The 61,821-nt window shown below is 38.8% G+C and overlaps 4 protein-coding genes across 8 annotated transcripts; 1 reads left to right on the forward strand and 3 right to left on the reverse strand.

Moving 5' to 3' along the window:
- Positions 1 to 2,887: 2,887 nt before the first annotated feature.
- On the forward strand, positions 2,888 to 7,098 carry cuedc2 (CUE domain containing 2). The gene is made up of 9 exons (XM_048268895.1): positions 2,888 to 3,170; positions 3,978 to 4,058; positions 4,139 to 4,282; positions 4,436 to 4,497; positions 4,617 to 4,732; positions 4,912 to 5,091; positions 5,174 to 5,238; positions 5,318 to 5,378; positions 5,661 to 7,098. Exons 2-9 carry the CDS (start codon positions 3,982 to 3,984, stop codon positions 5,805 to 5,807), a joined length of 852 nt encoding a protein of 283 aa, XP_048124852.1. The 5' UTR covers positions 2,888 to 3,170; positions 3,978 to 3,981; the 3' UTR covers positions 5,808 to 7,098.
- Positions 7,099 to 7,669: 571 nt separating this feature from the next.
- On the reverse strand, positions 7,670 to 25,381 carry hif1an (hypoxia inducible factor 1 subunit alpha inhibitor). 4 transcript variants are annotated; one of them, XM_048269902.1, is made up of 9 exons: positions 20,357 to 20,487; positions 20,076 to 20,257; positions 15,416 to 15,666; positions 14,846 to 14,994; positions 13,770 to 13,915; positions 12,486 to 12,592; positions 11,300 to 11,363; positions 10,320 to 10,430; positions 7,670 to 9,249 (listed from the first exon to the last, which is right to left on the reverse strand). In XM_048269902.1, exons 2-9 carry the CDS (start codon positions 20,253 to 20,255, stop codon positions 9,193 to 9,195), a joined length of 1,065 nt encoding a protein of 354 aa, XP_048125859.1. In that variant the 5' UTR covers positions 20,256 to 20,257; positions 20,357 to 20,487; the 3' UTR covers positions 7,670 to 9,192. The 4 variants fall into 4 exon arrangements, 3 of the variants coding, with proteins under 3 accessions (XP_048125859.1, XP_048125861.1, XP_048125860.1); XM_048269904.1 differs by lacking the exons at positions 20,076 to 20,257; positions 20,357 to 20,487 and adding an exon at positions 25,267 to 25,381; XM_048269903.1 differs by lacking the exon at positions 20,357 to 20,487 and having other exon boundaries at positions 20,039 to 20,147.
- A 16,793-nt stretch (positions 25,382 to 42,174) lies between these two features.
- Positions 42,175 to 47,503, reverse strand: wnt8b (wingless-type MMTV integration site family, member 8b). Its single transcript, XM_048269914.1, has 6 exons — positions 47,336 to 47,503; positions 46,743 to 46,776; positions 45,779 to 45,917; positions 44,895 to 45,020; positions 44,508 to 44,650; positions 42,175 to 43,342 (listed from the first exon to the last, which is right to left on the reverse strand). The coding sequence occupies exons 1-6, from the start codon at positions 47,404 to 47,406 to the stop codon at positions 42,779 to 42,781; spliced, it is 1,077 nt and encodes a 358-aa protein (XP_048125871.1). The 5' UTR covers positions 47,407 to 47,503; the 3' UTR covers positions 42,175 to 42,778.
- A 4,288-nt stretch (positions 47,504 to 51,791) lies between these two features.
- scdb (stearoyl-CoA desaturase b) lies at positions 51,792 to 56,999 on the reverse strand. Of its 2 annotated transcripts, none has more exons than XM_048270202.1 (6): positions 56,909 to 56,999; positions 56,366 to 56,588; positions 55,071 to 55,201; positions 54,705 to 54,910; positions 53,808 to 54,040; positions 51,792 to 53,448 (listed from the first exon to the last, which is right to left on the reverse strand). In XM_048270202.1, exons 2-6 carry the CDS (start codon positions 56,580 to 56,582, stop codon positions 53,249 to 53,251), a joined length of 987 nt encoding a protein of 328 aa, XP_048126159.1. In that variant the 5' UTR covers positions 56,583 to 56,588; positions 56,909 to 56,999; the 3' UTR covers positions 51,792 to 53,248. The 2 variants fall into 2 exon arrangements, with proteins under 2 accessions (XP_048126159.1, XP_048126160.1); XM_048270203.1 differs by having other exon boundaries at positions 56,805 to 56,920.
- Between the last annotated feature and the right edge of the window lie 4,822 nt (positions 57,000 to 61,821).

Genomic DNA, 61,821 nt, shown 5'->3' on the forward strand with positions numbered 1-61,821 from the left:
TTAAATATAAATTGAATGTGAAGTCACTGTGTCTGAACTGCAAATCAAACAGTAATAACACAATTAGAAAAGGTTCCATTAGAAAGCTCATGGTATTATTGTCTAAAGTTGAGAAAAAGGTAATTAATGTGGCAGTAAATTATACTGACTCAGTTTAGTTTGCCTAACGAGGGAGAGGAAATTATTCATCAGAACTAGTCAACCCCCTTATTCCCACATCAAATGAACATCTTTTTGGAACCTATACAATACACACTGCACATGGTGACCCAGCACTGTTGTGCACAATGCTTGAACATAGCACAATAAAGGTGACAATCTTGCACACTTCTGTGCTTAATACGGTGTTTGGCTCGGGGTCATGGTGCAGGGGACCCTGGGGTGAAATTACTCCGAACCATCGCTTTAACTGTTACCATGTTGTTAGTTGCTTTGGTTAAAAATGCGTCAGCCAAATGTAATGTAATGTAATGTAAGCCATACAGAACTTTAAACGTAAAAACTAATTTTCTCAACAGAATGTACATTTACAGTAAACCAGGAAATCAGGAAAAAACGAATGAACTTAAATATGTGACTGCTTTTCTACTTCTATTGCTCTTAAGTGCTAATGAATATGAACTATTTCTCAGCAGGTATGTAGCTAATCATTTCAAACAATATTTTACCATGGTTTACATCACAAAAGAACCAAACCTTGAATGATATCAGTTCACATATAGGTTTTCGTATAATCCTGTTCAGTACAGTGCTAATTTTTCCCGAGATATACTCCACTGCAACTAAACAATGGTATAAACATGGTATGCTATAACTTCCCTTAAAAGATTGCATCTTTCAGTGATCGGAGCAAAAATGTGAGAATGCATATGACAAAATCCTTGAACGTGTCAGAGAAAACCAAATAAACAAACAAAAAAGACTTTTTCATAGTTTAAAAAGGCCAAATCAAAGATTATGACTATATGTCAACTAATCATGCTTAGTGTCAATACAATATCAAGTCTGTGTGCTGTTTGCTGATATACTTATTACTTAGTAAAATATTAAAACATACTTAGTATACATTTTACTTAGTAAAATGCAGGTTCAGTCTGGAAGCCATTGAGGGTGAACCCTGGCCACAGGCAAATGGGGCAATTTGTGCAATAAAGGGCAAATAAAACAATAAGTCTTTGTCTGATCTATGCCTTAAACTAAGGTCAAATGTTTTTTATTGACATATTTACTGTATGTGTTAATGTAAAAAATCCCTTTTCTGTCAAGAGTGTGTGAGAAAATACTATGATACCATCCTGCAACAGACAATAATTAAAAGTAAAAATGATGTACTTATATGTGTTTTTTTTTTATTTTTATTAACGTATTGATTAGAAAAACAGCCACTTGCAAATACAAATTCATTTTGACCCAAGCTCTCATTACCTGCATTACAACCGTTGTATAAAGTCTGTAACTGACCAAAGTCTCAGGGAATAAATGACTCAATGCAGCCATCTAGTGTTAAATACGTTACCTGATTCTATAGTGTTAAATTGTGTTACATCCTGGTGGTGTTAATAGAAGGCATTAGAAGTAGATACAATCTATCTGTTTTATGATTAAATCTATTTGATTGATCATGAAATATCAACAACAGCAGATCCTCCTTGTCACACAACATTCCTCAAATGAAACCAAATTCCAGCATGTGCATTCGGAGCCTTATTTAGATTAATTATGTATAGGAGGACCAAAACATAGGGACCCTGTGGCTTGTATAAAAATGAGATTTACATCAGACCCATATAAGTTGTTTGAGCAGATACACACACATCTGGATGGACAGAACTGATTACAATACCCTCTTCTCCTCTATCAGGAGACAAGGAAGCAAACGTGACATCACAGATAACTTAGCACACTCAAACCTGCACTATTCAGGCCATTTGGCAAATTGATTTTTTGAATTTGGATTGAGTTGATTAAATTCCTTAGACAGAGAGGAAAACAACAAGTGCGGCTAGTGATGTAGCGGTCAAGCTTTTTGACACATAACATAAAGGTTTTTTTTTTTTAATATTAGAAAAAAAACAAAAAAAACAATTGGAGACACATTAATAATTTAGTGCACATCAATTTGTTCAGCAGGTGAAGCAGGTAGGATTCAGGACAGGCTACTCTGGCTAGAACTAGCCCATTTCAGTGTTTCTATTCACACCATAGTCTATTGAATTGCAAAGGAGCAAGGAGCAAGTCAAGCAAGTAAAAAAAAAAGGATAAAAATGAAGACCTTGCCTTCACTTTTATAATTGTGTCTCACTACTAGTCTATATCATAGTTTCATGATTCTGAAAACAAAATACTGACTCAGTTTAGTTTGTCTAACGAGGGAGAGGAAATTATTCATCAGAACTAGTCAACCCCCTTATTCCCACATCAAATGAAAATCTTTTTGGAACCTATACAATACACACTGCACATGGTGACCCAGCACTGTTGTGCACAATGCTTGAACACACTTTTATACTTGTGTCTCACTACTAGTCTATATCATAGTTTCATGATTCTGAAAACAAAATCATAAAATAGGCCTATAGGCTATCAGAAATTAGGCAAACAAGTGTAGTAAGCTAGAACATTTTACTGCATGACGATGGCTCTTCAATGATCTGAAAGACCAAAGATTGGTCAGTATGATTGGTTATTTGCCATTGCGAATATGTGGACTATCCTAAACTATCCTTATATCCCTCCAAAGCGATTAATAGGCCTAGGCCTACTTCAAATGGCTGGGTCTAACGTTGACATTGCCCCTATCTCCAGACATAGTTCATTCAATGCAGAAATATCCAGCAGATTCTGTTTAATACAGAGTAGAGTAGCCTAATCCAATCGGAAAGGTCACCTTTTTCTCCGTAGGCCTACCGTCTATGTTCCAAAAATGTAATATTGTATCTCTGTAGCTGGCAACTACGTTTACGAGGAAATGATGTCAGAGGTTTTGAACTTGAGTGACGGCGGGTAGTCTGGTAGCAGTGTTCTGTTTACCATTTAGCTGTTAGCATCTCATAGTGCTGGTTAGCTTGCAGCTGCACTTACGACGCTGATACCGTTAGCGGTAGTGACCGTACTTTGAGCAAGAAGTCGGAGCTTCACTGCCTTAATTAATCTCACCGGTTGAGTAGAAGGTAAAGCGAAAAAGTTGTCATACAAATAGCTTGCGTTGTGCTTGTATGAACACAGGACGTTGATATGTTGGTAATGGTAACGTTAGCTAGTTATCGTCAGCTAACGTTTACGTTAATTGTCAAAGCTTACCCAGTAACAAGACAAACGTTACAGCTAACTTGGTCCTGGTTCCATCTAAATTCAAACATATTATATGTTTGTTGTTTGTTATAATCCACGGAATACGAAGTGTTCAAGCTAGGAATAAGATACTAACCTTAGGCCACTGTTGGGAATCAGCAGCAGAGCACTGGCCTTCTTTGGATAATGTTACCTATTCGTAGTTGGCTAACCAAAACAACTGCACTTTGCTAGCGAACTGGATATGTTTACACCTAGCTGTTTCTTGCTCGTCTTAAATTCCTTGCATGAAATACAAATTGACACTGCATTTTTATTAATCGATGTCAAGGCGTGTATGATATTTTGGTGAGTGTGCTAATGGGAAAGAGTTATGCTAGCCTTTGCACATTATGACAGGGTTTATTTTAAACCATCTTAAAAATGTTATTCAACTGAGGCAGAGGAAACAGCTGGCCTTCGTTTGAGGAATGTCTTGGTTACGTATCGAGGCACTCAACGTTTCATAAGAACGAACTTGTAACATTATCTAACTTGTGCCAAAACATTGTGAATTGACTGAAATATCCGTCAAAAGGTTCTGCTTGTTAGCAAGCAAATAAGATAAAATACTTTCAACACGTGAACTGGTTTATTCGATATTTCTGCCTGCTTTGCTAAGTTAAAGTTGACTCTCATAACTTTAGGCAAATGATGGACCTTCACAAAATCATCCAAGATGCCCTTTATGACTTCATCCAGTCATACATTCCTGATGCAGACTTAAGGTACGTAAACTACGTAAAAGTAAGCCTGTTTATATTCTTGGCAGCTAATAACCTGTGATTCTCTCGTTACTCTGATTCAGCACTTTAGATGAAGTGCTTTTATCCTACATCACTGGTGTCCTGGAAGACTTGGGATCTCACGGAAGCGCTGAAGAGAACTTCGATGTCGAAGTTTTTGTTGAAATGTTGGAAGCTTACATTCCTGGTTTCGCGGAAATAGACAGGTAAGCCACAGTCAACAATTCTTTTAAAAAGTATTATTACAAATGTCCGTTTGTTGGTGCCCATTGATTATGTTCCTTTGTTCTTGTTGTCTCATCTCATGTTGTTTATTGTTTATTGAAGGGGAAAACACTCTTTGCTCTTTTTTGTCTTAGCGTCAAAGTCTGTGAAATGATGTTCAGCTTGGCTGCAAAACTAGCCTCAGCTCGGGACACAGGTGAAAGATTTTTGCAAAATGATCTTGTGTTTGGGTAACTGAACACATTTTTAGTTTTGGCAACACACATTGTTCTTTGATAGTATTTTAATTCTGTTTTTAAATTTGTGGTTCTGTAGAAACCACTGAATCAAAGCGTGTGGAGAGCAACTGGAGTCTTACACATAGTTCCTCTAACTCTGAGACGCCAGTGAGAGACATGCACTTTTACTCAACAGATGGAGCAACAGCTAAGGTAGTTTATTAGCAACACCATTCTTGTAGGCGACGCTTTTCTTCTCACTGTACATAAGCTACATATCATTATTTTGAAAATATTTAGGACAGTGTGAAGTGGTATGAGCAATTTGAGTCCCTTTTAATTTTAAGTATTTGCTTACAAGTTCACTAATGTTACATCTCTGGTTGTTTTAGATTGCACAAGATGACAGCTGTGAGTGGGACAGCCAGGAGAATTTGCTACTTGAGATGTTCCCCAAGTGTAGTGTGACTGAGGCTAGAAGTGCCCTATCCATCGCTAAAGGAGACATGGAGGAGGCAGTGAGACTCATCATTGAAGGAGATGTGCAACTCAGTCCCATACCTCTTGTTAATGTAGGTTTTCCCACAGTCGGTTCCACCATTGCAAGATGTTAGTCAGCATAGAATGCCAAATTACTATAATTTTGTTTTTCAGGCTAATCAGGGGAAGACCCAATCATTAAAAGCAGATCAGAAATTGAAGGAAAGCATTTTAGAGAAGTGAGTACAAATATGACCCTCTGACAATCAAGGCCAGATCTGTTAACAATAACTAACAGTGTTTTGTGCCACTTTTCAGATACATGTTGGTAGACAGTGAAGAAGATAAGAAAACCCACAGGCCAGTCACTCCAAAAGATGTGAGCATTTACTGTATATGCAATTCAGCACACACAATTCTTGATTGTAAAGTTAAGAATGTGATTGGTATGTCATGAAATATTGTGAATATTGAGATTCTGTATTGATTCTATGGTTATGGTTATAGCGACATACAGTATATGAACACTACAATAGTTTCAAATAAAGTTTAGTAAGTGTGCATTACATGTAATAGTAATAATAACATTATCAATAACAATATCAAATACATTTATTGTAATTAGAGTAATATTGTGTATTTCTTGCTTTGATGTGCGAAGGCTCCAAAGAAGCTGGTCCGTTACCACGATAATCAAGTTGTGACAACAAAAGGAGAACGATACCACCAGGTCAAGAAAGAGGAAACAGATGACATGAAGAGAACCTATGTAAGTCTGAAGCCAGCACGCAAATACAGATTCCATTAAAGAACACTGTGAATGAAGACCAGTTCCATTTGTGTGCTTTATTTAGGCCTGTTGTCTTTTGCCAGTTTAATATGTAAATATTAACCATTTTGCAATGAGTGTCTTTTTTTGCAAACCTCAGCCATTAAAATCCTATTTATTCAAATATTACAATTGTTTTTGAAGCATCTAGTTAATAGAAATTGTCTTATTTGTTTTTGTTTTTTATTATCATTATAATAATGTACTGTATCCCAGCAGAAACACATCTTAAAGCAGTTAGTGTTTAATGGTGGTTTGGGCTGCATTGTCTTGTTTAAAGCAGTTAATGTTTAATGGTGGTTTGGGCTGTATTGTCTTGTTTAAAGCAGTTAGTGTTTAATGGTGGTTTGGGCTGCATTGTCTTGTTTTCAAAACATTATGTTCTTTCTATAAAGTGTTGAAAGATGATTCAACTCAGACCACCTATCCACGAATAAGGCTGTATACCGTAGCTGTTTAACAAAACTTGAACTAATATATGCATACTCCTGTTTTACTTTCAGCAGGTCTGATGTGATATTGTGTTATTTGTATATATTTCTTTTTTGTGATACCATTTACTTTTACAAATCCTAGGCAAAGTAGAGATTGACTTAATGCTTTTTTTGCATGCAGTCTGGTTCTCCATCAATTGGATTAACTACTGAATGATGTGTCATACCATTATTGGACCATGTTGCTGAATAGCAAAATTACATTAATTATTTTAACGTTTTAGTGTTTTGATAGCAGATCATCATCTCCTCAAAGTTTCAAATGACTCGCTCTTTATTTTTATATACAGATATATAGATTTGAAAAGTTTGCAATGAACTACTCTCAAGGATACTCTTTAAAAGTCCATCTTTTGCACAAGGGCCTAGGGTAGAACTGTTGGAAAATTATGTATTTTAAACAGCTGGCAACACTTTTTCAAAGTTCATTATGCATAGTATTTCATATTGTCTCAGTTCACAACTGAGATGTTTTTTTTGTTTCAAGTTTGGTTATATTTTGTGTATGTGTGACATTGTAAAGCTTTTATTTTGTTGTTTTAAATACGGCAAGATTTACTGAGGGACTGAAGGTGGTGTTTTGAAACTGATTATTAATTTGATGGGTGAGCAGTTTGTTTCCTTTTTCTAGTGTTTTGTCATTTCACATATGTGTGAGTATGATACTCATGCACAAGTGAAGCTGGCTCTTGCCTCTGTAACATAAGACTGTTCTAAATTGGTATGTAGTGCATACTTAACATGTTGAATAAAATCAAAATGTTGTTTACCATGAAGGAAAGGATTACACATTGTATTTTCTATTGGGTGCTGTACTTTCCCCCCACTGATATGCTAAATATTTCCAAAGATCTCTCTGGAATTACACAATAAATTCTTGAATTTCCCCTTGGGGATCAATAAAGTATCTATCTATCAATAGCCACTATGTAAACAGTGCATAGTTGCACTTACTATATTTACCCCAGTACCATTTTAGTAAGATATTCAGTTAGTTTGGTATTCTACTAACTGCACTATACTGAAGGTCAAACCTTCAACTGTTTGCCATGAAGCTTGTCTTTACCTATTGGCATTAGCCACTTACCGGTAATTGTTAACAGTAGTATCTAAAGCATTTTCAAACCTAACTTGTGGCCCAGAATCATCGCTGTCTATCCTCTGAATTCCTGCCCAAATCTAGTTATAGACACCTTATATATACTTATACCTTATCCATAATAATCACTACTGCGGGTCTTTTTTGCCTCTAATAAATTAATGTATTTTCTAATCACAGGAGTTTATTCAGCGATAATCCGACATATATTGAATGATATTATTGAAGTACTTTTAAGGAGACAGAAACATGATTCAGGCAAGAAAATACCCTGATTTTTTATTTGTTTGACAAGAACTACACAGAAGCCCTCAGATATTTCAAAAAGTGCTTATATGCTCCATATAACTGAGGACAAGTCTTCCAGATGACTGTCTAACCAGCAAATGTGCATTTGTATGGAGAGAGAAATGCATTTGACTTTTCCATTACTCTCAAGTGGTATTGTTTTTGGGAACCATTTGCAGTTTGTACAAAAAAAAAGTCAAGATTATTCTCAGAAATAAAACAAAATGCTTGAAAAAAGTATTTGGCACACAGTAAAGTTTACTATGAGGATGGTTTCAACTTTAACCATATTTAATTGTCAGCCCTCTAATAGACAATATTAAATATATTATGTGTTTATGTACATAAAACAGGTCTAAGGACATCAACCAGTGGGATGTGGGATTTGACCAACAAAAACATACAATGAGTTCTGGTCAATTATCGTGAAAAAAAATAACCAATACAATGTCCTGTAGGTGCAGCTGTTTCCTGAATGTTGACACAGACATCCCTTTTATACAACACAGCAAAACAGAAACAAGTGAAACTTAGTCAACAAAGCCATGACAAAATTGAAATGGTTGATTATACACTGAATTTGATTCTGGCTTTGAACAAACATTATTATGACCACACATAATTGGGTATTGTTCAATGCATTTTATAGAAATGCTACACCACATTATCAATATGAGCAAAACAGGGAAACCATAAACTAAAATATTGACTGAATATTCAGTACTAATAAGTAACTAATAAGAAGCTCCTTGTGTTTATCTGTGCCATTTAAGACACTTGCGCTTCATTTTCAACATTTAAGACACTTGCGCTTCATTTTTAACTATTTCATAGTTAAAACAAAGTTGAGTGCACTGACTGTTGATGTACCACGTTCAGGGGAAAAAAACATATCACAATAAACACAACATAAAAATTTAGCAAGTGTGTACACAAAATAATTATATAAAAATACCATCAAATCTGTTCAAACAAGAAATGTTCAGCAATTACATTTTAATCAACCAACTTCTAACAAATGATCTCATACTCCTTCAGTGTTTGTAAAACACAATATTTGGCCATTCTTATAAACCATGTTACTATACTATATATCCATGGTCGCCAAGCTTGTAAACTCATTTATAATCAAAGAATGAATGTCATCAAAGTAAATTTCAGAAGTAGAACAAACTCTCTGAAACAAAATGAACCCAATGACTGTGCCAGGTTATACTGAAGCAAGAGGCCAGGGCTCTAATGAAATCCACTAGTTTATAAGCTTTTGGTACTTTAAATTCTTTCCATTTCAACCAAAACTAGGTTGACTGCTCTGTGTTAAAAAACCTCTCCTAAAAGTCAACAATTTCCCAGTTTTAAGCCAGAAAGAATAAAAGGCCATAAGCAAGTATTGGTTGCTTGAAGTACTGAAGCAGTTGGCAGTTCTGCAGTCAGACCACGCAACCAAAGATATCCAGCAGCATCCAGTTAAGTGGAGAGTAAACTAACTAAGACCTTGATCATATCGCCCTTTGATCATCATATTCAGTAATGGCCCAACCTGGTGGAGAGAGGGAAAATACAGAAAACCAGATTAAAGGTGCAGTAAGCCATCAACAATACCACAATTAAAACCAGATTAAAGGTGCAGTAAGCCATCAACAATACCACAATTAAAACCAGATTAAAGGTGCAGTAAGCCATCAACAATACCACAATTAAAACCAGATTAAAGGTGCAGTAAACCATCATACGGGATTTCAAGACCAGAACATTTTTGTCACATTCAGCAATCATCTCCTCATGATCTGCTAGTCGCCCATTCCGTGAGTACACTGTCAAAAAAAACAGTCTCTGTAGGCAGCCTCGGCTCCAACAAAGTTGGGGCACCGTGTCAGCCAAACAAAAAGAAACCCTGTGTGGAGATTCTCTGGGAATACCCAAGGGAGGTGTGAGCCACTTTGGTGTGTTTTGTTTGGTCCTTGGTTAAAATATAATGTACATTGTTTTGGACAAAAGCTAAGCTTTTGCTAATCATTTTAAATATAAACATAAACAAACGTGACTTACTGCATAACCACTGACTGCATCTTTTAGACTAAGATCATCTTTCCCCCCCAAGACAGATGAACAAAAAAGATTACACTGTTTCACACATGGGAATGTTTGATATTAAGCACTGAGAATAGGCATGTGTTGTTTGGTAGCTGGATGTGGTTCTATAGCGGAGATTGCTTGTGACCATGTCACACCAAGAGAACTTGTATCAGAGGGCACTACCAATGGGGAAATGTACAATGGAACAGAGGCTTGGTGGGTAAGTCAGATGTGACAAATTAGAACTGATGTAAGATTGGTATGGATCTGAAGACTAAGAGCCAAGCATTTTGGTAGCTGAGGATAGGTTGTAGTTGCTTGTTGCTTGTAATGACAGCTCAACCTACACAAATTAAGTGAAGTGTTTAGAACACTTCATCTGCCTTCACCTGTGCACTAAAGTGAGGTTGTTCAGAAATATTGTAATTATATAAGTGGCCAATATGGCCAATTGCCTGGGACAGTCCTTCCTAATAAGTATCACTGCCACTGACTGAAACAGAAATAGCAAGGTTATGTTTTATTTGTCTATACCTCATGAGGGTCTCCCAAAGCTTCTCCCAGCATCTTCTCAATGTTCCTCATGATGGCCACTTTCTGGTGAGCCTTAAGAGGGTACTCTATCCTCCGTGGAGTAGGAGCGCCCTGTAAAAGATCCACAGAGTTTACACACACCTTTAGACACTAGACACAAGTTTATTCTAGCCTGGGTGTTCCCATGCTGCCTTGCGCGCGATTTGATTCACGCTGCTAAGGCAGCCTGGAGACCATGAAGCAAATTTTCGCCTGAGATAGGGAACCAATCACAGAACAGGTGAGAAAGCAAGACGATGATGAGCTATGCACAGACGCATTTGATAGACATCCGTGGCACCCAATAAACGGATCTGGGCATTTTTTCAAATACGAGAAAATGAACGTTTGGTTCCCAGACCACGTCTCATTGAGAAGTGGTGGCGCTAGCCAGGCTAAGTTTATTCATCATTTTACAAGATCAGGGGTCAGTGTTAGGAGTCCATGACCATGGCACCCTTGACAGGGACAACAAGGAAGCAATCATCCTCAGCTGCACACTGAATTACAGGCTCAGTCCCTGCCCTGTCATGCTTGATCATCCTTAAGCACACTATGTTGATATTTGATTTAGTTTATATAGTATATTTAGTATTTAACTATCATGTTTATCTTCTACTGTCTCTATTGTACAGTGGTAAGTATATTACTTTTTCTGCAGTAAGTGCATGTTGTGTGTGATGTCTGTATGCTACTGAGACCTTGAATTTCCCCTTGGGGATCAAGAAAGAAAGAAAGAAAGAAAGAAAGAAAGAAAGAAAGAAAGAAAGTAAGTAAGTATATGTATGTATGTATGTATGTATGTATCTATCTATCTATCTATCTATCCTGATATATTCTGCTGAGTAATTAGGTGTGATATACTGTACAATACTAAATTACATGCAGGAAATAATTCTATATCACTCAATTCACCGTTGTAATAATGTAAGAATTAGTACCTTGTACCAGAAGTTAACTGTAATTGTAACTCCTCCATTTAAAAGGGACTCAATGTGGTGCCACCTACATATGAAGAGGCATAAGGACAAATCAGGAAAATGTCAATCAATCAGCAATCAGTGACAAAAACATCCCTTGGTCTTACATCCCACCAGCATAGTATACACACCAAACGCTTGAACAAAACACATGCTTAGGAGATGCTCCAAGATGGTCCCCAAGGATCATTCCAATTACCAACTGAGAAAATATACATGCCTACTTTGTAGATGTATAACATATTTCTAGCAAAAAATGTTACCCGTCTTCAACTCAACTAATATTCTGTATGTTTCAAGACTTGAGAAGATGTTGTCTAATGATTTATGTTGCATGCATACTCAGCCGCATTAACCCTCCCTTTAACCCTCCTTGCACATTAACCCATGTACATCAGCTACTGCAGATTTCAGACATTTGTGAGGCAATCTTTTAGAGTAACACAATTTAGGAATTCCCTTATTCATCAATTTTCAATGTCTAGGTTACCCATTAAAGTGTAACTCCGGAGTAAAAACAACCTAGGGTCTATTTACGGTAGCTAACAACTTCAAACTTTTGATTGAGAGCAAAATTATGTTAATTGGTGCCGTTTGTGGAGCTAGAGGCATTATCACTGAATGAGCTTACAATGATGCTAACCGGGCAAGGTGCCACGTCGCTATTTTAGACCACTAACAATGCTCAAAATATAATTACACTTTATTTTAGAGGGAAAATGTTCAACCTGGGGCCCTATTGTTATATATCTTTCAGTATTGACCTAGCTAGTCTGCCATTGCCAGCTACACATTCATAATAGATCATCAAAGTAAACTTTTTGTCACTGCAAAGCTCAACATGTCAGTCAAGTGTCAGCCAACATGGACAGACTGATACTGATATACACGTGTGCCTGTTTACCCCAGTAAAGATAATAAATAAATAAATAAAGTAAATTGTAGGGGCGTTTGGTGTTAGCAGATGCCCCCATATGAATGCTTTGAGGCACTTAACCAGTTACTTTAGCCAGCTCAATACTGAACGGGATGTTGTCTTTTTTTGTCAATAGGGATAATGAACAATAGGGATCAAGAAAAATGCCAGAATGCCCCTGTAAGTAAATAACTATGTCATGAAGCTTTAATTAAAAAAAGAAAATCTTACCAGTACATTGGGATGTACAACACATCCCCAGGGCCCACAACAGCTTCATATCCAATTACATTTTTGAAATTTGGGAATTTTTCATAGTCAGGGTTTTCAAAGTCGACCTACAATGGAACGAACATTCCATTAAATGAGATGGTATTCCAGTTAGCAGTGCATGCTGTAATTGTATATCCATGTATGATTATGTTCTTGTATTTACTTTTTAAAATACACAATGAGACATCGCCATATTGATGCATCCGCTATACTGGTGACCTAAAGATCAGTAACTCCCAATGAGATTGACAGATAGCTATGCTATTCAAGGTCAGGTTTCCGAATAATGTTGTCTCTTAGCGTGTTACGGAGATAAGGTATACTTAACCTTATTACTTTTATAGGCATGTTCCTATCATTTAAGATAATATATAACTTAGTTATGTATACCTTAACTATACCTTAAAGGATAATTCCAGCTAGGTCGCTGGGTAAAACAGAGTGTTTTTGTTTTTTTACATACACGCAATACTCAGTGACCTTGAGAAACAGAGATCTATGTGTAAAATCACTGAAATGGACCTTATGCTGGATCTTATGGCTCGTTAGCCAGCTCATTTGTTTCCGGTGGAGCCAGGTGTGTTTTAGCCACCACTATTGTTAATGTAATTAGTGTCTACACGGACCCGGTTGGGTGTTGCACCTAGTGAATCAGCATGAAGAAGCCGTTACAACACAGCTGACGCTCCACCGGAAATAAATGAGCTGGCTTAAGAGCTGTCCGTGCATAAGGCCCATTCTCCTTTAAGAGGCTGAATTCATGTTTCTGGCATTAATTATTGCCATTCACATAGGATTGAGCATGTGTGACATTTGTTTGATGGGCATGATAGTGCGGTCAATAGTAAACATCAACAAGAAATATGCAAGTCAAGTTATGCAAGTATGCAAGTTATTAGGTTCCCATATGTAAGAATGCAACATGTTGCTCATACATTCATATTTGAAGGGGGTTAAAAAAAATACCAATATTAGTAATAGATTAAATAACATTTAACAGAATGATAGAGTCTTTAGGGCTTTAGCTTTTTGAAGATCCCAAAACTATCAGAAAGCGTCAAAAGATGTGGCCAAGATATTGAAAGAACACATAGGCTAACAAAACACCAAAAAAGCAGTGACTAGCTTTATACTTAAAAGGGATTTACATGAACTGAAAAGAACATTAGACTGCCACTTTCAGCTTTAGCAACATAGCCATCTCAAGTCATTAGTATGGCATTCCACTGTTACATGACTTACCTGGCTCTGTCGGTCACAGGGATGATGAACAGGAAAGGGATAAAGACTTTCAAACTGGTCAGGCGGAAACAGGATACACCTCTTATGACCTCTAATTTGTGCAAAAAAGTTCTGTTGTTCATCATAATGTGCTGGCGTCACATTGCCTACAGAGGAAACAAACAGTGATAAATAGTTATTAATGTTACAGTCAGTATGCAAACTTTAACAATCAATTCTCTTGCTGACCAAGACTGCAATGTTGTTGTTTTTACTAATACTTATCATGGTTCAATCCTTGGTTTCCTACATTTCAATAGATAGCTAAAAGTTCTTGGAATCTACCCAAGCAGTTAAACTGACCTTACTCTGGGCATGCCAAATTGTCTAACAGCCAGTCACGTACACACAAGTCATATACTCCCACAGACAAAAGACACCTGTGCCGTATTGCCTTCCACTTGATAATAAATTATTTGCAGTTCACATCTACATTCAGTCACATCAGAGGGGAAAGCTGCAGTGTGTCTATAACATCAATGATTTTCAGGATAGGACAGTTACTCTTAATCTAAAATTCAACTCAAATACATAACCATAGCGCATACAATATTAGCCGCTGATAACTATGACTAGCAATGTGGATGCAAAACAGGAGCCAATACTGGCAAAAACATCAAAATCAGATGCTGGCAGTGTGCAGTAGGGTTGGGCGATATAGCTAGAAAAAGCCAATCTCCATATCCTGAAGAAAAATGGCGATATATACACAATATGCTAAAATCTTATAAAATAATGTCCATATAGTTATACAAGGTCATCACATCATACTACCATTTGTCTTAATACTACAAAAGAAATCACCCTCAAAGCTCAGCAAAAAATGCACTGGGCACCTTTTTCTGTATGGAAAAACATTTTCACACAACTATATTGTCAATATTGCAATATGAAAAATGCTTATGATATAGAAGAGTGATCAGGATACCATACAATAGGACACCGCCCTTGTGTGCAGTGTGTAGCTTAATTCTCTGACAGTTGGTGGCAATTTAGGCTACAAATATAAAACTTGATGATAATGCCAAGAAATATACCTTCCATGCCTATGAGCAAAAGGTTTGAAGTTAACTGTCCCCAATTCCGCTTGGCCTGCTGCTTATTGATCCAGTTCCAATTGAAACCCAAGAAATCTACAACAATATTTCTTCCAACAGTGTCATTTAAGGTCTGCTGCAAGTACACCCTACAGGCAAAATGACAAAATATGGTCAATTTATAGAAATGTATATATTCTGCACCTTCAAAAAGAAATACAGCATTGTCATTTTTTTACAGAACTTGGCATTAAATGATGATAAAACAATTTCACATTGCATAAAGCATCACAGAAATGCAAATGCAAAATCTAACGGATATTCTATATCTTAGGCTACAGATATAAGACAAAACATACATGTAAATTTCAATTAGGTTGTGTTGCAGTAAAGAGTTTTTACTTGTAACTCAAAAGCTCATAATTTTATTGTCTCTACTGCCCAATTATGTTATTGCTACTATGTTATATAACCTAAACAAATAGGCTACATCATGCTCTGAGAGAGACAATACAGTACAAAATACATTTGAAGATCATGATATAAAAAGAAAAGATTAACTTCTCATACCTTTCCTCTCCTCCATGTTGTTGAGTTTGTTGCATTTTGTCAACAAATTCAGAAAATTTCATGTCAACTCGTTGGGACTTTGGTACAAAATTCTCAAAATTAGCCATTTTCTTTTCATCATAATATAGGAATTTATAGTTTTCAGCAATATAGACTGAGAAATCTCCATTCCCAATGTTGTCCTGCAGAAAGTTTACATCCCACTTCAGCGCAGGAAATACCAAGTTGGTATCAGTAAGGACAACAGGCTCCTAAAACAGTGGAACAGGAGGTTAAGCTTTATTAGAAACAGACAAAAACGACCAGGGTTATTTCTGCTTATTCTATTAATCCTGGTGATATGTGCCAAATTTCAAGTGGTGAAATGTTCACTTCTTCATAAAAGTATGAAACTCGTGCCCTGAATATTTTCAGAGATGGAGCCATCGCAAAAATGCCTCGTGGTTTATGGCGAACATTTTACTTTCTGCCATGACCAAAATTATGTATTTTGCATCATATCTCTTTGGCCACAAAAGATAACACAGAAAATGTAAATTGTGATGTAAACCCCTATGTTTTGATGGTCAATGAGCTCTGTGGTTGCCGTGGCAACCATGTTAATATTTCTGAAAATATTCAAGGCCCCAAACTGTACACATGTACCAAGCTTCATTCTTTTCTGAAAAAGTAAATATTTTTCCCCATATCACCAAGTCTTTGTTCGACTGGCATATCCAGGAACTTTGAATTGTAACACCTTCCCTTCCCCTTTTATGTGAAAGCGGAATATACAATTGTATATAAACCAACTGTGTTGCACTAATGTAAGGTGAACAAAGGGGAGGTGTTGCAAATATTAAGTCTCTGAGCAAAAATGAATAAACATAGTGTTAACTGCGTACGTGGGATTTAGACTACCATAACATTGCTATTTCTTGCTCTTTCCAGTTTAATAACAAAAGTATCAAAAGCAAAGTCATTATTGAACTGTTATCAATGGCCAATGCCTTTTAGCTAGGTTTGGCAAACTTCACATGTCATGGCAAGCTGGGTTTGGCAAACTTGATAATGTAAAACAATGCATTTTGCGACTTCACATGATGGGTTTGGCAAGTTGAGATGTGCTAACAAATATGTTTGCCGATCATCAAAAGGTATCAAAAGTGAAGTCATGGTTGAACTGTTATCAGTGGCATTGCTGGGAGTTTTCTCTGTATGACATAGGCCTATTGTTGGTCGAAGGTATTGTATTATGGCGATGAAGCATTGACAGTGTAAGGGTGCAATTTAATTGCTCTTAACCTTCTATTGCATGAATTATCACCTATACTTTAAAAAATGTTTTAAAGTATTTTAAATAAAGGATTGTTTTTAAGGTAGTTGTTGCCATATATATGGCAACAATGCGCAATTGTGGAAGATGCTGTAAAATCCCATTTTTCTTTAAAAACATATTTTTATTTCATTACAAATCTTTTAGAAATTAACTAAATTAAGCTTGCATTAGTTATGATCCGATACATCTAGTTATAAACCTAACATAATACAAACAATTCAACCGTATTTTGGGCAATAAAGTGATAACATCATAGTAATATTGTCATAGTGTAGTCCGCCTTGGAAAATAAATAGCCTTCCTGTGGGGACATAAAGTAATTGTTTTGATGAAAACCAATGTTTATATTAAATAACCTCGCAGTCGCACCATGCGTGCGTGTGAAAAAAGTCCCGTCTGAAACACTGTCGCGCGGCGCAGCGTTCCAAACGTTGTGCAATCAAATACACCGGTATGGCGGTATATTAAAAATTCATATCATAACGAAAATATACACCGGTATACGGTGTGAACCGGTATACCGCCCAGCACTATCCTCCTGACAGACTTTTTCTGCCCTGTAAAGCCATGCATCATCCATATCTGGGGTCCCACACACAAGGGTCATAGGGGTCTCCGGTGTGGTTCATACTACAGGCATACACTGGGCATGCATTGGATGGCTCCACAGCAAGTCAGCCCACTTCTTACACCATTTATAGTGAGAGGAGAGAAGTGTCACCCCTTTTGCCTTTGAACTTTGGGCCTCTGAGGTGCTAAAGCTGTAGCCAAAGAGACAGGGTGGGTGACTGCAGCCTCTATCCGCTACACATATCAATGTTTTTCTCCTCATTGCTGGATTATTGCTAATCCTGACACTTTTTTTTGGTGGAACAGCCAACAATGTGCTTTTATCTTTCCCAAAATCCGAAACAAAAATGGTGAATACAGCATGTCTAGTTGACTGTGTAGTGAACAATAGCACAAAATACATCTTTACCGCTCCAGTCACTATACTATCTAAACCTCATTCCACAGATAATTTACAAATTGGTAAACATTTACAATACAGTGTTTCCCATACATTGACTTATTTGTGGCGGCCCACCACAATATCAACACTGACCACCACACAATGATTTTCCATGTTGTACTATTTAAATTGGATGGAATTCATTCATTGTAGAGCTATGTGCACCTTTGCACAGCCTCTCCTTGTCTCTCTGTCTCTCAACAAACCTACCTGCATGTTTAAAGAAAACATTAACAATCCTGTGATTGTTGGCTTAAAAGTCGACTGGCTAAATTGTGCTTAAATCTGCATCATAACCACGCTGTGTTAATTTGTTAAAAACTGTTGCATTCTGCAAACCTACCACCACAAAATATTGTCAAAAGATGTATATATTCCCAGAGTATCCTAGTGCAATGCGATCCTATTGTAATCCTGATACCATTAATTCGAATGGACATAAAAAGGTTCACATTTGCAGTTGCCATATGGCAAAAATTAATATTAAGCCAATTTACAAAAATCTCATTATATATAAACTTGTTTTAATGATAAATTGTTCATGTTTACATAGTCTAGATAGTGTTTTTTTTTTTTCAAAGAAACTATGCCTAAATACTGAATTTTGACCACCCACAGGTAGCGGACAGGTGGTGGTGGTCACAGAGGTACCTCTCTGTAGAAAAAGGAAGTACTAACAATATATCCTCATCATGTGACCAAACAATTATTTTTGTATACACGAAACTAAAATCCCCCTTTTCACATATAAATAGTGAAATATAGGTTTTGTGTTACTGCCAATTAAAAACACAGATCAATCAAACACCATGCAATAGAGGGTTAACTACTTATACTTCATGCTTGCATTATGCAAAAGTCCAGCATGCATCACGTTCAACTAGATCTGCACAGCACTGCCTGAAGTCGAATGATGATAATGAGCCTACTTGCTCTGGCCTACTGTCAAACGTCGCCAGAAAAGTAACCAGTGAGTGCTACGTGACTAAAGGAACGTACACTCCACCAACACGTGGGCGATCTAGCGGCAAGATGCCTTGCATTTCTCTACGCCACCACTTTGAGATGCGCTACAAACGAGCATGGCTCATACAAACACTACTCCAATTAGCTTTACGAGAAGATTGTCCAGATATATGTCGGTGTGACACATTATTACGCAGGTGAACCCTTGTTGTTTGCTATGCTGACACGAAAAACATCGTTCGGTACAGGTTCGGTTCTGTGTTTCTGAGCATCAGTACATGGTGCCTACTGCACTGTGCCAAAAGTACAGCTAAGGGTATGCCCGTTCAAAACTTAACCACCGTTGCTCTTTACTGAGGCAAACAGCCCGTACTTCCTGCAATCGAATGCCGAAACGCTTGCCAGCTAGAGTCTTGCATGTGCATGTGGTTGGTAATCCAATACTAAACTAAATAGCGTATGATGCGATGACACAGCACCAAGGGTAGCTGCTACCAACACAACTGGTAGCCTAATGAATGATGTGTCACCGTACCCACATGCATTTGTTTTCATAAAGGTTAATTTGGATAAATACCATACATTTACCGAACCGGCTATTCTATAAAACATGCAGAGAAGCATACTTAGTTGGCAGGATCATTATGCATCATGGTAACTGACCTTAACATTAGCTTGCAGGTAATGTAACGTTAAAGTGATGGATGTTCAGTAAAATATCCCGTTAATTAACGCTACTAACGTATTGCGTACTTGTAACGTATTCTTGCAAACTGACAGTATTCACGTTACTCAAATAACGTAATGACAAAAAGTAAATAACAGTCCCAAGTTAGGTTAACTTTGTTAACGTTGGCCTCGACAACGGTTAACGTTAGTGTTCAAATAACAGAAATCTGACCGTCTATCAATCGAAACATTATGGATACCAGTATCCCAAAAATATATTCCACAGACCCTTCGCTCTTAAGTCAAGTAAAGATGTGTAGAACTATAGCAGTGAAGATTTATCTAAGTAGTTTGCTATTTATCTACCTAGTTATAGCCTTATGTCAAGCATTGAAATTCTTCCGGATCTGACCATATAACGTTATTGTTATTACCAAGTAACACAACTTTAGCTAATCTATGCATGGACATCACATTTATTACAGTACTTATACTTTTCTTAATATAAAACGTTATTTATCACGAGTCAAGTCATCATTAACTGTGGTTCTCGCTAATGTCAGATAGCTAACGTTAGCTAAATTAGCGGACAAGCCATAAGTAACGCCAGTAATACTAGCCGGTGAACTAGCATGCTAACAGCAGTCATACATCAAACCTTAGTATCAGTAGCAAATCTCCATTGATCGTAGTACCTCATTATCTATTAGGATCTCGGCGCGTGGGTCTGTATGAGATAATCGGGGGATAGCTCTCGTTTGAAAAGGGTACTTTCGCAATTGATTGTCTGTCCAGGTCGAATTGTGGACCTCAGAAAACGTTGTGCCCCCGTCGGTCGCCGTCGGATCAGCTTCAACTACAGTTGCTGCTGCCATGTCTGCACACAGTAAGAAGCTAAATTCAGAACAGGGTGAGGACCTGTTATCCTGTTCTCGTTTTGTCCAATTGTCCTGATAGCGATTTGCGGGCGACTTGCCTGCCAGTTATAGAGGCTGTCTCGCCAACTGGGGCTTAGGAGAACTTGCCTGTCCAGTGTAAACACAGCAATGACAAGTCTGCTACAGCACCCAAACTGAGCTCAGCCCCTCAAAGAGCAGCCATCATCTCGAGACCTTTAACTTGAACAGCGACATCTTGCGTGTGGTTGGGTGTACAGCATACTTGGAAAGGCACACAGGCTACTCTCCTATGCATGAGTGAGTCATTCCACGTAATTGAATAACTTATCTACGCACTTAGTAAAACCTCAAGAAAGTACCTCACAAACAGTTTTCCTACAATAAATCCTGGACCAGCTCGAGAGTCTCCTTGATTTTTCTCTGCAAGGGGGGGGCATCCAACTGAGCATGCAGTGTGAGTGTCATCACTCTAGCTTGATTGGAGAAAAATTACTTGTTGCAACCATCCTCTGGTGCAACTGTCCCCGGTCTCCCCTAGGCTATATATTAGGTCTCATAAAATTCTGGAAAAAAATTGGTTGCCAGGTGTACACTGTAAAAAACAAAATCTAACCAAGTGTTATTAATCTTTAAGATCAAACAATCTGTTTGGGATTGTTTTTAGTAGCCTATGAGGAAACTTACCTAGCACTCTCTCGAAAGAACATTTTGACTTAATTTAGGAAGACTGACTCATTTTAAGGAGTCTTATCAAGACAAATTTACTTAAAACACTGGCAGACAAATTTGCTTGTTTTCAGGATGAAATGTCTTAAAGGAAGTCAAACTCTTGTTAAATTAAGTCAAATGATTGTACGTGAAAGCACTAGGTATGTCTCTTTATACTGAAAACAATATTAACTAGATTTTATCTTGATATTTTATCTTGATATCTTGATATTGTAGGGACTCTACGCTGTACATAATTCACAGCCAGCCATTACGTGTTCACGGCCTTTTGACTCCTTTACACTGGTGACCCGACGACTCTTTGGACGGTAATCCTGAGAGTTTTCAATATGACTCCTGCGACCTGGCTAAAGAGGCAGATACATTTTTTTCTGTTATGCAGCACTGCAGGGCAGCCGGTGCACCTCTGCGCTGCTGAATCACCGCCACCAGAGGGAGCTCTCGTCGCTGCAGCGCAGCAGGGGAAGCAAGGCCTGTGTTTCTACCATGATCGTTTCGGACCTAAGGCTACGAAATGCCGCCCACCCTGCCGTTTCAAGGCATCGGGTCATTTACAGCAATGAGCGTCGGCCATACAGGCGGTTTGCTGTTCGTCACCGATGCTGTTTCTGGACATCGTTTCCTCTGTGACAAAGGTGCGCAGGTAAGCGTTTTGCCTGCTACAGACTTGGACATTCAACAGGGCAAACCAAGTCCCATCTTGGAGGCCGCGAACGGTAGCTCCATCCAGACCTTTGGTGAGCGCAGTGCCGTGGTGTGTTTCGGTGGACAGCAGTTTAACTGGAACTTTGTGGTGGCGAGAGTGCAGAAGTTCCAGTTCGTCCCGTCTGTACAGCACCTTTGCAGCGAATGAGTTTTCACGCCTCTTTCCCTGCCCTCACCCAACCTATTTTCTCATCCGGCGTGGTCAGACATGGTGTGGAGCATCACATCACAACGGTGGGTCCTCTGGTTTATGCACGCGCTAGGCGTTTGGATCCTGCACAGCTCGCCAAGGCAGAGTTCGAGACGCTGGAGCACCTCGGCATCGCACAGGGTTCTAACAGCCCTTGGGCTTCACCACTGCACATGGTTCAGAAGCCTGGCGGTGGCTGGCGTCCATGCCTGCCGTTGCTTGAATGAGGCCACTACACCCGACCGCTACCCTGTTCCCCATATTCAGGACTTTTCTGCACGCTTGGCTGGTAAGGTCATTTTTTCAAAGGTGGACCTCATCCGCAGTAATCCCCAGGTGCCGCTGCATCCGCATGATGTTCCCAAGACTGCTGTCATCACTCCTTTTGGTTTGTTTGAATTCCTCCGCATGCCATTTGGGTTAAAGAACACCGCCCAGACATTCCAGCGACTCATGGCTGCGTGACTTGATGTTCGTTTTTGTGTACTTGGATGACATCCTTGTGGCTAGTACTTCCAAGGTTGGGTTTTGGGTTCTGTTTCAGCATCTGGACGATCACGGACTGATCATCAACACAGCGAAGTGCCATTTCGGTCTGCCATTGATTTCTTGCCCACCATGCCACGACCGAGGGGACGGCTCCGCTAGCTGCTAAGGTGGAGGCCGTTGGCCAGTTCCTGCGACCAGCCACGGTCAGGGCCCTACAGGAATTCCTAGGCATGGTGACTTTCTATCACAGCTTCGTTCCATGTGCAGCTCACCTCATGGGTCCCCTCTACGAGGCTCTTAAGGGTAGGGCTGCTAAACACACCATTGACTGGACAGGGGAAAGGACTCAGGCGTTCATGAACAGCAAAACGGCCTTGGCCAATGCCACCATGCTAGCCCACCCATCCTCCTGACTATGCGGTAGGGGCCGTCCATGAGCAGCTGGTTGATGGTGCTTGGCAGCCGCTGGCCTTTTTCAGCCAGCAGTTGCGCCCAACGGAGAGGAAGTACAGCATGTTTGACAGAGCTGCTAGGCCTTTTCCTGGCCCTACGACACTTCCGTTTCTATTGTTTTGCGGGGGCGGTGCATCTTGAAGTGGATTATGCACGTATGGCGGTGGACCAGGTCCATGACGCTTACGTCCAGGCGTACAGGACTGCCATCAGCGTTTGGCGGATGCTCCTTTCAGCGGTGCGGTTGTCACTCTGCTTTGTGATGTTTCCACAGGTCAGGTCCCTAGCAGGTGGTGCAAGCAAGTATTTGATGCTGTTCATGGCCTTTCTCACCCCGGCAGGAAAGCGCCACAGACAGCAAAATTTGTTTGGCATGGCCTCAAAAAGGATGTCCGTGACTGGGCCGCCGCCTGCCTTGAATGTCAGCAGGCCAAGTTTTCGTGTCCCTTCTGACATCACATCAGACCACGGCTCGCAGTTCACATCAGAATTATGGATGGCCGTCGCCAACAGCCATGTGCCAAGTGCACCGCACCACAGCTTATCACCCGCAAGCCAATGGACTGTGTGAGCGTTTTCACTGCTCACTGAAAGCCGCGTTGCGAGCCTCCGTGACGTCAGCTGGGTGGATCGTTTGCCTTGGGTGATGTTAAGTCTGCGTGATGCTCCCAAAGAGGATCTCTTTTCATCTGCAGCCGAGTTGTTCTATGGGCAGCCTCTGCAGGTGCCTGGTGATTTCTTGCCTGATGTTACCCACCCATGGTCTGCTGGTGAGCAGCAGCAGGCGCACCTCCATGGTGCCCAGGTTTTTGCGCCAGTGCCCACCTCTCAGCACGGCATGCCACGTTCACAGCTTTTGCGGCATATGTGTTTATTCGTCATGATGCTCACCGCAGCCCCTTGCATCCACCCTATGATGGTCTGTTCCGGGTGCTGGAAACGGGGGACACTTTTTTTGACCTCGACATCGGGGGCAAACGAGACCGGGTGTCAGTGGAGCGCCTTAAACCCGCTCACTTGGACTTGGACTCTCCGGTGGTGGTTGCCCCGCCCCCACGGTGGGGCCGTCCTCCATCTACCGCGCTTCCACAGTCAACGAACCCTGAGCTTCCTGTTCCTGTGGCCCCAGTGCCTGATGGCCAGAGCAAGTTTCGCCGAGCACTGTGCCCACCTCACCGGATGAACTTGTCTGTCTTTGTGAATTCTGTAGGGGCATGTGTAGGGCCACCACATTGTACATAATTCAAAGCCAGCCATTACGTGTTCACTTGAATGGTATTGTTGCAGTCACAGCCTGCGCTTTTATCTGTTGAATTGTTGTGTACTGTTTACTGTGTCGTGTCCTGATGACGTTCGCTGGTGCGACTTATGTGTACCTTTAAACTGACATGCGAGATAAGATTTTAAACCTATTCGCTATGTCCGTGCCTCCCCATAGTGTCGACTCCTTTACTATATAAAATTAATAACACTTAGAATAGTTTAGATTGTATTACATAAACAGTTTTTGTATAGGCGTAGTCAGGAGTTTTTTTTTAGATTTCAGATATTCTCCAAGATACAGACTAAGCTAAGGAGTGGTTGGTTGACACATTTAAAAAAAAAAAACAGCCACAGACAATCCTACTTCAACCAGTAACATTTCGATCAACATGTTGAAAGTAGGCCTATAATGCATCTCTCTTTTGGATCAAAGTGGTAGGCTACAGTCTCCCACTGACAGTTGTGCACAAAGAACCTAGATAGCAAGCACACGTTGGTATTGGCTGGCAGTGTCAGAGGTGGAATTTCAACAATGAAACAATGTTACACCAACGTCAGCCCCTCGAGCAATTGTATATCGAATGTTGGTTTATAGTCATGTTCTGCAACAAGGCCAACGTGTCACTTAGACATCAACAAAAATACAATTATTACACGACATATGCAACAAAATATTAAAGCAATGTCTGAATGAATAGTAATACTTTGTGTTGCCTCTTATAACAACCGGATTTACTACGTCGAAACACTGTCACGCCAACATTAGTCCACCGACTGCAGTGATTGTCAATAACGCAACAATGCATTACACCTGCATTTGTTTGTAAGACTAGGATAGGCTATTTTTTATTTTTTTAAATTGTATTCTTGAGGATTAGAGTGTATTCTTGAGAGTTAGAGTGAATTAGCCTAGAAAAGGGTCAAAGGTGGAAGTAAATACAGCAAAAGCATATTTGGTATCATTTGAATCGTAATTTTCTGTAGATTAAGAATTTGTGGTGCCTACCGTGCAGATTTGTACCGAAAAAAAATATATAGGGCTTTGAATGGAGCATGGCACAATGATTTTTGGGCCAAAAACGTATGCTAGTACATCTTGATATTAGCTGATATCTCTTAAGCCAGTTGAAAGATATTCATCAAACTTGGTCTACTTACCCACTACAAGTTGTCAAAGAGCTGGCAAGACAATTTAGGTCTTGAGGTCAAAGGTCAAGGTTACAAGGGGTCACCCAGAGGAAACTTTTGCTTCTCATTTGTATCCCTTCTGTTGCTAAGGAGGCAAAATGGTGATTCTCTTTTAAGGATCATTTAAGTATTACTTTTGTCACAATTATTTCTCCTAATTTTGCCTTAGGAGAAATAAAACAAGCAAAAGATGAGACACATAGCAATAAGACAAGTATAAGTCACATAAGAGATATTAGTTTGAGAAGCAGGAGAAATACAGGAGATCTCTTATATGTTTGAGTGTAGTCTCACTTACAACTTGTTTCTCCTTAGGAGAAATAATAGAGCAGATGGAGTCACATAAGAGATATTAGTTTGAGAAGCAGGAGAAATACGGGAGATCTCTTATGTTTGAGTGTAGTCTCATTTACAACTTGTTTCTCCTTAGGAGAAATAATAGATCAAATGAGGAGACATTGCAATGATAAACTGTTGAGAAGTAGGAGTTACAATTGAGATATCAGTTTGAGCGTCAAAAAATAGGGCACTCCATAGCATTTCAAACTTTTATTTTATAAAACAAAGCAAAACAGTTGTACTTTAAAAATGGACTTTAAGCAATGGGAGCTTGCACAGTTGCACTTTAAAATGGACTTCAAGCAATGGAAGCATGTTAATGCCTTGATATGTTCTTTTTAAAAATTGTGTATTCTTATTTTTTATTTTTGTGTGTGTGAGTGTGTATGTGAGTATTATTTTTAAAAGCTGCACAAGCAAATTGCGTGTGAGTGTGTATGTGAGTATTATTTTTAAAAGCTGCACAAGCAAATTGCATTGTACACCAACTGCACAATGACAATTTAAGTCTATCTATAAATCATACAACATGGAGAAATGAACTAATAAACAATAACATAAACAAACTGAACTTGTGCCAAAGCGTGCCATACTGTTTACAATGGTGAATGAAAGCGTGGGCTGGTCAATCTGCGTCTTTTATCCTGGTGGTGGAATCAACCAAAGGGAGGAGGGAGAGAAGAGCAGAAAATAGAACATTGTTAGTTTGTGAGCCACTCAAAAATACAAAGTAAGACATTTGTTTGACCGTCTGCTTTCATAACTGTGGGAATTTTGATACAGCACAAAGATCAGACACACCTTATTAATCACTTAAACACAGAATGGGGGATGTGATAGCTACCACTCACATTTGCTATATGTTGCCCAATTGAAAAACAGATTGTATTGATATATTTGTCAAGCTTAAACAAGTTTGTTGAATTCCCTCACCTCATCTAGTAAACTGTATTGTCAGGCTAGGATTAACCCCTATCCAGCTTACCACTAGGCAAAACCTTGTTTTGGTTGGACTAAGCCTATTCAGTGTAAAAAAAAATGGGCATCTGAAAATAGTTTAGTTCAGAGTCCTGATAAAAAAAAGTAATTTGGGCAATTTTTTTTTGTCATCTGGGAGCTGGCTCCATAGTCAGAACGCATAACAACTAAATGCAGCGTTGCCTTGTTTAGTTCTGATAGTGGGTTTCAACAGGAACATTTCTCCTGTGATCAGTGAGGCTTAAGTGATGAGTATTGCTGGAACATGTCACACAGTCTCATTGAAGGGCAAATCTGGTGTAAACTGATTTAAAGCCTTGTTGTTCGAGCTCACCAGGCACTGTCCAAAGGACAAAGAACAATAAAATGTGTCATAACCTAGACAAGTTATGGACAAGAAAGTAAAGCTGATTCAATATGGCAAAAAAAGCCTTCGGTATCTTCTTTCCATTACAGGGTTTCCCCAGGTTTGACCACCCCAAATAAGACTTTTTTTTAAGACCACTTACATGAAAATTAAGACCTACATCACACCCATTATGAGGTTGTAAAACACCAGATCAAATCCATAATGACAATTAAAACAACACTTCCCCATGATGTGCTGTCCTCTCCTTTCGACTGATTATGTTGATTCATTGCTGCCGGTGCGAAAACCCAAAGTATTGTTTATGATATCCTAAGAAATTAGACTAGTGTAGTTGCCACGATACCAAAATTATTGTTTCGATACCAATACCACATCAAGAATTGCGATTTCGATACTTCTTCGATAATTCTTAAAAAATGTATTTGATTTGGGGGCCCAGACCACCTTGACATCATCAGTAATATTGAATATAGTGTTATCATTCACACCAGTGGGCATCCTACATTCTGCTTGACTCTTTCCACGCACACGGAAAATTATGGCTTATTTCATATGTTTCTATTTCTTATACCTTCGAATTCATATAAAGTGTACAGTTAATGTATAGTATTTTTTAATCTGCATAATTACTATTAATCTGCTTAATTGCTAAACATATTTAGTCATTTGAATACTTAATATTTATTTTTAAACTATTACACCTAGGCAAATTTGAATGTGGTGTGTAGGCCTAGGTGTAATTGAGTGTTTGTCAATTTAAGAAATAACATTGAGTAATTACTGTAGCCTTCAGTCTCACGGTTTTAGGCTAGTGAATAATAGTTGCACATAATGCATAAGGATATGTGGATGCAATTCATTGTTGTCTGTCATTAGATAAAATAAATGTAAATAAAAAAACTATCAAGTTCATAGAAGGGATCATGTTCAATAATGATTTTAGCACTAATTACTTAATGACATACATGACCTGAGCTAGAAGAATTAGTTAGCAAGGAGCTCTCTCCAGATGTAAAAGTTTGCAAAGGTTGCGCTGCCTATTTCTAAATGACATTAAACCCAATAGTAGACCTACGTACATCTCATAGCCTAGCAACACAAAGTTGAGAGGTGCAAGTGAGCAAATCAACTTGATATTAGCCTATTATTATGTGTTACAACAGAATCACTTAAGCTAAACTAGCAGCCATGTCTCGCTGTTTATGGCACGACAGCTGCGCATATGTGTGTGAGGAGAAAAGACGCACAGCCACAGGCTTGGGGAGGAGGCAGTAGAAGCATGCCTTGTGCACACAAACAAGAACACGGTCATTCTTAAAAGTATTGATACTAATAAAATTAGGTATTGTGACAACTGCTAATAGCTATTGCGACACTTTTGTTGTATCGGTGCACCGTGCAACACTAAATTAGACGATCTCTGACGTTAATCAACCCCCTGTTGAATTTTCACATTGTTGTTGTTTTTTTCCTAGCCTAGAAATCTAGACGCACCCTAGTAGCGGCAAATTAATTTGCTCAGCCTGTACGTCTAGTATCAAACCATAGGGATTTCTATTGGCTGACGCCGTGGGCATCATCCAATCACAGCGCTCTATTTTGTTAGAGAGTCTTAAGGCGGGCTTAACAGGATGGCGACAGTCCTGCGACAGTGAACAACAAGGAAGGTGGCTATGGCAAACGAAGAGCGGTTGTTTGAATCGGCGTTGGCGTCAACTTTGGAGGAGTTGGACTTGTGCTTTTCTTTGAAAGTTGAGCAACACAATGCACTTAAGTCATTCCTTTCGAAGGATGTATTTGCCGTTTTGCCGACCGGATACGGATATGGTCGTAACGCTGGCCTATTGCATGCCTAGGCAGTTTGAAAGACAATTCTCTGCCCGCCCCTTGGATTAAGCGAGGTGAATGGCTCGAATCCAGACTATACATTTCAATGATATAGGATGGCCCGCCAGGCTAGTTTTTTCCCCCATTTCACCTTGCTTGCAGGCTAGTATAATTAAAATTGAACACCTTCGTTTTAAAAAAATTAAGACTTTGGCAACGGAATTTAAGACTTTTTTCAGACCTTAATTAAGGAACATGACATTTAAGACCGTTTAAAGACTTTTAAGACACCGCTGGCTACCCTGCATTATGTCAGGAATACCAAAAGTACTTCTATACGGTTCTGGGCTATACTTCCCTGTCCATAACTCAGAATTTGTGCCACATTTTTTTTTCCTATGAACAGCACACAGTGATTTCCAACAAGAGCTATGGATCAATTCATACCGGATTTGTCCTTTAAGTGATTTGTAAACAAGGAGTGCTTTAGGGTCAATCCGGTAAATCAAAGACAATGACTCAATATTACATCTAAATTAGCACAAAACATTTAGCTCTGATCACTCAAGAGACACTGACAATTGTCAAGAACAAAAACAAAATACAGAAAATACAGTATACACCAGGGGTATTCAATTAATCTTCAGCGAGGTCGTTATTGGGAAAATTTCCTCAAGCAAAGGTCCGGAGCATCATAATGTTTAGGCTATGTATATGTATGTATGTATAATATATATACAGGGGCGGGAGCCAGAGGGTGGCTCGGGTGGCACAGGCCACCCTTGAGATTCGATTGGCCACCCCAGGTGCCACCCCAAATCCTAGTCTACGATTGGCCATTAACATGGTGTAAGGCGGGACCTTTCTTGATGCACTTGCAGCAGTGTGAGGTGTCAGACGTCAGAAATGTAAGTGGCAAACACACTTGCCTTTATTGGCCTGGCGCATCTAAAAGGTTTCCCGATCAGGAAATACTCCTTAATAATACTTTAACTTTGTGTAGGCTTAACAGAGGTAGCCTAAATATCGTGCCTATGACGATGACAGCTTTAAAAAAAAAAAAAACATTTATTTCAATTGTCTCGCTGGATTGAAGGCAGAATGTGGGTTGTTGCGCAAATAGATGAATGAGGGTCGGAGATTCCATTAACAAAAAACCTAAAAGTTTTGCTAACATTTTCTCCATTATTATCGTAAAATATGTCTCCATGCAGGGCAGGGCTGGTTCTAACCTAGGCTAGGCTACTATATTTGGGTGGGCTGGTAGAAATTTTGGGTGGGCAACATAGCAAAGCTGTCAAATTGGATCAAAACTAACATAAACACAAAACAAACACAAAACAATCAGTACTACCTAGCTTGAGTTGCTTCAGCCAACAGCCAGGGATAGGCAGTATGTCTGATACATGTATGTAAAACACAAAATAGTATGTTGTCATTTTTATTTTTATTTAGTTGGAAAAAAATGGCATCATATTTTGTATCAAAATACTTTATAGGTTTGTAGTTTAAAAATAGTGCCAAATTATTTTGGTAAAACCAATAACCTACTTTTGGTGATGTGATTATAAAAGTGCAAAACAATAAATGCAGCACTGGTGCTGACTTGTAATTTGCCCAGAGTTGTTGTGATCAGAATATTGAGATTCAGGGAGATAAGTTTCTTGAGAACTTTAGTCATCCAATTCAAACACATGGAAGTCATCCAATTCAAACACATGGAACCGGGTTATGTGGTTTGCCCTGCAAGAAGTTGCACCATGTGCAACATGGCACAATGTTTGCACACATCCACAATACACTCCTTCATATTAATCCTCAAGTTTCTTGAGAACTTTAAAGTTCTCAAGAAACTGATGATTAATCATCTAATCCAGTGGTTCTTAACATGGTCTGGCTTTGGGACCCACAATTTCCCATGTTCATGAAGATATATATATATATATATATTTTTTTTTTATAGCTTTCAAGACAACATATTTGGTGAGCTACATGCTAAGAAAGGCGAAGTGCCTGTAGGCCTATTTGTTTGGAACATGCTGTTTGGCATTACATTTGTGAAGTCTCCAACTCCTGGTGTCACCTTAAAGTACTTGACAGGTCTGTCTTTGACAGGTGTACTTTATTATGAGGTATTTTCACTCATGTTCCAGCAATTGTGAACATCGCACACTGTGGATTCTGCACCATTTTGTCTCAATTTAAGTCTATTTGAAATGGGCGATTTCTTCTTTTTTTTTTTAACCACAAGCTCCGCGACCCACCCAGAATGGTTCCGCGACCTACTTTTGGGTCCCGACCCACCAGTTAAGAACCACTGATCTAATCGGAAGACATGGAACCGGTTATGGTTGCCCTGCAACAAGTTACCCCTCGTGAAAATGTAATTAATAATTTGCCCAGACTTGTTGTGATCATAATATTGAGATTCAGGAAGATGAAATTGCTCACATACACAATACACTCCTTCATACCAACCTCAAGTTTCTTGAGAAAATAAACAAATAGATAAAAAAAGCAGGTCAAATTATTGTAACAGCTACAAAAATAGATGGCCATAGAGTGGGGGAAATGTCTTGGATGAGTATATTTTGTATATCTTCATTTACAGTAATATAATAAAATTAATTATATTTTAATGTCCCCATGATGGAATTTGTTTTAGAACAGCATAGCCCAGTGACAGACAACTTAGATAATTAACTTTAATTAGTTTGTTTTCAATTTTATTCAAATACAAAGACATTTTATGTGAGAGTAAGGTATTTGTGTTTTTTTGTCCTTCAATTTATGAGTATGGTGTTTGCATCTGGTTTCCCTAATGTATTTGTGCTAATTTCACATCTTGAGCCTGTTTCTGTTTATCTGGATGTTTTGCCTCATGCCACCCTTGAATCAGTGCCTTACTAGTGCCACCCTTGTTGAAAAATGTCTAGAATCGCCACTGTGTATATATAATATTAGGATGAATGGATGGAGCCTAGTTGTAGATAGATAGATAGATAGATACTTTATTGATCCCCAAGGGGAAATTCAAGAAGATTGTAGGCCTAGGCCTAATGTTTAATGTGAAATAAAATAAGTAGCCTAAAAGGCAACATTCGAAATGAGGAGAAATAAGGCAAGATAAGAGTGATTGGGGAGAAAAACTGAGTAGCCTTGGCTATTTTAAAGATCTTAACGTGAACTTAAAATAAAATTTGAGCTGAGACAAGGCTGGTTCCTTGAACCCATTAATCAACAAGTTTAATTTAATTTTTTTTAGTTTTTTATGTTGACCCGAAATCCTGGAAACCCAGGAACATCGTTGTTGGGCAGTGAATGCATGTCGGCTTAACTAGATTGTGGTGGATCAATCATATTGCCTTCTTAAATCGTAAAATATTCTGTGGTCTCAGTTCACTGTTGAATGGGCCTAGCCTACCCTATGCTTGCTCAATATGCTTTGTCTAGTAGAGGTGCTTCAAATTGGCTTTTAAAATCGCCTGTCTCAGAATAGAAGAGGTCAGGGCAATTCTGCCAAAACTGTCACATCCATATTTAGCCTAGTTGGCGTTACGGACGTGACAGTTTTGCGTGGTATTGCCCCCCGATATCGTTATATAAAGCTCTGTTCTCGCTGTCTAGCTTCCTCCTCTTTGAGCAATCGATGATTTGAAAATAACTTACTTATCGTTAACTTAGATATCCATCTGATTGTTTCGTCCGTCTCCTCTCTCGCATTTCGTTTCAGGCTATCAGTCTCTTCCCCATAGTAGGCTACTTTACTCACTGACTCGACTTTATCAGAATTCACAGATTTCACTGGCTGAGTAGCAGCAAAGCGAAATGATGGTTCCTGAAGCTCCTGAAGTAAATGCTGTTATCCTAATCAACAAAACATTTAGCGCAGCTTTGAAATCTTACGTGAAAATCTAAATTAGGCTATTATGGTCTGGGTCGGAAAGGATCACGTCACGGTCGGTCGGATCTGATCCGCCATTTGGTGATCCCTGGTATACACCATACAACAAATATTGTTGGTGAGTTAATCATTTTGGCCATGTCATTTTTTTTACTTTTGATGCATGTTCAGCCCATCTGTAAAATATCTTCATAAAACCTAGTGGAAATTTCGCCTCTATCATTTCTATGACAATGTGATTTTGTAGCTTTCGTAGCTACACAGTTTGATGTTAACTGTATAAAGGTTGAATAATCTTAGTGCAATAGAGGCCTACCCTTTATAAAAAGCCCACCAATAATGCTCACCACAATTGGAAATAATTTAAAATAAGAGAAAATTACCCCAGCTTCATGGATGTTTTGGAACCTCCAGCCCTCGTAACAAAAGCCTTCTTGACCTTTGCGGATTCCCCAGCTATCCATCCGCAGAGCGTTCCACAGTGCATAACGTAGGCTGCAAATAAAAAGCAAAATCAATCTATCAGTGTGGTAATAATAGCTCTGAAACTGACAGTTTCAGTCATTGATTTTGATTAGCTGAAACGTGTTCCTTTCTGTTGTAATTCCCAAGTTACACAAAGTTGTTACAAGCTGTGGCCAATGTTCCACTTACCATTGTGTGACAGTCTACATGAACTATTTATTGATGTATAAAAACCATCAACTGTGCATAAGTTAAGACAACCAGAGGAATACAATAAATCATCTGTTGGAAATTGATCTTAATGCCTCAATTAAAAAATGAGAAAAAAATCCAACCTTTAAACACACCAATATTCTTTGTGAATGAACCAGGTATCGTAAATTAATAAATGTTATTCCTTAAAATACAGGGGGCATAAGTAAGGAACCCCCCCATGTTAAAATCCCATAGAGGCAGGCAGATTTTTATTTTTAAAGGCCAGTTATTGAATGGACTCAGGATCCTCTGCATCCTGATAAAGTTCCCTTGGCCTTTGTCATTAAAAGATAGATAGATAGCCCCACATCACATACCCTTCACCATACCTAGATATATCATGGTTTTATTTCAGTTAGGCTAATAGCTGGTTTGATTTGCATGCTACAGATTCTATTAATTGCAAAAGAAATGTTGACTGGTAAGTTATTCATGACTGCAGATGCTGACTTGCCTATTTCTCGATCCCTCGACCGCAGCAACGCTACTTCCTAGTTTACCTGGGTTACAAGAATGCCCTTTTACTCCTGTTACAATATGCTGTAATTTATAGCAGGTTAAACAAAAGTGAGAACATATTGTGGGGAAAAATATACTTACCATTTTTGGTGCGCTGTTTGTTCAGCAATTTGATCTGATGGTCTAAGCGTAGTCTTCCAATGTTTTAAGAAGCTGCCGGCCTCTTTTCAGTGGAATTGAGCTGGAACCAGTTTAAACCAGTGGCACTAACGTTAGCTTCGTCATCTTGACTGACATCCCAAAGACATTTTAAAATTCCGTGCATTTTGGCTACAGCATGGCTTAACACCATTCAAAACATACAGACTAGCTGTATAAGGCAAAGTAAGCTAGCAACGTTAAATTGTCTAAAGTTAGCTTTATATACAAGCGGCACAGCCAGTGATGTAACTTACAAGTAGCTAACATTAACTAGCTAGCTAACTTTATGTGCTGCTTCGTCAGGTTGTTCAATGATATATCGAGTCTAACAATATGCAAGAACGTTAGCAAATTACCAAAATGTTAATGTACCTTCTCTGAGTTTTTCGTGGTGGCAAGTTCTGCACAACCCTTCATACCCACACACCGTTTCACTTGGTTTCACTGGGCGCCAAATCTAGACTGCATTTTCTGGTAGGAGTCTTCTGCACGGGAGTTTGTCACATCCTACCATCATAGACCTCTGGAGTCTAACTTGATTTCTCTAACTCTAAAGTCGCAAGTTAGCTCTGGGGTAGCAAAAATCAAATTGTGCCGCCTTCACGTACCATTGATTATAATATCTACTCAAAGGTTGAGGACAAAAGTGCGTTCAGGAAAACGTCTGCTTCTCCGATTTCGTCGTCTCCCTGCGCGAGAATTTAACAGGTGATCTCCTTATATGGGTATAGATGGTAGCTTTTTTGTAGGCGAACTTCAGAGGTCTGTCAGAGCATCTTCATGTGTGGTGGTCACATCACATGGTTAGGCCTACTGTTTGCAAATGTGAACTTGAAAATATGTGCAATTAAAACAAATAAGCCAATGAAAATCATTTGAGAATTGTTGTACAACAGCTAGAGCTCTTACAGATCAGACTAATTTATAAAACAAATAGGTCTGGATAGGCATTACATTAGTTCATAAAGAGCTCTCTGATGGATAAGCCTGAGTAAAATATGAGATATATAAATTGAGCAAGTCTGAGTATTGTATAAGCCTTTGCTGAGATCTCTTTTGTAAATCAAAAAAGGACTAAACTGAGATGACTAGAATGAGAACGGTTCAAGCTTGTGAAGAGATCTCGTTTACAGAACTGATGGAGCCTAATCTGAGATTTACCAAACTGAAATGAGAATTGCATGAGTTTACAGAGAGAGCTCTCTGGTGGATCAGCCTGAGTAAAATATGAGATGTATAAATTAGACAACACTGAGCATTATTTAAAATATTGATGAGATCTCATTTGTATATTAAAGGGAGTCTACACTGAGATAACTTAACTCTTTTGCTCCAGAGACAAACCTGAGAAGCGGGAGACAAAAGCAATAATCTCATTTTTATATCACTGTGATCTCATATTGTCTAGGAGAAACAATTGAGAAAGAGAGGAGCTCTCATTTTAACATTTTCTTTCCTCTGGGCACACAAATGCACTCACATGCAGTATTTGGTTCATATCTCCAAAGCAGACTGATGGATCTTCATTAACTCTAGTACATTTATTGTCTATACAATGAACTTAGGGACTCAGGGCCATGGGGTCAAAGGTTAAGGTCAGTTTCATCCCCTGACATACAAGGTTATAGACGGTGGAGACATGCTAATCAACATGCCATGTTCAATTAAATTACTGTAAATATAGTGAACTTTTTTTATGTTGCACAACATAGACTTGGTTGTTTTTGACATGGGGAGTCCCTATCTACAGCACAATGAGTTTAATACCCCTCCTTTGTATATAAGAATCAAGAATCTGATTGCAATTGCTGTATGCAAATGTGCTTAGCAGTTACATAACAGTGAAATACTTCCATAGTCATGACCTGACCAATATCTCTTTCAATATTGCCCATGCAGTCCTTTCCACAGTCCAAGCAGTGCTACTTCCAGCTGTAAATTATAGCGTTCTCTGCTGTTGTGACTTTCCATAAGTTATTATGACTGTTAAGCTTCTATAAGTTGTCGTTTTCGGGTGGGGTGGCCTTTTGAATGCACTACTATTTTGATACATGATCGTGTCAAAATCGCTATTTTTAAAACACTAAGAAGGCTTGACACAACTTGAAACTTTGATCGAAGTATTATCAGTGTCTCTACACATGAACTCGAGCATTGAGAACATTGTTCGTGTACACATAGTTTACTAAAATGAAAGGGTTTGGACTTAACGTAGTGTTTTTAAAATTGCGCTAGTGATTTGATGCAATCATGTATAAAAGTACAAGATGATTGGCAACAAGAGACCAGTGATGAGCTCTCCTGAATGTAAGTTAATTAACACGCAGACACAGAACAGAGTCTGTAAAGCAACTTTGTAAGCAATTAAAGCTGTGTCACTCAGACACTCATTTTGGTTACATGACCTGTACAGTCTTAGCCTGGGTGTTCCCATGCTGCCTTGCGCGCGATTTGATTCACGCTGCTAAGGCAGCCTGGAGACCATGGAGCAAATTTTCGCCTGAGATAGGGAACCAATCACAGAACAGGTGGGAAAGCAAGACGATGATGAGCTATGCACAGACGCATTTGATAGACATCCGTGGCACCCAATAAACGGATCTGGGCATTTTTTTCAAATACGAGAAAATGAACGTTTGGTTCCCAGACCACGTCTCTTTGAGAAGTGGTGGCGCTAGCCAGGCTAGTACAGTCTAGTCCAGGGGTCTCCAACCTTTTTGGGAATGAGGGCTACCTGAAGACCCGAAATCATATGGAGGGTTTTCTCCATACTCATTTAAAACAAACATACCCTCACCCCTTTTTTTGCGAGGGTAGTCCTCCTAAATAATAGGCCTATGTGATTTTAACTTTTAAATTATCAATATTGTGTAGGCCTATAAGTTTTATACATTAAGGAACTGTATTTTCATCTGATTCTTCAATACTTTAATATCATATATGATATGCAACACTACCAACATTTTTGTTCAGTTTGTTCATTTCAAAGTTTGCATGGGGAATCAAATCTAATTTTTTAACAAAAAAGAAAACAAAACAATCTTTTTGTGCAATTAATAATTTTGTTTACAATTTGTACCCAATCTATACCCACCACGGGCACCATGTTGGAGACCACTGGTCTAGTCTGTTCTCCTGCAATCAAACTAGCTGTCTTAGTCTAAAACTACATACAGTCAAGTTAGTTTGACCCAAGAGCATGGTGGCTAGCTAGCAGGTATCTTTATATTAAAGACAATGTTTCTACTACTAGGCTGATAGAGATTCCACTTGGTAGTCACTAGAGTAGCTGGCTGCCTGTTTCGGTTTTAATTTGGGTAGGAAGAAAAGTCTCTCTCTCTCTCTCTCTCTCTCTCTCTCTCTCTCTCTCTATCTCTCTCGTAGGCTAGGCTGTGCAGAGTGCAAAAAGGCTGCCCTCATTCATACGTCATTCTGACTGAATCCGATATGATCTGACACTGATTACCTAAAAGAATCATTAATCTTTGTTTTAACCTTTTTAATCTTTGTGTTTCAAGTGTTCCATCTATCCCGTCCAGACATTCCACACAGGATCCCACAAAGTAAGACATATTTTAGTGTATGATGTGTTTCATGTGTCTATACTTTTTACTCTGTGTTATGGTAGGCTAGAGGCTGAGAGAGAGAGTAGTCACTAGAGTAGCTGGCTGCCTGTTTCATTTCACAAGGCACATTTCATCCATTGTATTTTTGTTAACACCTATATTTTTTATTTTAGGTCAAAGATTTCCCAGATAAGCTCCTGCAGGATGCATAGGTATTTTGGACAAGTTCTCTCTACTGTTGTCAGTACACTACTGTATGAGCATTGCTAGTTAATTTTTTTTATATATATTTTTTTGAGTTTTTTGTCAAATGTTTTTTAGATTTTAGTAAAATTGTTGTTCAAAATGAAATGAAACAGTGAAACAGTGTTTGAATGAAATGAAACAGTGTTTTTTTTTACTTTTGTACTGTAGCCCATTTGTGGCAATCAATAAAAAATATCAAAATTAATATAATGTATTCTCCTATGTCTATTTTAGCTGATTTTTTCCAGCCCTATTTCACCTTGATGTACATAAGTAAAATTAAGAAATATGTTTTTGGAAATCCATAAGCAAAAAAACAGAACACCCAATAAAGTCACCAACCCAATTGATTGTGTTATTTTAACCCAACCCGAGGTCTGTCCAATAATGACCCAGGTACCTGGGCTAGGAATAACCCAATTTGGGTTGTTTCCAACCCAGCATTTGATACTGAAGTTTTATCAACCAGTTTCAAGTTTGTGTGATATTCAAAGTCATGTTGCTGAGACAGCTACAGTAAAACAACCAAGCTTACTAAGTATTGAAGTGTTACTGGTGCTCCTAGGTCTAGTTCCCAGAGTAGTATTATCTGACTACAGTATCTGCTGCAAAAGTGTGAGAATGAAAGAACAAACAAGTTGTCCAAACCAACCACCCTCTTTGTCTAACTCATAGCAATTACCTCTAATGTCATGGTAAATTAGCACCCCCCTTATTTGCAGTTACACATGCTGGAAGGGGGTAACCTTCAAAGCAAAGCCCAGTAAGTGTCCTATTCTTTAGGACAGTGCCTTAAGGGTACTGTAAGATTAAGGGGAGTGGTGATGGTTGGCTTACTGGACACAGGACTACCAGCCTGGAGTTACTTCCTTCAGTTCCACTAGGATAAACTGCAGGCAAGAGGTACTTTGTAAGGTGGTGAGAGATTCTCCAGGTTTGCCATCCCAAGTAAGCATGTGAGTATGATGCATGTGTATAGAGATCCCGTGCTGTTTAATCTTTCACCAGTTGTGCACGTTTCAACGCCTTGGTGAAAGCCACTTTACACTACCACCCCAGTCAACCCAGACTCAATCTCCAGTTGGATGGACAGGGTTTAGTGGGGTTCTGGCAGAAGTCCCATCCATATACTTGCTATGGCTCAATTTATGTAATTTGTACACATACCCTTGTAGTGCACTGATACAGTAGTATACTACACATCATCATAAGATGCCTAAAGAATGTATTCCCAGGGGCATAGCACAAGATCCTGGGCCCTGAGCATAGGCAGTCCTGATGGGCCCCCATAATAAATATAACAAAATATATTCCAGACCTCCCTCCCCTTGGGGCCCTAGTAATCAGTACTGGTTTTACCCCCAGTCCGACACCCCTGTGAATTCCTATTATCCCATAATAGATTATACTGTACCTCAAAGTAAAAAAAACCTGGCTGGCCAGTGACCCACAGCTGTTTGAATATTATGGCAGCTTTAATATATATTTATATAATATATTTAATTATATTAAGCTGATAAGGTCGTTTTTAGCAGAAGACTGAATTCTATTTAATATCTAGGTTAAGATGCAGATGAAAATATCAGCCTCTGACGTAACAGTTGTTGTCTAGAAGCGTGTATATTCCATGAGATAGCCACTCTGTCTGATCTCTCTTAGCATGTGATGTATTTTGGTGCCAGTTTTTACAAACTTAACAATTGTATAAGCAGACGTAACCCCAACTTTATTCAACACTTAATATCCATCATACCCCACAACCCCATGCTTCCCCTTCCACAATTCTGGCTTGCATGATGCCCCTGCTAGAGAGGCATCTCAGAGGATTACCAATGTATACTTTTGGTGCCATTGACATTAAAGTTGCAGCATAAATTACTATGGTGATCTGGCGAGGCTAAAAGTGAGGCACGTCATTGCAAACACACACACACACACACACACACACACTAAATGTTAACAACCAATATGTTGACATTCTCGTAAATTATTATTTGTATTATTTTTTATTGCTGTTCATAACTGTTGGGATACATTGATTTCTATATTCAGTAATGTGAAGCTTTCACATCTGGCCCTCTGCTCAATGGCCTACTGGTGTCTACGAATAGCTACAATATAAAAGCTACACAAATTATTGGATCAATGAATAAATCTTAAACATATTCTCAGAAAATGGCTGCTTCATTTTTCGATTAAAATATTTTCCATAATGTTAAGGGCCAGATACTGGGTACCGGTTCGGGCCTTTCAAAAAACAAACCAAATTAATACAAACCAACATCCATTTCTGAGAGGATGTAAAGATGTCTGGGGAGTGAAATCTTAGCCCAAAGTGATGTATAGTGTGAAGCTCACTCTTTTTGGGACATGATTTTTTGTCATTCTTTAGAGATCAGTTTGTCTTGACTGCTATCAACATATTCTGAGACTTTAGAACACCGAAACAGCAGACGAGACAGGCCTTCTTGAACATGCATTTTCTTAATCTTCTATACTCTTCATCTAGTGTCACCTCGTTCCGTCACCTCTGCCTCATGCCCGAGTGCAAATTGCAAATGGCAAGGCCAACCTTCTATTAATGACCTTTCTTCAGTCTGGACGCAGAAGACACAGAAGTTTAGCCACAAGGTCGAAGGTCACATGTCGCAAGTCTCTTCAGTGAAAGTTTTACTCATGAACAGGTTCAGAGTCATTTTCCACACATCCCTGAGAGAGCATTTGTTCAAATCCAAAGCTCACAGAATTCTTTCAGTTGAGATCTTAACCTTTATTAAATATAAATGTAATGCATGCTTGTTAATTGAATACCTGATTTCTCCACAGCTGACTTTGAATATACTGTGAAATATGCATAATACTGTGGAATGAACATATTTATATATCATTTTGACAACAAATTATGCACACAACAGTGTGTTTAGTGTTTTGATTAAATTATTTGTATCTTTTGGCCTTTGACTTTATTGTTAATAGTTTTGACAACTGCAACAACTTTCAGATGTAGATATCTCTATCTTGTATCTGTTTAATTGAAACATTGTTTAACCTGGAATAACAGTGGTACTGTTTTGACTGGCTCTCAACCTAGGGTCACGGATGTAGTGTCAAGGGGAGGTTTTGATTTTGATCATTATTTTTTAAATAAGATGTCAATGAGGGGCTTCCTTGACACTTTCTGATAAAAAAGGTGGTGGAGAAATGAACTGGCCCAAACTCAATGGGCCTTTAATCTCTTTGAGGTTGCATCACATTTGGAGGGCCTCCGTTTTTGTTGCCATGTGCTACTGTAGGGTTGGCACTTTTTACAGGTGGGCTGGTTGCTGGCAAGTATTTGTTTATAATACCCACTTGTTTTGGTACAATACTTGAACTAACTTCTATTCAGGGAACAGTGTGAATCCATGCAAAGCCTTTTCCCAAAGTCCTTTTGAAGACGACAGCCCATTGAAAGAGGAGGAGAGGGGGATTAGCTTCTCCAGCAGCAGCGCATTTCCGAGGGAGCTGATTAGCTCGGCATTCATTGTTAAATCGAGCAAAGGAAGCCCTAGAAGAGTGAAAAGAGCCAAATAGGTGGGCCAGGAATAAAACAGCCACAGGAAGCCCTGTGCAGGCAACACCAAGTTTTCCCAACATTTTTTTTTCTTTTCCCATGATGGTAGAGTGAAAAAGAAGATTAGCATACAAAATTAGAGGCAGGCTGATTAGAGGGCAACTAGGTTCATGTTTTCCCTCTGTCTCGACAGAGTTAATTAAACCAGTATTAAACAGTAAAGAAGCAAGCAAGAGCCAAGGCATTGAGAGTTCTTTAAAGATTACAATGACATAAAAAGAAGGAATTTGTAAGGGTGAAAATGAGAAAGGTGTGAAAAAGGAAGACTATAATTAAACATTTCTCCCCTAATTGTGTCTTTGCCCCAGGGTTATCTGATACTAAAATGAACAATGCAGAAATTATTTTATGCAGATTACACAGATGATCTTCTGTATACATATGTTCAACTTGCTTTGAAACACATTTATTCCTTTCATTTAATTCCGAAACTGTAAAGTTTCTGCCCTATAAAGTGTTCAGCAATTAAGTGAGTTCACCGTCAATTCACTCATTAGACAGATTGACTAATTCAGTTAAAAAATGAGTAAAAATGAACATAATTAGCATGCGGATAATTCTTAATAACTCCAGAAATAATATTGTATAACAGGTTTATTAAATTGTTTTGTATTGATGATCTTGTGTTTTAAAGGACTGGAAATGAGTGAAACAAAGTAAACTATTACAGACTGTGCAATAAATTAACAAAGTGCTTCATTTTATTTACATTTAAATACAGACTGTAGAGGGACGTGCAACTCACTTCTCTCCCCTGTGGCCCCAGATGGGTCTCTGTCACATTGACTGGAGGCTCTGATTGCTGTGTATTACACAAATGCCAATTTTGGAAATGGAAACATGAATGGATTTTGATTTGTCTAGTCCATAGTTTGTTTATTTGTGTCATCTTATAGAGGGAGAATTCCCACATTTTTAGAAGTGTTCCCACATTTCAAATGGTAAACATATACAAATGGGGTCATGTAGAAAAGTACAAAAATAGTATTTAAATATATTCAGATTATTGTACCTATAAACAACTATTATTTGCAATGCTTCTTTTATTTATGCAAAGCTTTCCAATATATCTAAGGCTTATTTCCACATAATCTCTTTCAGTCATTTTCTTTTGACAAAACTTCAACATACCCTTTAGTTTACACTCTTTCCCATATTTTGTTTTTACAGTTTTTGTGAAATATATGAGGGATACTATCTTAGAGGAAACAAAATGGAGTGTTTGTATGAAAACCTCAGAAGCTGTCGACTTGCTCTTCTTAGTGGGTTTTTCTGAGCCTGAGACTTTTCCTTTGGCTGCTGCTCTCACTCTTGGCCTTCTTTCCCTTCTTCACGCAGTAGTATTTGGTGACAGTCTTGCGGCACTGCTCGCATTTGACAGCGCAGCACCAGTGGAACTTGCAGTTGCAGCTGGACACCATCTCCGCCCTGCGCTCCTCCACCGCCAGGCCACACTCTCCACACAGCCGCTTGCAGCTGCGCTTCTCCCACTTGCTCAGGTTCTTACCCTTTTTGATGCACTCGCGCCCTTCCGTGCCTGGCAGGCCTAAGGTCTTGTTCTCCAGGCAGTAGTCAGGTGAGTCCTCCAGGTGGACCAGCTCTTTGCGGGAGATGGAGCTGAAGGTCTCAGCGATAGCCCTGCGGCTGGCTGCACTGTTGCCGGCCCCTCTGAGCAGGTCTACCTTCAGGGCTTTCTGATACTTCTCCTTCAGATAGTTTCCCACCTCCTTGAACTCAGGGAGCTGCAGCCAGCACGTCTGGGTGGTGCAGCTCCCAGAAACTCCATGGCATTTACATGTCTTCTGCATGGTACCTTTAACAGCCTGGTCGAACAAAACATTTTTCGTATTAAAAAAGGCAAATGCATTTCTATTCTCATGATTCCACTAAACATAGGTATAAAATCTATGTGAACTACTATTTTGCATTCTCTTCACTGCTTTTATGTCAATGTTTGATTTTCAGTTGTATGCATTCTGCTTTACAAAGACAGCTTCCAACTGAGTGTATGGCTTGAAGCTGGAAAAGAGGATGAATTCAACGTGTGAAAGAGGGCCAAGTTCAAGGTTCAATTCTCCTGTTCATCAGCTTTTGTGTGCACTCAATATATCCTGACTTTGGTCGTTATAAGCAGCTGTCACTTGAAAAAGGACATTTCTTTTCTCAGACTAAAGCATTTTCACTGAAGGTGAGTAAGTATCAAGGATTCACATTGAGTCTGATTGTTCTGCTGTGGAAAGGGGTGTATTTATTTAGTATAACCATTGTCAACATGTTTTCTGTTAGGAGTGGACCCAATTGAAATTCCATTGAAGAGGAAATAAAAAAGGGTCTCTTTCTGCTATTTTTTCTGTTACAATGATGCTCCAGGTGCCATGGGGATCTGACAAAAACTGAGGAGGCAGTGCCGGCAGCAAAAACAAAGACCACTTCAGCTGCATAGCCATGATCCCCTGGGTTTCTCAAGTGAAACAAAGGCCAAAATAAATGTAAGAACCTTATTGCAAGAATAAAACTAAACACTTGTTTGGGAACAACATTATACAGAAGCTTTGCTATGTGTGGCCCCTTAGGTCTTCTAATTAAGCTTGCACCACTGATCCCAAGAGTCTTGAGTTGAGGTCTCATCATAAAAGACATTCAGGATCTGTAAATAGACCCTTCTGGTACAGCGCACACACTGTGATTTGGACGAGTGGCACCTTGCTTATAACAGACTGAATAAAACTCTTGGGTGGTAGGATATAATTCAGAAAAGAAAAAATAATGATTCAAAGGACACTATACATTCTGTTGGTGGCCAAGTGAGATTCCTAAGTCTATGGCTCCACCTCTAACTAAGTTTTCACAACTACTTATTACGCGCCTTCCTTTCAAATCAGCTCTCCAGACTTCAGATCAGCCTATGAAGCTATTTTAGAGAGCCTACCTTCTCTCTGTTCCCTGAAGAGTTGGAGGGTTTTTTTTTTTAAAATATGAAAACATTACCCTGCGTCCAGCTTCATTGTTGTGTAGATTCATTGCTGCTCGTGCATCTTGCCCTGTCTCCAAGGCGTCAACAAACTGTTTGGAGATCGCCTCTCCAAAGCCAACATTATCACTGCAACCTCCCCACAGCCAACCCTGGCCCCCTGCAAGTCAACGGAGGACACAAAGATCCTGGTTTAGATTTTTATTTAATCTGCTTCTTAGACTACACCAATGGAAACAAAACAGCCGCAAATAATTTGTCGCTCATTTAGGAATTTAGTTTTTAAGAGATGATAAAATAATGAGAAACCTAATCAAGAATAGCCTTCTAGGTTTCGCTGTTAAGTTGGTAGGCTAAATTTTGAGTACACCTTTCCCATGCAGAATGGTGATTAACTTCCTTACCTCGTTGACCATTTCTTGTGTCATCACAGCCGCAGTTGTCAAAGTCCCCAAGGCTACAGTTGCGTGTAAGGGTGTACATCACACCTGCTGAACTTATAGCATGGACAAACGCTGTCTCCCTGTTTGCTGTGAAAAGAATTTTCAGTGTTAAAGCACACGGCCAAAATCATGCAATTATATTATTCTATATCATTGCATCATGGACCATTTGCATTGTTCCAGTTGCACTGCAGTTAACCTGAATTAAGAGACCAATAGCAAAAGGTGCAGCTGATGGGAAAGAGCACAATTAGACAGCAGGTCAGCTCTGGACTGTGACAGCTTCACTTTGCCCTCTGTGGCACTCCAGGAATGCCCTCTGAAAGGAGCCTGAGGCAGCCCTTTGACCTAAACCCCTTATCTTCTGACGAGGCGTCTATTTCACCTTCCACGCCTCTCTGATATCCCTTCCTAGTCCTGGTTTCTCTTTGTCCTAAGGGAATTAACCAGCAATATTCAAAAGACTGAATAATCTTGTTCTGGTGTTGTCTGTAAACAGTATTAGTTTCTTTTGCATTTATGATTGGATTAACTGAGCTTTGTTACATTTGTTCAGACCACAGCAAATACACTTAAACAAACTACGCTATAATTACAATTTTCTTTGAATCTTAAGATGCTGGCCATTCAAATTGCAAAATAATTTTTACAAAATAATTTCCCACCAGATGTGACAAAATGCCTTCCCTACTTCTCAGCAATTTAAACTTTGAATAAAAGGTATCCCTGAGATGCGGCCGTCAGTTTGGGCAATAAACTGAGTGAAGCAATGGCATGCTAATCCTGCATGCAAAGCTTAGGTCCATATTAATGGAAGAGCATGTGTTTGCTTGCTCTTTTCTCACCACTCCTGAGGCCACTGTGAGTGGACAGCTGAAGAGCTCTCTCTGGACAGTTCCAGCGCTCCCAGGCAAATTGATACTTGCACTCCTCAATCCCACTCTGAGCCCCTGCAGCAACACTGCTGGAGTAGATGAGATAGGCCTGAAAGGGTGAACAATCACAAGGGTTACAAGAGCCCTTTAGCTGAGCAACATCTTGTTAGAGATACTGTTTGTTGCCATTTCTTTAAAGAATAAACACATGTAAACACAAAAGAAGAGAGTGTCTATGTAGGCCACAAAAACAATGGATGTTTGGTCAAACAAAACGAACATCAGAATTTTCACTTTAATTTTCATTATTCAATATTTTGCTTTCCTGATTACCAAACGGTTTGTTTCAATGGTACACATTTACTACACATAAACATTTAGATCATAATTCTTTAAGAAGGATTTTGATTCCTCATACTGATTCTTTTCCAAATATCAAGAGTTCTACTTCATCTTGAGTGACAGGTTGCTTGTTCACTCTGAGAGATATATCCTAATATGTCTCAAGTGGCCTTGGATAGATTGAACCTCAACCTCATTCACTGGTGTCTGGCTTGCTAATGATGACCACCCACCAGAGGAGTCTTAGCCTGCCATTCTACAACTCAGAACGCAATAGAGTGAATGATTTCAAGTATGTTTAAGGAAGAGGACCCTGTCTGGCCCAATCCCTAGAGAAATGGTCCCGCATTTTCAAACCAGAATCTGATTTACATTCCGCAGTGAATGAATAAGAATGTTGGGGTTTATAGTTTGGACAAATGGGGGTTTGGTGGGTGAGGTTCAGGACATGACTTCAGATACTTCTGCTCTGTTTTGTGGATGAGGATCAAGCTCAAAAGATATCATATATAAATTCAAAGGAGTGACGCAGTCTGAAGGATGTACTTTAGATAGAGATCAGCAGGGAAGATCAAAAGAAAAGTTGGCTTACCTTTGGGCCAGTCATCAGGAAATTATTCACTGACCTGGAAAACAGAGCAGCCCATTAACTCAAAAATGTTTCTCACCCATCCTCAGACAGCAACAGTGATGCAAAACATCTTAGTTTTTTTCATAATGAATTATCTTACATATAGCCCTTTTAACTTCTTGTCAAATGTATAGCTCCCAGTTTAGAGATAGTCACACAAATATGTAAACATTCTGATCTGATTAAAACAACAGAAAACTTTCTTACTTATACAAGAAAAGAGGGACAAATGACAGAAAAGGCAAAACACACACATTTTATAAACAGGTTGTTCTGTAAATTAGCATTTGAGTAAAATAACAGCAAGCTAAATTTGATTCATTGTATACTCAACATGGCAGTCATCCTTACAATAAAAACAACAATGTTGCATCATTTGTCAGCACATAATGATTTAAGTATCCTAATATAAAAACATACCGCCATTGAGATTTCATCAAATCATCGACTGCTTGAACAATCACAGGCCGAGTATTTCAATGAAACCTACTGTAAAATCGTGACGTAAAGAAACAATAAAATCAGACAGAACATCATTTTTATAGGCTACTTACCAGGAGCAGCAGGACCTCACGTGAGTCATCAAAATGAAAATGTAGTAGTAGACTTCTAAATGCATAAGCATCCTGAGATTTAGAGAATTAGAATTCTATGTGCTGTAAACCCGAGCGCTCTGCTAGAGGGTATATACCTACATGCAGATCTCAGGACGCTAAGGGGTTCATGTGGGAACCAGGGGGGTTTCTGAAATGGAGCTGCTCTCATCCCAACAAGAGATTATCTGCTTAATTAAAGATTTTCCCCGTCTTACTCCTTCAGCCAATCAGGTCTATTATAGCACGGAGAGTTTGAAATGATCAAAAGGGCACCCTGGGTTTCCAGAAGAGAAATAGCTGGGAAGCGTCTATTCCCTGTTAACAGTTAAATCAAAATGGCATGAAACCAAAATAGTTATATATCAACTTTTAATCATTTATTTAGAAACAATATTTTATCCAGAAACAACAGCCATTACGTCTGACATAAAATTGTTATTTCGATTATGGCAAGCCTAAAGACTGTGGAAAAGACATCAATTGGATTAATTAGACGTACCCCGTCGTCGGGGATTCAAGATAGGCTATGCCTGATAGGGAAATGTCTTTATGTCAATTGAACTGTCGAGGATATTATTCGGGTTAACATTTCGGTTAAATTTGTGCTATAGCCTACCGCATGAACTTTTCACATAAAATACAGGCTAAGCTATAGCCTGCCAGTTACAAGTTAGCCTGCATTTTAACGTGATATAGGCTAGGCTATTTTCGACATCAGAATACCATTTGGTCCAACAATTAAAACTAGCCAATATAAATAGGCTGCTTAACATTCTCAATGAAAATATGTAGTTTATTGACTCTAGATATTTCAGTCGAGACTCACCATCATCATTTAGGCTATTTTTTATTGATTTGTTTTTTATTATTATTATTATTATTATTATTATTATTATTATTAGGCTATTATTATTATTATTATTATTATTATTATTATTATTATTATTATTATTGCTAGGCCCTTAGGCTTCTTTAATTATTTTAGTTCAGGCTTGGGATTTTATCACTGTTCAAGTAAACAAATGAAAGATCAATCACAACAATTTGAACTGACATTAAGGCGTCAACATTAAATTCAAAAGTGCGATATCAGCACCGACATGGTAAGAATGCTTGTTTGCGAATCTAAGCTAGACGGTAGGCCTAACTATCAAATAGCGTAGCCTATATTCAAGTGTCATTTGCCTTTTTTGTGGTTGCCCCTGTCTGACCTTTCATTTGAGCAATTGTTTCTTTGACATTCGCCTGTCTTCTTGTGTGCAAATTAGGATTAAGAGAAAGTTATTTGCAAGTTTCTGCGGGATGTTTTTGGATTAAGTCTTTGAGATTCACCAGATTTTTAAAAAAATCAAATGCAGATCCGCCTGTAACCACGGGGATCACACCCATTCGAACTTCAAGCGCCTGTTTTGCATTTTAGACCCAGGTGACATTTTCCCTTATTGCATTTGGTCTCTTTTGTCTGACTTGCACTTACCACCATGTTTCTTTGTGTATTCCAGCCACATCTCATTTATGCTTTTTGCAGAGTTTGGCTCAAAAACACACTCCAGATAAAGCAGAGCAAAACAACTCACATCTCAAAGTGAAACTTTTTTTAAGTGCCATTCTTGCACTTCATTCGTTTAAATCAGAAACAACACACGGATGTACAAAACACTGTTGTCTTTAATTTACTCATGCATGCTTCTATGGAAGATTGTTCCAGAATACACTGGTGGTATATACTTCACTGGAAAATAATTCATTGGGCAGCTTGAAAAATGGGAAAGGGAGCGAGTACAACTGTGAATGTATATTGTGGTTCATGAGTCAGTAGCCTGGTGGAAACGAACATTATCCCAGAAGACAACAACCTGGAAGACTCTGATCTGTTCTGCACAAGTGCACTGCAGTGCATTAGAAATGTGATGACTGAATGTGTGCAGTATACAGTATAGGGCAGCATGGTCATGGGCCATGGACAAGTCCTTGCAGACTAGTAGTGGCTCACAAGGTGATATTTCCCCATGCAGCGCAGCCCAGGGATATTCCCCCTCTTTGTTCTTTTGTCCTCCTCTCCTTTCTCTCTCTTCTCCACCTTTCCATCACTCTCACTCTCTCCATATATGCAAAGTCCTCACACAAGTGCTGAGCTCACCTGGTCTAGTGTAGTCAAATGATAGGTGCTCAATGATGCTCAATTGATATTTTCATGTGTGTTTTGCATCTTGACTAGATATTGCATTTTGAATATCAATGATGGAATTTTCATTCATTGGATGAAGTTGTCCTAAGACAGATCAGTGCTTTGCAATATGTGTGCTTCAGAACTGCGAGCAAAGTGCCACGTTGAATGTGCTGTATGTGGCATGCATGTTGTTGATGCCTTTGTTGTTACAAGAATTTAAGTTTTGGTCTTTAGCTTTGGTCTAATCATTGTTATTTTTTAGTGTGTAAACATTCAGCAAAAACTAAAAGATTATTTAATGAGAATAACAATCACTATAATTTAGTTTTTCATAAAAAGCTGTATGGATATTCTAAAGACACATGACAAATGGATGGATGACAAAGACACATTTTTACAGTTACATTTAACTGACTTATAATAAGCTGTTTTAATAACCATTCATCTTTAAGGGTGTTTTTGAGCACTCATTTCTCAACACATGGCACTGTGTTATGACTTATTCAGGGAGATCATGTCCTCATGTAGTATTCCATTTTCATATTACCATAATGGCAAGAATGCATGAATAGTCAGAAGGCAGAGAAGTATTGTTGCACTCAGATGATAGTTTCTAAGTCCAGGTGTGTTAGAACCAATAATGTGAAAATGAAGCTGCAAGTGGTTCGCACTCTGAAAAAAATGACTAGACATAGTCTTACAAAAAAGGAATGTAATAGAGCAAGAGCAGACGTTTGAGCAATCTGGCTATTCTCAATGCACGCAGTCTGTTGAAACGTCTACCCTTGCTCTATTAAACCTATGCTCCATTTTTGTAAGACTTTGTCTTTTTTTTCAGAGTGTGAACCACTTGCAGCTTCAAGGATGCATGAACAGTCAGAATACATGCAATGTTAATGTCATACCTATGGCACTGAGGGCCACAAAGCGGTTCTCCCTGGGATTGATGTGATGGTCATAGGGCCTCATCCCCCACATGTGGGCCGCACTATTCACCAGCCATGTGGCATTGAGCACAGTGGCGTCTCTTGGGTATTTACTAAAGGATTATTTAATGAGAAATATTTAACATAGAATAGATGATCATTTGAGTATCTCCTTTTCTCTAGTCCCCCTACATGTAATGATCAAACTAAACTTATTAAATGACTGAATAGGCCTAGGCTATATTCTTGAGCTATTCTTTAACAGAGAGTGCAAAAGGAGTCAGTTGTAGAGGATATATATCTTGTCACAGGCCTATAACCTGTGACACTTACTTCTCTACCACAAGATGGAGACAACTTACCAAGTGACACATTAAATGCATAATTAAGGTAAGCAATTTATTGAGGGTAAATAATTAATTGTATAATAGCAAAAAGTCACAATACAAGTTTTACAGATTTACATGTAAAATTGTTTTTTTTGGTGCTTACAATAAACACAACATTCCTTTCAAAATGTGCCAGTTATTAAGGCATTCAGAAACTCAAGAAGCCAACACTATAAAAAAATAGGCTACTCTTACTGGACAAGATACAAAAGTAACAAATCACTAACCATTGAAAAAAATGACTAGACATAATCTTACAAAAAAGGAATGTAATAGAGCAAGAGCAGACGTTTGAGCAATCTGGCTATTCTCAATGCACGCAGTCTGTTGAAACGTCTACCCTTGCTCTATTAAACCTATGCTCCATTTTTGTAAGACTTTGTTCTTTTTTTCAGAGTGCGAACCACTTGCAGCTTCAAGGATGCATGAACAGTCAGAATACATGAAATGTTAATGTCATACCTATGGCACTGAGGGCCACAAAGTGGTTCTCCCTGGGATTGATGTGATGGTCATAGGGCCTCATCCCCCACATGTGGGCCGCACTATTCACCATGTGGCATTGAGCACAGTGGTGTCTCTTGGGTATTTACTAAAGGATTATTTAATGAGAAATATTTAACATAGAATAGATGATCATTTGAGTATCTCCTTTTCTCTAGTCCCCCTACATGTAATGATCAAACTAAACTTATCAAATGACTGAATAGGCCTAGGCTATATTCTTGAGCTATTCTTTAACAGAGAGTGCAAAAGGAGTCAGTTGTAGAGGATATATATCTTGTCACAGGCCTATAACCTGTGCAACTTACTTCTCTACCACAAGATGGAGACAACTTACCAAGTGACACATTAAATGCATAATTAAGGTAAGGAATTTATTGAGGGTAAATAATTAATTGTATAATAGCAAAAAGTCACAATACAAGTTTTACAGATTTACATGTAAAATTGTTTATTTTTGGTGCTTACAATAAACACAACATTCCTTTCAAAATGTGCCAGTTATTAAGGCATTCAGAAACTCAAGAAGCCAACACTATAAAAAATAGGCTACTCTTACAGGACAAGATACAAAAGTAACAAATCACTAACCATTTGCCATCACTGCGTCAGAATAACAATGTGGTCCTTTAAAATGTAAAGGTATGATGTAGGCCTACATCATTACCTCAGCGAAAAGTGTCATTTCATCTGTGACACCCTTCACCTGCACTAATTAAGACATTTGGTAATGTATGGTAAGTCATTTGGTCCGACATAGACCCAAGGTCTTTTTGGTGGACATTCATTCTTGTTATTACTATAATCAGGCACCAATAATAATATGTTATTTGATAAGGCAACAGGGAGGCAACAACTTCTTGCAGATATGTTCATATAAATATATCGACAAACAACTACTTTTTCCATGTTTATTTCCCCGAAGGACAGACTATGTCCCTTTGTGAAATAAAGGCAGAGATAAGTATACTTCTTTTTCAAGAAATATTTCCATATTCAAATCTTTCATTCTGTTTTCGATTTGACCATAATGGCCAAGTGGTGCAATGCACTATGACAAGTCAGTTCCAATCTGATCATCTTGTGTTGTGCTTCAATCAGGTACAATCCATATTTAGAGGTATGTAATTGTGCAATGTATCAATAAATAAATCCCAACCTTCCACCAATAACAAACAGACTAAGAGCACCAAGCAATATTCTTTCTCTTTGACTGTAGAACGAGTATGTTTGTTGACTGGTGCAACAGTTGAATAGTAAAGGGAAAAAAACATTATATCAATTTCATTGTAAATCAATACTTGTCCAGTCCTTACTTATTCATGGATGATGTAAAGGATTAATGACAATCCAAAGCAGTATCACACCATTATCCAAATAAGGGTAATAAATGACACTATATGCAAAGATTCTCAATGTTAAGCTTCACATGTAAAACTACTTATCTCTCACAACATTTCAAAGTGCCAAAAATGATTAATAGCACATATATGTTAATGTATATATTGCATAGCATTGGAATGACATCCATAACAAACTTGAACGCTTAACGAAAAAGTGCTATATCCACAAAGTGGAACTGATACACCAGTGTCACTTCCAGACACTTGGCCTCTTAACCAGTGAGGTCCAGGGCCTTTCCAGAGCTAGACTTAGAGCCACACCTTTCCACCAAACACTCTCACTGTCAATCTCAATGCAAAAAATATATATCTTATTACCAGTATTAGTTCGCAAGGCTCACGGTTTTTTTTATCTCAGATAAGATTTGGAGACATTACTATGCATTTTTGAAACTCGTTCATAAACTCTGTGAATATATAGCTTCACATATGTTTTGGCCTGTTGTGACTGCATAGGAGCTTTCAAATCTGAGAATCGCTCAACCAGTCTTGTGACTGCCATCCCCAGTGCGCTGAACGCGGGCCTTGACTACCTCTGGGGAAGCCTGCTTGCAGTCACTGGCCAGGCCTAGGGAGCACATGAGGTTAATGAAAGCAGTAGTGAAGTTGAGCTTGCTACCAAACTCACTTGTTGCGTAGTCATAAGGAAACGTGTGATGATAGTTGTGAAAACCCTCCCCTGAAAATGAAATGGAAGAAAACAGTTAGAAATCACTATAATTTAGTTTTTCATAAAAAACTGTATGGATATTCTAAAGACACATGACAAATGGATGGATGACAGACACATTTTTACAGTTACATTTAACTGACTTATAATAAGCTGTTTTAATAACCATTCATCTTTAAGAGTGTTTTTGAGCACTCATTTCTCAACACATGGCACTGTGTTATTCAGGGAGATCATGTCCCTGAATTTTCATATTACCATAATGGCAAAAATGCATGAATAGTCAGAAGGCAGAGAAGTATTGTTGCACTCAGATGATAGTTTGATATGCATGAACAGTCAGAATACATGAAATGTTAATGTCATACCTATGGCACTGAGGGCCACAAAGCGGTTCTCCCTGGGATTGATGTGATGGTCATAGGGCCTCATCCCCCACATGTGGGCCGCACTATTCACCAGCCATGTGGCATTGAGCACAGTGGCGTACCTCAGGAGTCCTGGGACAAAGTAGCCCACCCAAAGAGATTCACCCCAAAGGTACCAAGGCACAAACATGGGAATGGCGAAGCATGCCAGTGCCACTGAGACCTTGTAATGCCTTGAAAGGAAGAAAGAAAAGGTCAAGAATTAGTCTGCATCATGGTACTGATTGAGACCATTCACGGTTTCTGCCACTGTGCTTACTAAATAGAGGACATTGGGGAAAACACATTCTGATAACAATCTGAGATTCTTACCAAAAACACGCATCTGTTTAAGGTGTAATGACAATATACCAGGAAGAAGTTCAATACACAGTCAATATCTAGTAGTTACAGTGGCTAATAAGTTACCATTTGTACTTTCAAATGAATTATGTTTAGATGACTGCTGACATCAGACTTGCTAATCCTCTTCTGAGGGAGGTTTAAACCCAACTCGGGACAGGATCTGACAGCATAGGCAATATGACAATGCACTGCCCCCTGAATGCCTGTGGGCTGATCTCTGCTCTGGCACAGCTGCGATAAGCCTTATCAGTGAATCAGAATGTGAGGTGCATGTTGACCCCGACTACCATTTCCTCTTTAAAGAGATGAAAATAAGTTTTTTCCCACAACAGGTTTTACTATCACTTTTCAGATAGTACTAATAATTCAAAGACTTGTACTGCTAGTGTGGACTGATTTAATGACTGGCATTTTAGTGAGGCTCATGGAAGTTCACAGATGCACTGTAACCATTTTAATTCGCATTACATTTCCTACTCACACCATACTCACTCTTTTTGAAACATGACGACTGGGTCTGCTTTGAGATCATGAACGTCTAGCTTGCGCCCCTTCTCAATCACGTCTGGATGCTTACGGACTAAGAGCCAACCAATATGTGCAAAGAAGAAGCCCCTAACAGCATTATGAGGGTCTGCATCGGTCTCAGAGAACTTGTGGTGCACTCGGTGATCTCTAGCCCATTCAAAGATGTCATTCTGGATGGTCAAGCACATCAGAGATGTAAAAGTTACTCCCTTGTCATAGTACACCATTATTCTACCAGACTACTTTCATATTCATAACAGTTTTGTGCACATATTCTTGATTTGTATAGTTATATTTTGATGCTGTGCATGTTTAACTTGTTTATATTACCTGAAAGGCCATAGAATTTCCAAAAGCAAGGAAGATGCGTAAAGGCAGTGAGGCTTTGTATGACTTGTGACTCCACAGCCGATGAGCCCCAGCAGTCACTCCCAGAGCACTGATGAAGAAGCACACAACCGCTGTGGGAGGATGGGGAGAAACATCAATATCTTACACCAGCGGTTCCCAAACCACCACCTACATCCTGACTCGGCTCACGTACCCCTACCACACACATAAAAACGTAACACATTCTATTGACGCATTCCAGGCATCGTGTTTAATTAGCCACCCTACATGATAACAAATAACAAAATCAAAATGTGCAACTCGTCTATTACAGTAGCTCTCACACAAAACAAAAGTGTGGAGAACATTATGAAATACAAAGAACAAAGAGAACATAGGCTTAGGATTTATTTTAAAAATCATTTTTAACACCTTTCCGACATTGCCATTTTCATCTCGCATACCCCCTATGGAGCTCACATACCACCAGTGGTGCACGTACCACAGTTTGGGAATCCCTGTCTTACACAAATGTTCTCAACATAGCTGTCTCTTGGGTATTTATGTCCATCTCACTGGACTGGGTGGGGGTCTCCTCTTTCACAACTGAATGTCTCTCTATGTACTGAATGTCTTTCTATGTGTGGTCAGACACTGCTTTGAGCTATTAAGGCCTCAGACCAGTGAAGAAGGCCACACTGTTGTGAGCTCGACAAGCCCACAATAGAAAGCCTATTGCAATGGGCAATTGTTCATTGTTCTCAGCCTGAAATATTATGCAGTTTGGCAATGCAAAAATGTATGAAACAGTGGGACACAGTTTTGGCAGGATGATTTCTTAGACATTCGAGTCACATTCTATCTCATGCATTCTTGTGCTCTATTTAACAGTCTCAAACAGAAAATGTATAGCATAGGCTATGTATTTGTCCACCAAGTTGTTTTACACTCCACCTTGCAAAACATCAACATTTAAATGAATAGCAGCACACTCACAGTTAGGCTATACTACAAGGTGAGGCTAAGAACAGTGAGAAACAAATCAAAACCTGTTGCGTTTCCACAATTGTTTGAAATGTAGCCTACCGATTGATTCAGGGTGATAAACATCACTGTAACAGCCAAAAATGCAGTGCTTCCTCGAACAGTGTGACGTCAGAGCAAAAACCGTTTTCATAATAGCCTATCAGGTCATCTCTTTCTGAACATTACTAGATGTAGGACTGAACACTGGACACCAACACGAGCTAAAGCGTCGAAGTTGGAAAATTGAAAACAGATTGCATGGGACTTACCCCAAAGTAAAGTTAGAATGGAAGCAGATGGTACAATCATCAGTCCATACAGAGCTCCGCTGTGCAACAATGTCATTAAAATAACATTTCTCCACACGATTTGCCGTGGGGGTTTTGGACCCTCTTTCTCCCTGTAAGTATCGTCAAATACATCCTCCACTGTCCTGGTTTCAGCCATTGTTTCAGCGTTCTGACTGAACTCTGAATTTCTCGTCATGTTTCACTGTGGATTGTGGAAGCAACAAATGACCACATATTAGGTTATACACGTGAAATACAACAGCTAGACGAGTGATGTCAAGAAACGTAGCCTATGCGAAGTCCACAGAAACGGGTGGGTCTTTCCCCTTCCTGGGGACTACAACACGGATGCAAACTAAATGCTTGCGAAACAACCATTAACGAACATAGTCTGTAAACGCTAAGCAGCTAGGCCTACCTTTGGCTGATGTAGATGATCGGTGTAACGTTACAACTCAACAACGAAAGCACAGTAACGGAGAACAATAACGTTATACAGTCCTGTTGAAGAATTCCGCTTACCTCCGATTCTCTTCCTCAGACGTCGATTTTAAAGATCGCAATTGGTTGAAGCGTAATGGATGCCACCTTGCCCTGCCAGTTTCATTGGTCGCCTGCTTATCTGATGTTCATGTTGGTCTTTGGCAACAACATCTGTAGGTCGGTGGCATGGGCAATTCACGATTTCGTCTGTGTTTAATTTGGACCACCTCCTGTATTTGTTAAGACAAATTGTGTAACTGTACAGAGATAGGAGGTGGCCCAAATTATTTCGCTATATGTACAGAAATCGCTGATAAGAAAAAAATAATGCTGTCATGCTGATAAACTGGTTTAACTCTGATTAACTTATAACCACAATATAACGCTTTACATTGCACGTCTACAACATACAATTAGACTGTATACAATTGTAGCCCTACTACACCTATCAGTTATGGATCCATATTTTATTTGAAGCGTTTTCCTAGACGTAGGCTATTTAAGTTCAACCACTGTTTCTCGACTTATGTGTTTTTTGTGTTATGAATATTTCTTCATGAAAACATTGCTTCAAATAGCCTAGGCTACTTTATAGGTCATGACTGTCATCAGCATGTAGAATGCAATATGTGAAAATGGTGCATACAGGCAACAATTGTTGTTGTATTAGGCTACCATACATGTGTAGCCTATATTATGCAGAATTTATGTAAATATGGATATTTGTCAATATTTCATTTCACCACAGAATGTTTGTCTACTTTAAAGAAGGCAGGCTAACATACATGTTGGCCAACTTATTTGGTAAAACTGTGCATTAAATTCTTTTCAGAAGGTTTTGAGTTTCAGTGAATGACATTCAAAGTGTTATTTCAGTTCATTTGAAACACTTATGAGGGGAATTTGGCAATAGTGCTGAAACTAGGGCACATGATGCCCAACAGAACCAAATCCTTCCTGCCTCTCCCTCGCCCTCTTGGTCTGCTGTTGTTCTATTATTAGCCAACTGTGTACTCAAACACTCCTTGGACTCATCTGTACCAATCACCCCATGGGTGTCCTCCGGTCACTATCTCATCTGATGTATCACATTGTAATACACTGCTCAGATATATTTCATAACTGAACATGAGATACAATATTATACTACCTTGGGATAAACCAATAAACCACCATATAATTTCACAAGCTTTAGGAAAACCCCTTACAGATCAAAGCTCAGAACAGATTATAATAGGGAACCTGGGCTAAATCTTGGTAGGAATGTTAAGACAATATCTACTCCACATCTAGGCCTATCTTTTTTTAGCATGTGATTGTGAATAGGGACCAATGTAGCATCCAATATCTACTCCACATAGGTGTATCTTTTGCCTGTGATTGTGATTGAGACCAGTGTAGTCAGCAAAGAATCTTGCTTTAGGCTTGAAGTCCAGATCCAGTTAAAGCAACACTAAAGCACTTTTCCTCTGTGCACACACGCTATTTGTTGCATGATTTTATGAAAGTATGATGTATTGCGACTTCAGAAACAAGTCAAATTTGTAGTTTCTTATGTCTCATTCCATCGAACTACAGATCCGCTACCCGATCTGGCAAACTTACATAGTGCGGTTATAGCCGATAGAGGGCCGCGAAAGCGAATGTAGAAGTGCCGTTCACCTTGTTACGAGTTGATGAACCACTGAAACGATTTTGGAAACATTATTTTAAGGTATACAAAAAACTCTTTGGTGTTGCTTTAATGTGAAATTCCATGTCAAATCATATAAGTTGTTGCTGCACCATCTCAGATTTTGTTCAAATCTTGTCTAGGCTATGATCGATAGATAGATAGATAGACAGACAGACAGACAGACAGCCAGAAACTTTATTGATCCTCCAGGGGAAATTCAAGGTCTCAGTAGCATACAGACATCACGCACAACATGCACTTACAGCAGAAAAAGTAATATAAAAACTCCACTGTACAATAGAGACAGTAGAAGATACACATGATACTAAAATACTAAATACACTGTATAAACTTAATCAAATATCAACACAGTGTGCTTAAGGATGATCAAGCATGACCGGGTAGGGACTGAGCCTGTGGAGGATGATCGCTTCCTTGTTGTCCCTGTCAAGGGTGCCATGGTCGTGGACCCCTCAACCGACACAAGCAAGATGCAATATACAGTTGAAAGGGTGGGGATAGTAATATGGACATCTGCTTTACTACTTTTCACTGAGGAAATTCCTAACTTTCTCAATAGAAGACACATTACTGGAGCAATCGATGTATCGATTTTCGTAAAGCATTCGACACAGTAGACCACCTGATTTTATTATCCAAACTTCACTCTTTTAACCTATCACCCTCAGTATTAGACATGATCTCTTCTTATTTAACTGATAGATCACAAGTTGTCAAAATTGACCATGCAATATCTCAGCCCTTGGGATGTGGTATGGGTGTCCCACAGGGAAGCATTCTGGGGGCTTTACTTTTTCTTCTATATATTAATAATCTCCCAGCTGTGTGTAAATACTCTAAATGCCTAATGTATGCTGATGACACTGTGCTCTTTCTGACCCCAACTCTGATATGATAAACTCCAAACTGTCATCTGACCTTCAATTTTTACATAAGTGGTTGAATGACAATCACTTAACCATCAATGTTAAAAAAATATGAAATATATAATAAATATGAAATAAATTAAATGAAAAAAGAGAATGATGTATAATGTAGACAAGATAATATAACAAAACTATATCAGTGCAAGAGTAGGTTGAGGTAAAAGGGTAACAGCAAGGGCATAGGTTTGGTCTCAGCTTTGGTGGGGACACATCTCCAACTCCTGCTGTCACGATACCAACATTATTGTTTCAATACCAATACCAAGTGAAGAATCTCGATTTCGATAACTTTGCGATTTTTAAAATTTTGATTTGGTTTGGGGGCCCCCACCACCTTGACGTAGGGGTGGGCGATATATATCGTCTGCGATAATATCGAGAGTGCTGTTTTAACAATGTGCAAATTGACATTATCGAGTATTTAAATTACTTGGGGGGAAAAACACTTGAAATCACGCATTGAACCCCCATACATTCACTAAGCCAGGAGGTGAATGCGAGGAGGCTCCTGGCTGCAGCAGAGCAAGTCACGTGATTGCTAGGGGTCCACGTTGTCACACACAGCCTAATGTTTATTTTGTGCGGCTACTCCATTCAAGTTAAAGTCACGGTATTATATGTAAACATTGGGCTAGCCATTGAGTATTTTAATAATCAATTGTAAACAAAGAAGTCTTCTTATGTTACCTTTTTTGTAAATGGACTGAAGTTCGCTCTAAATATAAACTTTTATTGATTATGCTAACCGTTAGCATCTCTATGGGATTTCTCATATACATTAGCCATAAGCTAATGCATTCGTTTCTATTCTGTAAGGTCTGCTTAGTTTTACAGTGAAACCAGAGAATGTCTAATAAGGACCTAGACGGGCTCTGGTGAAACCTAAGTAAAGGTTTGAAAGGAACTTCAGCTTCAGACTTTCTCTTGGGAAACTGTCAGGCCTATCTATCCTCTGTGATGTAGCTGGCTAGACCATGTCATTGCCACACAAACAAGTGGGGGCAGAATTGGAAATGTGTCATAGAGTGACAATGCATTGGTTTGGTTAAAAGGTCATAAGTTAGGTTATTGGTTATTATTGTAATAATGAGCTGTAAAGTAACTCGGACTATTAAAAACGTTTAAAAAAAGTTTTTTAAAGGATATCGACTAATAATCGTTATCGTCAAAATCACAAAAAATATCGAGATATTATTTTTTGTCCATATCGCCCACCCCTACCTTGACGGCATCAGTAATATTAAATATTGTGTGATCATTCACATCAGTGGCAATCATAGAATTTGATTGACCCCACACACAACCCCCCCCCCACACACACACACCACACACACCACACACACACAGAAAGTGATGGTTGTCATAGGTTTCTATTTCATATTTTGGTATTCATATAAACTTTATATACTGTATATTGTTAATTATTTATAGCATTTTATGATCTGCATAATTACTAATAGCTAAACATATTTGGTCATTTGAATACATCATAATGATATTTAAATTATTAGTCTGCACTTGTCTTCAATATCATCAAATTTGTGGTGTGCAAGTTTAATTGTGTGCCTGTCACTTGAATGCAATTAGCTTTCAAACTCACGGTTTTAGGCTAGTGGAAAATAGTTTCGCATAGTGCAAGGATATGTGGATTCAATTAATCATGTTTGCTATGTCATTAGATAAAATAAATGTTCAAAAAACTAACAAGTCAAAGAAAATCTTTCTTGAATGAGATCATAAAAGGAGAAAAGTAAGTGTCTCACCCCTATTCAACATGACTCCTAACCTTGGTTGAAAGATTACAGAAGCTAGGTTAACTGTAACAATATACTGGGTAATATCCTAACAGTTAATGCTTTTTTCCTTAGTAAAATCCGCATTTGAAAACCTTGTCACCAGTTGCCACAGCATAGCTGATCTACAAAGCCCAAAAAGAGGCAAAATGTGCATGCTGAAGGGCAAAGGGAATATTACAATGTTTTACACTGACCTCTTTTGGGTTATGTATTGGTAGACATCCCTGATAATTTAGCATACACACTCGCTTGCTTTTCTGACAGTCACTACAAAGTAGGCCTAAGCTATGCTTTGACTCTGTTGTGTGTGTCAGATAAACCCCCTTCGGTTTCAGCCAATCAAATGACAGTGCTTCTTTTACTGTCGTTCTTGCCGTTGGAATAGTCCAAATAGCACAAAGGAGTTCGCTAACATATTGGTGGGGACAATTTTGTCATCTCAAAATTTTGATTGGGACTAGTCACTAGCGTCCCACCCTAAACCTACACCCATAACAGCCATTGGTCAAGTATTGAGTATAAGGTGTTAAGCAT

The sequence above is a fragment of the Alosa alosa genome, chromosome 18 (genome assembly GCF_017589495.1).
Source record: "Alosa alosa isolate M-15738 ecotype Scorff River chromosome 18, AALO_Geno_1.1, whole genome shotgun sequence".
Taxonomy (NCBI): Eukaryota; Metazoa; Chordata; class Actinopteri; order Clupeiformes; family Clupeidae; genus Alosa; species Alosa alosa.

Coding starts and splice junctions, on each gene's coding strand:
- cuedc2 (XM_048268895.1), top strand. CDS start 3,982: ATGATGGACCTTCACAAAATCATCCAAGATGCCCTTTATGACTTCATC. Junction 4,059..4,138: donor ATTCCTGATGCAGACTTAAG/GTACGTAAACTA, acceptor ACTCTGATTCAG/CACTTTAGATGAAGTGCTTT. Junction 5,092..5,173: donor GTCCCATACCTCTTGTTAAT/GTAGGTTTTCCC, acceptor TTTGTTTTTCAG/GCTAATCAGGGGAAGACCCA.
- hif1an (XM_048269902.1), bottom strand. CDS start 20,255: ATGGCAGCAGCAACTGTAGTTGAAGCTGATCCGACGGCGACCGACGGG. Junction 14,995..15,415: donor CAACATGGAGGAGAGGAAAG/GTATGAGAAGTT, acceptor TTTTGCCTGTAG/GGTGTACTTGCAGCAGACCT. Junction 12,593..13,769: donor CCTGTGACCGACAGAGCCAG/GTAAGTCATGTA, acceptor GTTCCATTGTAG/GTCGACTTTGAAAACCCTGA.
- scdb (XM_048270202.1), bottom strand. CDS start 56,582: ATGACGAGAAATTCAGAGTTCAGTCAGAACGCTGAAACAATGGCTGAA. Junction 54,911..55,070: donor GAAATTCTATGGCCTTTCAG/GTAATATAAACA, acceptor TTGACCATCCAG/AATGACATCTTTGAATGGGC. Junction 54,041..54,704: donor GTCGTCATGTTTCAAAAAGA/GTGAGTATGGTG, acceptor CTTCCTTTCAAG/GCATTACAAGGTCTCAGTGG.
- wnt8b (XM_048269914.1), bottom strand. CDS start 47,406: ATGCTTATGCATTTAGAAGTCTACTACTACATTTTCATTTTGATGACT. Junction 45,918..46,742: donor TCCTGATGACTGGCCCAAAG/GTAAGCCAACTT, acceptor TCACCCTTTCAG/GCCTATCTCATCTACTCCAG. Junction 45,021..45,778: donor TCACAGTGGCCTCAGGAGTG/GTGAGAAAAGAG, acceptor TTCTTTTCACAG/CAAACAGGGAGACAGCGTTT.